Genomic DNA, 72,089 nt, shown 5'->3' with positions numbered 1-72,089 from the left:
TGTGGACCTCTAACATCGTACTGCTAACTACGGACTAAGAAAATATTAAAAGTATTAAAAGTGTATATATATATATGTAACGATTACTTAAAAAGAAAATATGTTGATATATTATATATATGGTTAGGTTCGTGATATCTATCGGAGACCAAGTCGAATTAAATACCTTCAAGGCAAAAGTGAGTTTCATTTGCTCCCTTTTTAATTGCTTTTGCAATATATATTTTTGGGCTGAGAATACATGCGCTGCTTTTATAAATGTTTACAAAATAGACACAAGTACTTAAAAATATATTCTACGTTGAGTTGTACCACTGGCATATTTCCCTGTAGCTTGGTAACTACTATTTACATGGGTATTGTAAACGCGAATCCTGTTGATAGATCTATCGGGCCTGACAACCCCAACCGGACTGGACGACCAGTATTCAACGGTTGCACAGTACTTCGTTTTGGTGACTACACTTGGTACGGTGTAGTGAGATTTCATAATAAAGAGAATATGCGACGTTGATTAAATGTTAAGTATGGTTACCAAGTGCCCAACCACTTAGAATGCTTTACATACACTTGCGAGTGTATTATGTTTATGATTATGAAATCTTGTGGTCTATTAACATATTGAAATGATTGTCATGATAAACCTATGAACTCACCAACCTTTTGGTTGACACTTTAAAGCATGTTTATTCTCAGGTACGAATTAAGTCTTCCGCTGTGCATTTGCTCAATATAAGGGCATTACTTGGAGCCGATCATCGCAATGGGACCAAATGTTGATGACTTCGTCCAGGTGGATTAGGACGGGTCCTTTCAATAAGTGGGGTTAATCCCTAGAATATCTGTTGTTTTCCAAGCAATTACTTTCTTGTGAGTTTTTAGAACGGACATTAACCTACTCTTTTCGTTATCGGAGAGTTTTGATGAAATTATAATAGGTAATTGTGATGTACCTTGGAGATAAGCATACTCCAAATGTTCCGGGACTTCTTTAAGTTCCAAGGTTGGTGGTTCTTCCAAGCAAGATTTTATTCGGAACCTGTTACCATCGGTAATTTCTTCAAAGGGTTCATCTTCCTTGGGAATTTCTTCCTCACAGCAATCTTCATCGATGACTACTTTCAACAATTTGTCAAGTTCAAGCTCTACATCGAATTCATCACTTTCATTCATTGGGGTGAAGTTTGAGGTGTCCATATTTAGTAATTCTTGCAATTCTTTTTCAACACAACAATCAACAATGTCTACCTTATAACATTCGTCATCGGAGGAGATAGGTTGTTTCATAGCTTTATCTATGTTTAAGGTAACTCTATCTTCCCCTACACCTAGACTAAGTTTTTTTATCTTTAACACGAACAATTGCATCAGCGGTATTTAGAAAAGGTCACCCTAGAATTAGGGGTACCTTACTATCTTCTTCCATTTCAAGGACAACAAAATTGGCAGGAAAGATTAAATGATTAACTTTAACTGGTAGGTTTTCGGAAATACCAATACGATAGTTAAAAGTTCTATCGGATAGGCGTATACACATCCTAGTTGGTTTTAGATCACCTAGGTTTAGCTTTAAGTACAAGGAGTGTGGCATAAGATTGATACTTGCGCCTAAGTCAGCTAATGCATCGTACATTACTGAATCTCTCATCAGACATGGAATAATGAAACTACCAGGATCTCCAAGTTTCGGTGGCATTTTTTGCTTTTGCAAAATTGCTGAGCATTCCTCATTGAGGAATGTGGTTGAAACTTCTTCATATTTACCTTTATCGGCTATGAGATCCTTGATAAACCTTCCATAATTTGGCATACCCCTAAGAACTTCCATGAGTGGCATGTTAATGCTAATTTGCTTGATCATATCTGCAAATTTCTGATATTGGCTCGCGAGCTTATCTTTCTTTAATGCCTTCGGGTATGGAATAGGTGCCTTGTGCACCTTTACTGGTGGTTCTTCACTTTTCTTTGATATGATCTCTGGTGGATCATTTTTCTCTTGTTCTTTCTCAACGTGCTCATCTATATCAACAGGTTCTTGTAAAATAGAAGGAGACAAAGGAGCTTGTGAGGACTTACTAGTTTCTGGGTTAACAGTTAAACCACTTCTAGTAGTTATAGCATTTACATGCTCATTCCTGGTTTGATTGTTATTGGGATTCACTTGAGTATTTGAGGGGAGAGCACCTGGTGGCCTCTCTGATAGTAACTGTGAGATCCTTCCAACATCTCTTTCTAAATTCTGAATCGTGGCTTGTTGATTTCGAATTTGCTGAGTTTAAATTTCCGCTGTTTGCTCGTGTTTAGCCATAAAATCTCTTAAGAGATCTTCTAAACCGGATTTATTCTCGGGTTGTGGTTGTATAAGTGCTTGTGGTGGTGGTTGATTGTGTTGAAAATTATTTTGATAAATTCGTTGAGGTTGATTTCGGTTATTTAGGTTATTGTAACCTGGTGGTGCATTTCTTTGATTTTGATTTGGGAAATTCCGGTTATTTTGGTAAACCGGATTTCCTCCTTGGTAATTATTGTTTAAACCTGAGGGTCCTCCTACTTGGTAGTTGTTAATTGGAGGATATTTTCGGTTATTTGCTTCTATCGCTGGAAAATCGTTGAAGTTCATTTCACCTTTTCGCAAGTAACCTAAGAAATTCGCTTGCTCTTCCATCGTTGTTTTATCACAATCTCTAGTAAGATGGGGACCTTGGCACAGTTCACATCCTATCCTGATAGCATGCATTTCCTTGGTCACTTTCTCAATTTGCCTTGCTTGATTTGCCATTTGAACTTTTAAAGAAGCAATTTCATCATTGCTTTCGATATTAGCAACGGTTGATGATCTAGAGAATTCTATCTCTTGATGCCAATTATGAGAATGTGCTGCTATATCGGCAATGATTGTGTGAGCGTCTTCATGTGTTTTCTTCATGATCGAACCTCCAGCTGCAACATTGATATCTTTACGAGTAGCCACATTTACTCCTTTATAGAATATTTGGACTTTTTGGAATGTATTCAACCCGTGTTGAGGACATACCCTAAGCATTTTGTTGAATCGAGTCCAAGCTTCATAAAGAGTCTCGTTAAACTTTTGCTTGAAGTGATTTATACCACTTTGCAATTTGGCTGCTTTTGAAGTAGGGAAGAATTTTGACAAAAACTTGTCCATCATATCATTCCAATCTTCGATATAACCTTCTGGTAATGAGTCTAGCCAATCTCTTGCATCGTCTTTTAGGGACCATGGAAAGATTTTCAAACATGCGACTTCATCGAAGACATCCTTGATTTTGAATAGCTTGCAAATGCTTACAAACTTACGAAGATGCTCGTTAGCATCCTCATTTGGAGCTCCACCGAATTGGCATGTATTAGTCACCATGTGAAGGAATTGACCTTTTATTTCAAAGTCATCAATCATCGTAGGTTGAATAATTGCGTGGCCTTGACCTGTTCTTGTCGCCTTCATTAATGCTTCCATCATTTGATTTGTAACAGCCATCTCTTCTTCTTCCTTAATAACTGGCTCTATGATTGGTTGAATATCTGGTTCAGATTTAGAATCTAATGAAAGTGATTCTAAATCCTCAGCGAGAGATTCTATTTCTTGAGCTCTTAAACGTTCGTGAAATTCTCTTTCGGGTTCAGGATATGGAGGAGTTAATTCAGTGTTGGAGGAACGTAAATTCATGCATTAATTTCTATTATGAATTCATAACACCAAAAGCTTTTCTAAGAATGAATTCCTACAAAAGTTGATCGAATAACCTAAAGTCTATTAAAATCTTTTAAACAAAACTGCTCCCCGGCAGCGGCGCCAAAAAGTTGATGGGTTGAAACAGTACCTTTATTTTATGAACGAATTTGAGTTATTTTATTACACGAATTGTTTTATTGTATATATGGTGTTTTAATGAATTCAGGTTGATTTCACACATATAGGCAACTAGTCCTATCCGCGTAGTTTAGTTTGTTGGTAAATCCGGTTCCACAGGGAGACAATGTTAAATAGTTTTTAATAGTCTTTGAAGTTAAACTTATTTAAAGGGGGTTTTGGATTAGGAATTTATAATACTACATAATAATAATAAAATATAACTTAATCTTAATTTAATTATATTACTTATTAATTTATACGAATACATTATTTATAATTATTAACTTAAAAGTGAATTAATTGAAATTATACTAATTGTGATCTAAATAAGTTTATTACTAAATGATAATTAATAAAATAATAACTTTTAATAAAACTAATTGGTTAGAATTTTGTTTTGAGCAATAAATTATAATACAAATTTATTTAAATTTACTTAATAATAAAAATGAATTATAGGAAATTATAATAATTAAACTAATTATAAATTAATTACTTTAGAATAATAATAAAAAATTTAATTTAAAACCTTGACATTTAAATAAATTCGGAGCAGTGCTGATATTACATGTACGCGTTTCGCGTACAACTATACGCGTTCCGCGTATAATTTTGAAGGTACGCGTTTCGTGTGATGTATACACGATACGCGTATGATATATCCGATGTGACAAACAGTTCTGGTACAAATTCGAGTATTTTGATGTATATTTTTATTTTTAGTGAATAATAATAATAATAATAAGTATTTTACAATATATAAATAAATGGGAGTGTTTACTTAAATGTGTCACCTATAGATCCATGGATTGTTTTGAATTTAAGCCCTATTAAAACGTTTTAGTATAAAACTGTATATTTTTATTTCGAATAAATATAAAGTTATGACTAACTAAATTCAATCTAATTTTCATCGGATCTTATTTTAGATAGTTACTATTCTCCAAGTATTTAAATTGAGACCCAACCCAGTTTTGACTTTCGCCAAAACCCAAATCATAACGGTTTCTCTTTTTACAATTTCACTATTATATGACTAGTGATATTACCCAAACCACCGAACTTTATTTCTAATTTAGTGTTAGTAAATTATTCATAAGTTCGTCTAGATCACTTTTAATGTTGAAGCTTAATTTATATAGATAAAAATAACTTACGTTATTTGAATCTAATAAATTAAGTGACAAGGGTTAAATATCCAAGTACATAATAATGGTTCTTTTAATTAGGCACAATATTAAAAATACTTAAGTTACATTTTAATTTTTACAAATGATAACAATCCATTTCACTAGGGGCACTACATCTAAGCAAACACTAGAGAAATTAGCTACTCATTATACTAGGGTAAACATGAAAATATAAATATACAAACATAATAATAACGATAAAAATTGATAACGATAATTTTAATAGGATATACTTACCAAAATCTTCACTTTCATTTACTTTAAACGGTAGAAAATTACAATAACAACACCCCTTTGCACTCGTACAATAATACCCTTAATCATGAACAATACACCCTTAAAACTGAAACTATCCTAAAAATTGAATCTTGAAACTGAAATTAATACGGAGTACTTGAAAGAAAAATAAACTACAGTAGCTAAAAATAATTGATTGATGTTGCTGTATATGGATTTGTGTACTGTGTAAATTGTGTTCTCTCTCTCTTCTCTCTTGCAAGTACTCCGTATTATATCATCTGAGAAATTGAAGGTAGTAGGTGAGTTGAGTGTATATTCTCTTTTGCATCTGTAAAGTTGAAAAAGTTGTAGTATTAAATCCAAAAGCAGCCGTCCCATTTTCATTTCAGATCTGAATCTGGTCTCGAGATTACGCGTTTCGTGTAAGATGTTACACGTTCTGCGTAGGAGCAAATTATTACGCGTTTCGCGTACTTACCTACGCGATCCGCGTAAGAGTAAACGGCAGTTTTTTTTAATTTTTATTATTTTGCTTGTTCTCTGTTGATCCCGTGTTGACGTGTATCGATTTGGACTTTCATTTGAACTCTTTTTCTTTGATCATCTTGAACTTGCATATCACTCCACTTGTGTTCTTTGAACTTGAGTAAACGTTACTTGATATATATTTGATTTAAATTCATCATTTATCGAATTTCTTCTAACTTTAAGCTCGTGTTTACTTTTGTCGTTTTTCTCGTGAATTATGCATTTGAATGTCTTCGTTTCGGTAAAAGCCGATGAAATATAAATGATATTGCGTCGAAATATATGTATGTTTAAAGCAATATCATTTCTCCAATCCAGAAGACTTCTATCAGAAATATGAAGGAATAACGTGAAACCCGCGTTGGTCCGATGAAAGTTAGTGTTTGGAATTCTCTTCTCTTTTAGAAGGAGCTGCGCGATAATGGTTTAACGATCTCCCATCACCGCTAATCAGCATCCCATCACCGCTAATCAGCTGTTACGATGATATGAGGGAGAGGTACTTGCTCAATTTCCACAACATGTGGTTAAAACATAATTATAAGCTGCAGAAAATACTTAAGAAACTTGTAAAATAGGAAATTTAAGAAATGATAGAATAACACACTACCACTTATGTAAATAAGTTGAGCTAATCGATAACGTCGATAGATAGCGCCATCAACATTCTCATTTATCATTGCATCTCATCGTTTTCAAAGATACGTTTTTTACTCTTTAAACACACACACACACACACACACACACACACACCGGGTATATACATACACTATTCTATATAAATATACTCATTTCGAGATTCTCAATTCAGGATTTCAGACTATTTGAGAAGAGAGATATTTTACTTAGATGTACGCAATCTAACTGGGTTATCCCGTGATTATTATTTGATTTTTCTTAGGTTAACCCCAAATTATAGTGCTAGTGAGATATAAATTCCAGACCTGAACATTGCTGAATGGAATGATCGGGCGACTTCTGTATATGTTGGTGGGGCAACGGTGGAACAGCTGACGACTATTATGATTGGTATTTTCCTCGCATAATTGTCAGCATTGGTAATCCAAGCAGAGAAGCACCCGCCCAACAATATCGTGACTGGGGCAACTGATACTATATATGTAAGTTCAAATAATTTATGCAGCGAGAAGGGTTCCATTCAATACATGGTTTACTTTGTCAAATATAAGTTCAAATAATTTACTATTAACTACTTACTAATTTTGTTTAGCATATGTATTAAATATATTTAATAATTGTTTACTTTGTCAAATATGCAGCGAGAAGGGTTCCATGCAACACATGGTCACGTTGCAACTCAAATGCAGCCTGGAACTCAACCAGACATGAGGCCTATTTTCACATTTCTCAACAAGTCATGCGTTTTGTTCATCCTGCTCCTGAAAACCTGTAATACCCCGTCAGAATCCACTAACGGCGTATTAACTCGGGTCCCAATGCTTGGCTTGACTTCTACATAACAGCAATGTTCTATAGCGGAAGCAACTAATACCTGAGATAAAATATGCAAAACGGGTCAACATAAAGTTGAGTGAATCTACAGGTTTAGTAAATCATTTCGTAAGTTAGGCCACAAGATTTTCTTGGAAAACATCATAGAAAAAGTATACATTATCATGAGCACTTGATTATAAAACTTTAACCTTTGCGTAGGCCGAGCCAACGTCTTTAGTTTACCCTATCATGGCGCTACACCGATCAAGTGTACGAGTTTACCTTATCATGGCGCTACACCGATCAAGTGTACGAGTTAATCAAGCTAAGGGATTTTTTTATCTGAACTCATATGTATAGTCATTTAAGTTACTTGTGCCTAATATGTAAAACATTTGTAAAAAGCATGCATCTCATCCCTGTAAAAATGTAGTAGGGACTGTAGACTCACCTTAGCAAAAGAACTTGTAAATATCTTAGCAAAACGTACTGTAGTCGAACAATCTCGACTGAACAACGTAACCTAAATAAGTAAATCATCTTAAGTATACACTTATAGGTCAAACCATGTCAACCCATAGTGTACGCAAAGTCCTAGTGCTCAGACTGACCAATCGAACAAGTAAAAGTCAACTAATCCAAGCAACTCAACAAAAGTCAACCAAAGTCAACCCTAAAGTCAACTCGGTCAAAGTGGTCAACTAAAGTCAAACATCTCAGTAGGTCATACAAACATGATCAATAAGTCAAACCTAGGTCAAGTATCACTTTACAAGTCATAATTAAACATATTGCACTTTTGCACCTTAAAGCATGCCTTAGAAATTCGTACGTCGTAGAAAGATCCAACTATAGCTCATAGCACATAAATAATTAAATCATGAACAACTCCAGATCATAACTACACTTAAAATCGATTCCAAAAAGTCTGGCCCAAGCCTCATACGTTAAATAAAAGTCCAATATCAGAAAGGGCCTAATCATAGTTCATTACAGAAATTTCTGACCGCGCGTCAGTTTTTAAATTTTTTCATAAAATATAGAAAATAGATTTTGACTAACGGCCAATTGGAATAATCTCAAAACATCTCAAAGTTTTAGTGATAAAATAATCAGAAATATTTCTTTAGCCAATTTGTACAGTTTCGCAAACCTTTACAGACTCATCAGTTTTTAATCATCAACTGGACACATCACTTAGACGAGCATATATCTCATGGAAAATCACGTTCTCGCAAGTTCACACACAAATGAAACATGTCAAGGAACACTTAAAATAACATATTACAGAATATCAAAGTCTCAATCAATTCCTAGTTCACTCTAGGAATTTTTATGTAACTTTGAAAAACGATTCAGCTCACTTTAAAAATCAAATTTTCGTTTTGACATAACGGGAGCATTACATAACCTTTTGACGCAAATCTTAAGTCTAAATTGCATAAATTTTCACAAGGAATACAGTAGTACACTTTATATAAACTAAAACACAAATCATGCAACTCGGAAAATTCGTATATCATGCAAACCCTAACGAAAATTTCGATTAAGCATATCTTGAGCATACGATAACGAAATCAAGCAAAATCAAAGTCCAAATTCAATAGTTTTTCGATCTCTATCCATCTAGATAATCATACAAGATTATTTCATAAGTCAATTTTATCAAATCATTAAAATACAAATTCGTTTTTCATGCAAACAACGTCAATCGAGCAATTAAACGATAAACGATAACACAAGACACCATTAGTTGAGCACTAGACTTGATTACACTATGTAATTGAACAAAAATCAGATCTAATAAGATTAGGGTTAGTGTTTATACCTTAAAACACAAATCAATTAGTACTAGCGTGTAGAGGACGATCAAAGGAAGCACTTTCGTGTAGAACGCAAGAGCAAATAATCAAAATTGAAGGTGATTATGAGGATGATGATGATCGATGACTTGGAGGGTGAGAGAGGCTGCAAAATTTCGTGGCTTAGGGTTATGGGTGGAAGAGATGTGATTAAATTCCTTTTATACTTATTTCCTTAATTAGGTTAGGGCTTAAATCACTAGTTAATCACACATGGACTAAAATTTATCACATAAATGGGTGGGGTTAGGGGGATTTCGGCCATGAGGGTCCAAGAGGGAGTCCATGGGCTTGTCTTAACTAGTTGATGCATTCCTTGTGTAGCCCGTTAGGTGTCGTTAGCCGAAAACGCAAACCAGAAAGTTAAACATCAATTTCTCGCGTTTTTAATCTATATAAATTCTAATAAATTGAAAGTACTTTTAAAACATAATAATTATATAATATAATTATTAAAATTAAATTACATTATGCTTTGGCTTGCTAGTACGCTAAGTGTGGTTCGTTTCTAGTTGCCGTTAACCATACCGGGTTACCGGAACATTAACCGATCGTTAAAACGCATCCCACCAAGTTTAAGTTATTACATATATAATAAATTAAATATGTTTTTCTTAAAGTTAATAATTATCAAAAATAATTATTTTATCGTTTAACTGAGTTCCGTAAACTGAAAAGCTTTCGAGGCGATTAACTTAATCGTATCGTTTTCTAGTTATTTCATTATTCGAAATAAGTTCATAAATTAATATAACATATTAATTCAAATAATCCAATAGGATCAAGTATGCATTTAAATCCATCAAACACATAAAGTCTAAGTAATCACCGTTAAATACTTAACGGAAAAGTAACGATAGATACGGAAAAAGTCGGGTTGTTACAAAACCGTCCTCAAAACTCGAAGTATATGTACTATGCTTCACAAAATTCCAGTTTTCTCCGCAGGACTACTACACTCTGAAGCCTGGCCATTCCTCCCACTACACTCAGAGACCTGGTCATTCCTACCATCAAACACATGATCGGTCCTCTCATCAAACACCGGGAATGAATTCTATGGATGAGTGATTAAATATTAGTCCTAACACAATGCATTAATGCAAACCCCAACAAATCAGGCTACTCGTTCGGCTAATATTCATTCAGATGCTGATGGTGGTGATGATGATGATGATGATGATAATGATGATGATAATGATGATGATGATGATGATGATGATGTTGAACCCATGAATTTAGCTTCATCATCGAACTGACCAGTGATTCTTCGGAGTGGCGGGAGGACCGTGAAGTCTACACGTTGTGAAACATGAAGTCATTTACTTCAACATCCTTAATTTAGTTATTCTGTGAAACGACCCGTCCATATTACTATAAACGCAGTACGTTATTCATTGGTCTCATAACGAGGTATTTGACCTCTATATGATGTTTTAGAAAAATATTGCATTCGTTTCATAAAAAGCACACCATTATTATACATAATGCATGTTTTAAACAAGTGGGCGATTATTTAAAAATTAATCCCCATGATACATCGGTTACCAAATACTACACACATGACATAACAGTCGAATATAATACATGACAAAGGTTTTATTGAATGCAACACTTCATTTAAACAAAAGCATGAGCCTCCATGCACAGCTTGCTCAGATAATGCAACAGCGGAAGACTTTCTTAAGGACCTGAGAATAAACATGCTTAAACAGTCAACACAAAGGTTGGTGAGATATATAGGTTTAGCATCGATATAAATATAGACCACAAGATTTCATAGTTATAAATATATGTACACTCGCAAGTGTATAAAAGTATTTTATAAGTTGTTGAGCGCTTCGGTAACCATACTTAACCACTAATGTAGCATATTCCCTTTATTATGAAATCTCCCTACACTGTACCAAGTGTAGTAAAAACGAAGTACTATGCAACCGTTTACGATACTAGAGCGACTAGCCCGGTTGGGGTTGTCAAACCCGATAGATCTATCAATAGGATTCGCCCTTACATGTTCTTACAACATGTAAATATTAGTTACCAAGCTATTAGGGAAGATATGCAAAGTGGTACAACTCAACGTAGAATATATTTTAAGTACTTGTGTCCATGGCGTAAAACATAAAATGCATGTATTCTCAACCCAAAATATTTTTAGAGTTTAAAAATGGGACTATATACTCACAGTAGTAAAAGTATATTAATAATAAGTTTTCAACTTATTAAAAATATGACCGTCGTCCTTGGATTCACGAACCTATAACAATAACAACGATTCAAATAATAATACGACATATGAATAAAATAAAGCAAATTCATAGAATACTTATATAATAATTTTTTACATTTTATGTTAGTAGTCCTTTGTTAATAGTCTAAAATATTCCGAAAAGTTCAACAGTCCAATAATCGGTGTATATATATATATATATATATATATATATATATATATATATATATATAATCTTAGAATTACCCCACGACGTATTGTATACGTATTGTATTTGCATTAACCCAGAGACGTATTGTATACGTATTGTCTTAGAATTAACTAAGACGTATTGTGTACGTATTGTCTTAGGATTTATCAAAACGTATTGTATACTTATTGTGTTAGGACGTACCACGAATATTATTATACATATATACAATCACAGAATTAACCAAGATTATAATATGTTGTTATACTACTGATAACATGTCCAAATATATATAGGATATAGTAAAAGTTAACAAGGATATGGTTAATATAGTTTTTATAATATAAATTTCGTCCATACAACGTTAATTTTAGCAGATTTTGTTTTGCTCGCCAAATATTCATTACAACTCCGTTTAAAGTGAATCAAATTAATATGGATTCATTAAGAAGTAAATTTTACAAAACAAATTCGAAAAGTTCATCCCAAGTAGTAATTTTTAGAGCTTTATCTTTTTTTGTCGGTGGATAGATTTGGAAAAATCTCGGCATCCACCCAATATATGATTTTTGATAAAATACTTCCAGTTTGTCTAAAATCATGAAAAAAATACTGGAAATCTTATTTACATATATTAACATATTTCCAAAGTATTAGCCTCAAACTCAAAGTCTAAGATAGGTTTTTAATTCCCAACCCAAAACAACCCGCTTTTTACCGAATGGAGATTAAAGGATATATGGTAAGTTTCAAGGTGTTCTTCATATGTACAAGTTATAAGTTCTTATATTAACTTAATATAACATCATAATACATATAAATAAGTATTATTAGAGTTAAGTTAGAAAGATTAGATTAGTTTTTCAAACAAGCTTGGTGTTCACCAAAACAAGTTCTAGTTTTTACAAGTTTTATAAGTATAATAAGATAGCAACTATACAAGGAATTGAAGAAGGATTTTGAGAAGTATTTTACCTTGATTATGAAGAGGAAAGTTGCTATGATTAAAGTATGATATGAGAGCATTCAATTATGTGTTTTTAGTTTAAGAAAATGTGGAGTAAAAATGAGTTAAAATGGTCCTTATTTATAAGCTTATAATTTTGGCTTTTAGTGAAAATATCTAAGATAAGTTAAATTGTATTAAGTCATGCATGACATATTAAATTGATTAGGTCATGGATGACATATTACACAAATAATTGCAGATTTCTATTGGTATATACCAATAGTAAATACTTCTAGAAGCTGTGTATAATACGGGTAAAAATACCGTATGAATGCGAGTAGAATTCTTTGAGGAAATTGAATGGAAATATGAGTATAGCTATCCTTTATATGTATTAGTATATTATAAAGTGTATTTAATAATTGTAAGGATGTATTTACATTCGTAATACATTATATGTAAATACATTTTAACATAAGTTAATTACGTCATTTAAATAGTAATATATATTGTTTGAAAACTCTTTAAATTAGTAGCATGAAAATATATATATATATAATAATTTGTTAATATACTTAATGAGATATTTAATTATCATATTTTCAAGTTAAATATATATAAATCCATATATATACACAATAGTTAAACAATTAAACAATTAAATCAAGTTATGACGTTCGTGAATCGTCGGAATAAAAGGGTGACCAAAAGCTTGTGTAAAACTCTTTTCGGAGGTTCAAGATCTATTAAAATTCATTGCTTATCAAGTCGGAATTATATAAAGATTAAGTTTAAATTTGGTCGGAAATTTTCGGGTCGTCACAGTACCTACCCGTTAAAGAAATTTCGTCCCGAAATTTGATCGAGGTCGTCATGACTAACAATAAGAATGTTATTATGACGAATATAAGTTGATTCATAGGGTTTTATCATGATTGAGAAATATGGATAAAATAATTCGATTACTCAAAACGTATGAGTGAAGCTATCGTAAAAGAGTGAAATGAGAAAATAGGGATTCGTCTTATCTTTTGACGTCATCACGGTTGATCTCCGGATTAAAGAAAATCTTTGTAATCTATATAAGATTTGATTCTTCGGCGATTAAGGAAATTATGATCCTCTTCGATTTAATGCAATAATCTGTCTCGATTTCTCTGTCGGATATTTTACTATAAATCAACCTCCTACGTTTCCTTATTTCCACATCTCCCATATTTTATACTTTCTTCCTTTCTTCGTACTTCCAAAACATTCGTCAATATGCTCCATCCAGTTTTAATTCTTGATATATTCTTGACTATCACATCTATCATTCTTCTTTTTCATCTTCCACCGGAGGAATCCGTTAATTTCTACTATGCTCTTGGGTTTATAGTGTTTTTAGTTTTCCCGTGTCTTTATATTGCTATACGCATCGATATACACGGTTTGTAATTTCTGCGTTGTCTTCGTGCTTATATTTTTCCTTATATTTTGGAGTTTCATGCTTCCGTCTTCTTTTTCCGACTTCAAGTCAAGCGAATAATGGTCTAGAATTCATAGATATGAAATTCGGAATGAACATAGCTAATGTGTGACGCCGCGTACAAAACCATCGTGTACGATTCGTCAACAACAGGATCTTTACACGGTCAAGTACTACATGCTGTTTGAAAACAAGTTTGCATTCATAAAAACATAGTGTATACAAAAGATAACATGACACAGAGGTCATTACAAAGCCATTATTCAAATAACATAAGTTACGAATGCAAAATAAAAGTTTCATGATTGAGACATCTCTAAGTAATACAGCGAAAATCTAACACAGCAAGTCCTTAACAGCAATTCTAAACACCAAGACAGCAAGTCTAACAGCGGAAGCAACAAACCTCTAAGCACCTGAGAAAACATGCTTAAAAACGTCAACAATAATGTTGGTGAGCTATAGTTTAAATTGTAACAATAATATAAGATTGACCACGAGATTTCAATGTTTCAAAACAGTATGAAAAGTATATGTATAACCGTGGGCACATGGTAACTAGACTTAACGTAAATATAAATATTACCCCCTGAAAGTACACCTGGCGAGTGCGTATGTCCTCGATGTATTAAACACCCGTTAAATGCTAGCGCGACTAGCCCGAGTGGGGATGTCAAACCCTATGGATCCATATCTAATATTCGCGTCTACCGGTTCAAAAACCAATAGTTAAACGTTACCGTGCTAAGGGGAATCTTTATGCCGTTGTATAACCCACACATATGTAAAGTCTAAGTACTCATGTTAAATAAGTAAAACATAAAAAGCGCATGTATTCTCAGTCCCAAAAATAGTATAAGTAAAAAGGGATGCTATAACTCACAGTGAATAAGCAATACAAGTCGATACGAAAGTGTGCAAGTAGTAAGTCGGTCCTAAAGGTCGTCAACCTAAATCAAAGGTTACTAGGTCAGTAGGTTGTCTTTATAAGTTCTAATAGTGCATAAAATAAGTTTAAGTGTCATCATCATAAAAGCTAAGTAAGTTTGACAAGAATAGAGAATCGAAACAATAGGCTGACTTCGGTCAGCTGTTACGACCTCTACGTAAATCGAAAAGACGCGTAATCAGTGGCAATGGCTCCGTATATGATTTCCCTAGTTGCTGACTAATTTCCAGAACCAAACTCGTCTTCGTTTGACCGTAGCGACGGTTTAAGTGCGAGTAGGTCAGAAATTTCAGCACAACGTTAATAGGGTGTAATGACTTTCGGAAGGCCATAAATCCTAAACCGTAACTTGGATTAAGACGAGGTATAAACGGAAAATCATCTACTCGAACCGAACTAACTGAAAATAAACTTCCAAGTAGCCCAGGTGGTCTGATCAGATACAAAAAATAGTAGGTAAGGTGCTCCGGTGGGGTTCTTAGTACTTGATGCTCATCACGGTTCTCATCCTTGATGCTTGTAGCTTCAAGTGTACAACTAGTTGATGGGTTAGCATCACTTTGACCAAGATTCTACCATCAACACACAATATGTTAAGACCAAGTAAGAACACAACTCATTTAAGAGTCTTAGATGGATGATGAACCAAGGTTACATCAAATCCTTAGTCTTAACACAATTACAAGTTACATTTACAACTAAAGCTACAAACTTTATTTCAATCAAGCAAGTATGAACATAATCTAAGTCAAATAAAGTGATGGAACCCTAAGCTAGAGAGCTTGGATCCCTTTCACACAAGTTGTAAGGTCACAAAGCTAGAAAGCTTGAACCTTTAGTGTTCTTGAAGAACTTAAAGCATAAAGCTTAGATCTTTAAGTTATATGAAGACCATAAACACAAGTTTTTATTTTTACAACAAAATAATGAGATCATAAGTTAGAAAACTTAGATCTAACAAAATATATGATGATCCAAGCTAGAAAGCTTGCATCTTGATTGTTCTTGAAGATCTTGAAGCATAAAGCTTGGATCTTTAAGTTATATGAAGATTACAAACACAAGTTTGAATCTTTATAACAAAATAACAAGAAAAAAATATAGATCTACAAAGTGGGTGAAGATTCAAAGCTAGAAAACTTGAATCTTCCATGTTCTTGAAGGATTCAAATCCATGTTTGAATCTACAAGATGTAATCAAGATCAAAGCTAAAAAGCTAGACCCATGATGATGATGATGATGAATTCGTGAAGATGAGAAGGAGAAGAAGAAGAAGAGAAATTCAAAATACTTACACTTTTTAGAGAGAGAAAGACTAGAGATAGAATTAGAGAGTGAGTGTGTGTGAAATGCAAATGAGAGCAAGTGTAAAATAGATGAAATAAGGCTAGTATTTATAGGTGGTGAGGTGAGGGTGGGGTGTCAAAAATGTGGGAACATGGGGGGAACAAGGGGGACAACTTTTTGCTTTATGGTTAATGGTTGTCTAAAGTTGGTGCTTATGTTAGGATCCCATGCAATATTAAGGATAATACTTGACATAAATGCTAGCATGTTCCCTCTAATAAATGGACATTTATCTTACTTATTAATGGGTCACTAGCTATTAATAATTGGGCTAATTAAATAGTCCACTAACTAGTATAGGGTGGGCTAAGGTCCAATAAGGTAGAAAGTCCAACAAGACTAACTAGTAAGCATAAGTAAATTACTACGCGTAATTAAGCATCCAAAGACCCGAGTAATTATTATTATAAAATAATAATTAATATTTCGTAGTCATAATATTCCGATTACGACAAAAGTTAAACGTGTACACAGTATGCAGTTCGTTAAAAACGTCAAGTGACACTAACGGTCATAAAAGCTTCCGGGGTTCAAGTTAAGTAACCTATGTACTTAAAGGCACGTTTTAACATATAAATGAAAGAAATCAACATGTAGGGAGTTCCCAGAGTATAATATAGCTCAGTACGCACAAATACGCAGTTTTGCGAAAACACAAAGCACAAAAGCAAGTCAAAAAAGCCGGGTCGTTATATAATGCTCTAAGAGAGAAATTGTAATAGCACAATTTGACTTGTGAAATTACCAGAATCTAAAGAAAAAGATAGAACTATCAATAGAATATGTTCTTGATATGTTTAGAGATTAGATTGAATGTAAGAGTCATGTAACATGTCACATGATGATGTTATGGTCTGTGAATCATTACGTTCCATTTAGAAACTCATCATGACTTACTGTAATATAATCACGTTGATCAAGTGTCATTATATTATACTAACTCATGCTTCAGTTCCCAACATTACTTCAAAAACATTCATACTTTACACTCAGAGGTTTCAGATATTTAGAAACTAAAACAGTTTTCTTTACGATGTGATACAGATAACGCGAAGGAATAAATGATTTCAGATAAGAATGGTTATGAAAATATCTTCAGAAATATGAAGGATATTTATAATGGAAGATACGATGATATCTTAGAATATTTAAGATAAGAGGATGATGAAGAATATTGTCCGTAAGGGTTTTAGAGTAAGGAGCAAGGTATTTGCTAAGGATTTTAGCAGACACTGAATCATTTGGATTCTTTGAAGGTAGATTTCGTCCTTGTGATTTGTCCACAGCCTCCTTCAGGGTTTGCTCAATCCATTTTCTATTTCCAAACCTTCTCTTTTTCTGTGCTTTGCTAACACAATATTCTTTATCATCAACTTTTGACTGTTACGGTTGTCTACAGTTTCTGCTGCTTCATTCAGCTTTTTCAAAACTTCATAGTACTGATTCGTAGGCTGAAGTGCTATTTCGGATTTCAGAATTATAATTCCAAGAAATAATGTTATATTTATATGCAGAAATGATGTGAGATTCAAGAATAATTATTGATGCTTCCTGGGGTTTGGTATGACAATTATTGTTACAAGATGTATATGGGTACATGACAAGGTTTTATAGTGATCTTTCAGAGAGATTTAAGTCAAAGAGCAATAAAGTTGCTGGTAAGCTTACTACTAATGTGGTGAAATATAAAAGGTTCCCCAGTAACGATGGCGAAAAGACAACGTATATATCAAGATTATAATAAGGCTACTCCGGATGAAAAGTCGAAGTTGTCTTTTTGGAGCTGTGATAAAATTCGCTATTTTGAAAAGGGATTGTAAAGTTATTTTGGGTAATAATAATGCTAAAGGATCTGACACGGATACGTGTTGAACCTTTGCTTAGGTTCAAGTGTCCTCCGAATGCATATCTATATGCATATATTCTTCGTATGTATCGTGTGATTGGTTCATTCTCTCGATTGTTCCTTAGTTGAGATGTTTTCAAGAAATTTGAAGGGTTTAGACGCAGGTTGTCATCGTCAATATCCGTATAATGAATTCGTCGTGAATCTTGAATGATATGAATATCTTTATGAGTTCTGTGAATGAAAGTGATGTTCTAGTATAGTTTGAATTTAAAGTATGATTTTGAAGGATGTAGGAATTTAAGATTGATGGCACTTCTTAAATCTTGACTTGGATTTTGATTTGTCTAAATTAGAATATGTAATTGAATTGGTATGGAAAATGGTTGTCTTGAATTTTGTGAAATGATGTATATTGCTATGAAAGGAAAGAGTATAATTAACGATTGTCGAAACATCATTGAAAATGTACAGTGTAACATATTAATGTGAACTTAAGTATTTCTCGGGTATTACCTACCCGTTAAAATAAAATTTCACAAGTAATATTTTGTACAAAAGAATTTTTATTACAGTCTTTATGAAAATATATGTATGTATATTTTCTTCAGATGTAATATGGATTTAATGAGTTAATATTATATTAATCTCATTTGGTTTACGGTTGGAACTAGAAATGAATAATTCCTAAAACTTTAGAGATTACATAATCGCCGCGGAATATTTCTTCAACGTAAATGAAATAATGAATTAATACTTCATCACTCATTATTGTTGGTATCCCTCAGTGCCTGCGGTGCGTATGATGTTGATGCTCGTAATGCGGCTTGCGATGTTGAGACTTGTGATGTTGTTGGTAATGCTGCTGCTGGTGCTGGTAGTGGTTTGATGTGAGTATAGATGATGAGAATTTGTTTTGTTTTGTATTGTGAAAGAAGATGTTTAAAGTTTCTTGAATAAAAAGAGATGTCAAGAGCTTTATAAAGGGAATGAAATGATGTAGGATGCACTTGCTAATGAAGTTTTTCTTTTCATGACAGTAATTTATTTTTTTACTAAATAATTCACCATGCAAGATACGGAGTAAAGGTCGAATAGCCTCAATAATATTAGTAATATTATACTCGTTGCGGCATATCCTGGAAAGGAGAGAGAAAATGGTGTTACGAATGGGTTCGCCGGTAAGTGCCTCATGTTCTTCACCAAGAGGGCAATGTGGTGGATGGAAGGGATCACCTTCTTCTTGTCTCCAATGATTAAGTAGACTACGAACCCATCCCCAAATCATCCAAAATAGATGATGGCTAATTGGTTGATCCATTCCGGTCACACTGCTTTCAGAGCTCGAGTGAAATTCCATATCGGAATTCGAGGGACTTGAACTAGTGGAGAGTTCCATTTCGTACGATTGAATAAAGGATTTTTCGATATGAAATGATTTCCGGCTATCGGATGATATTCTAATTACATAGAATATCTATATATATAGAGCAAAAGATTTCATAGATTACGGAGGAATTTACGGAATATGTTAGGAAAAGTTTACAGTAACAGATACGCTAAGATATGAATTAGCATATACGCTAAAATATGAACTTTGTCTATACACTATTTATGCAATCAATGCAGTAAGATGTGTCTAGACTAAGAATGATAAGCATGTAATTTTCTAAGAGTGATAAGTAGATGATCTCCGACTAGAAATGATAAGCAAAACTTTTGACATGCAGTTAAGGTCGAAGTCCAGACTCACTAATGCATCTTAATAACTATCCGTTAGACACACTAATGTAAGACATGGTTCGCTAAGACCACCGCTCTGATACCAACTGAAACGACCCGTCCATATTACTATAAACGCAGTACGTTATTCATTGGTCCCATAGCGAGGTATTTGACCTCTATATGACGTTTTAGAAAAATATTGCATTCGTTTCATAAAAAGTACACCATTATTATACATAATGCATGTTTTAAACAAGTGGACGATTATTTAAGAAATAATCCCCATGATACATCGATTACCAAATACTACACACATGACATAACAGTCGAATATAATACATGACAAAGGTTTTATTGAATGCAACACTTCATTTAAACAAAAGCATGAGACTCCATGCACAGCTTGCTCAGATAATGCAACAGCGGAAGACTTTCTTAAGGACCAGAGAATAAACATGCTTAAACAGTCAACACAAAGGTTGGTGAGATATATAGGTTTAGCATCGATATAAATATAGACCACAAGAATTCATAGTTATAAATATATGTACACTCGCAAGTGTATAAAAGTATTCTATAAGTTGTTGAGCGCTTCGGTAACCATACTTAACCATTAATGTAGCATATTCCATTTATTATGAAATCTCCCTACCTGTACCAAGTGTAGTAAAAATGAAGTACTATGCAACCGTTTACGATACTAGAGCAACTAGCCCGGTTGGGGTTGTCAAACCCGATAGATCTATCAATAGGATTCGCGCTTACATGTTCTTACAACATGTAAATATTAGTTATCAAGCTATTAGGGAAGATATGCAAAGTGGTACAACTCAACGTAGAATATATTTTAAGTACTTGTGTCCATGGCGTAAAACATAAAATGCATGTATTCTCATCCCAAAATATTTTTAGAGTTTAAAATTGGGACTATATACTCACAGTAGTAAAAGTATATTAATAATAAGTTTTCAACTTATTAAAAATATGACCGTCGTCCTTGGATTCATGAACCTATAACAATAATAACGATTCAGATAATAATACGACATATGAATAAAATAAAGCAAGTTCATAGAATACTTATATAATAATTTTTAACATTTTATGTTAGTAGTCCATTGTTAGTTGTCCTTTGTTAGTAGTCCAAAATAGTCCGAAAAGTTCAACAGTCCAATAATCGGTATATATATATATATATATATATATATATAATCTTAGAATTACCCCACGACGTATTGTATACGTATTGTATTTGCATCAACCCAGAGACGTATTGTATACGTATTGTCTTAGAATTAACTAAGACGTATTGTGTATGTATTGTCTTAGGATTTATCAAAACGTATTGTATACTTATTGTGTTAGGACGTACCACGAATATTATTATACATATATACAATCACAGAATTAATCAAGATTATAATATTTTGTTATACTACTGATAACATGTCCAAATATATATAGGATATAGGAAAAGTTAACAAGGATATGGTTAATATAGTTTTTATAATATAAATTTCGTCCATACAACGTTAATTTTAGCAGATTTTGTTTTGCTCGCCAAATATTCATTACAACTCCGTTTAAAGTGAATCAAATTGCTATGGATTCATTAAGAAGTAAATTTTACAAAACCAATTCGAAAAGTTCATCCCAAGTAGTAATTTTTAGAGCTTTATCTTTTTTTGTCGGTGGACAGATTTGGAAAAATCCCGGCATCCACCCAATATATGATTTTTGATAAAAAATACTTCCAGTTTGTCTAAAATCATGAAAAAAATACTGGAAGTCTTATTTACATATATTAACATATTTCCAAAGTCTTAGCCTCGAACTCAAAGTCTAAGATAGGTTTTTAATTCCCAACCCAAAACAGCCCGCTTTTTACCGAATGGAGATTAAAGGATATATGTTAAGTTTCAAGGTGTTCTTCATATGTACAAGTTATAAGTTCTTATATTAACTTAATATAATATCATAATACATATAAATAAGTGTTATTAGAGTTAAGTTAGAAAGATTAGATTAGTTTTTCAACCAAGATTGGTGTTCACCAAAACAAGTTCTAGTTTTTACAAGTTTTATAAGTATAATAAGATAGCAACTATATAAGGAATTGAATAAGGATTTTGAGAAGTATTTTACCTTGATTATGAAGAGGAAAGTTGCTGAGATTAAAGTATGATATGAGAGCATTCAAGTGTGTGTTTTTAGTTTAAGAAAATGTGGAGTAAAAATGAGTTAAAATGGTCCTTATTTATAAGCTTATAATTTTGGCTTTTAGTGAAAATATCTAAGATAAGTTAAATTGTATTAAGTCATGCATGACATATTAAATTGATTAGGTCATGGATGACATATTACACAAATAATTGCAGATTTCTATTGGTATATACCAATAGTAAATACTTCTAGAAGCAGTGTATAATACGGGTAAAAATACCGTATGAATGCGAGTAGAATTCTTTGAGAAAATTGAACGAAAATACCAGTATAGCTATCCTTTATATGTATTGATACATTATAAAGTGTATTCAATACTTGTAAGGATGTATTTACACTCGTAATACATTATATGTAAATAAATTTTAACATAAGTTAATTACGTCGTTTAAATAGTAATATATATATTGTTTGAAAACTCTTTAAATTAGTAGTATGAAAATATATATATATATACATATATATATATATATATATATATATATATATATATATATATATATATATATATATATATATATATATATATATATATATATATGTATATAATACTTTGTTAATATACTTAATGAGATATTTAATTATCATATTTTCAAGTTAAATATATATAAATTCATATATATACACAATAATTAAACAATTAAACAATTAAATCAAGTTATGACGTTCGTGAATCGTCGGAATAAAAGGATGACCAAAAGCTTGTGTAAAACTCTTTTCGGAGGTTCAAGATTTATTAAAATTCATTGCTTATCAAGTCAGAATTATATAAAGATTAAGTTTAAATTTAGTCGAAAATTTCCGGGTCGTCACATTCTGCTTATTTTATATTGATTCTAATAGTTTAGTTATGTTTTCTAATACTTTAGTTTTATTTTTATTTAATATAATATTGTCTTTTGTAGTTGATATAAAATATCTGGTTAATTATGTATTATCATTTTACATATCGTGTTTTTTGCGTTGTTTCAAATTTTTATAATTTTACAAACAAAATATAGTTTAAAAAATATTTGAAAAATTATGGTTAAAGAGAAACTGGCTTTGGAAATGCCGGTTTCTATGACATGGAGTTCGAGTCAGCCAAATGAGCACTTTTTAATGACAGGGCACAGAATCTTTAGAAACCGGCGTTGGCAATGCCGGTTCTACTAGTTTTGTAAAAAAAATTTCTCAATTATTTACTATTTTCGTAAATTGAAACTAAAAAACAACTACTTTAAAAAAAATCTACTTTTTCAAGGTAAGTGTTGGACGCCTCGCCGGTGTCACTTAACGAGATTCAAGTTAAATGATTCAAGTAGATATCACGGAAAGTGAAAGGCATAAACATGGATTGGAATATTTGGCTAACTAGCCCGGACTGGTTCCTATTGTAATTGTAGACGTATGAATGCAATCTCGGCATCTATATTCTGATCCGTCGGATCAGTGCGTTGTATCTCTTTGTTATGTTCGTGTTGTAGCCTTTTTCGTTTGGGGCTTGGGTTGCCCATTGTTGAGGCCTTAGCCCTGCCTTTGGCTTCTGTACTCTTGACTTGATTAATATATATTTGCTTACTTTTCAAATAAAAATTATAATTATATTATTATGATTACTCAATATATTTCGGTAATATTTTATACCATCACCGATTTAAAACTCTGATTGTTTGTGCCCTCGATCATTAAATAAGGCAATTTGAAGCTGTTTTCTATATGCTTAATATGAAATATAGCTCGCCATGATTCGGTTTTAACAGCGCAAGATAAATTATCCGATGGAGTCTATATTAAAAAATAATACATATGGATTCCCTATATATATTATTATATATACATACGAGATACCAACAACAAGACCTTAGAATTACACTACTACACTTGAGTCGATTGACTTCAGCCAATACATACAAATTATCACACACACAAAATTATAAACAAATATACCAAGTATATAAACACAATATGATGTGTATACATATACATACATATATGACAAACGTTAGGCTGTTTTATTGAACTAGTTATTATATTGACCTAGTTTTCGTGCTCCCTGTACACCGGAATCTTTTTTAGGCTCAGCGACGTCGATGGCTAGCTTCATATTATTCTCTTTACAGTACTTTCCGTTTTCAATCGCATCGATGAAATACCATTTTCCTGCTCTATCAAGTAATATCTTATCGTTACCCGTGTCGTGAGGTTTGGCAATCGGACACACGAAACATTTGTTGTAGCTCCCCTCATCCACTATTAACATACTGTGTTTTCCAACTTCATACTTAAAAACTACATCCACAAATTTCATATCATTATCATTATTATCATCATTCATTAAATCAATGACATAAAGTGATCGAGGTTTTCCCTTTTAGTTTCTTGCTAGAGTTTCCAGTTTTAATAACATTTCGCCGTTAAAAAAACTTGTGAGAGCGAGTACTTAGATGTTTTCAAACTCTTCCCTGACCACCTCAATATTTGAACCTGATACCTTTTATAAACATCTCATAGCCCAACCACAGGTTTTAGTGGTAGTTATTATATCAAATGACACAAGGTGTATAGAAAAAATGATTTTTTCTAACGACAACTCTTAGAGTTGTCGTTAACGCGCATAAACATTAAGAGTTGTCGTTAACGCGCATAAACATATTGTACATGTGAATAACCACCACCAAGAAGTTATGTACGATACACCATGTTAACGAACCTTTCGTTAGAAAATTTCAAAAGAGTATAAGGTTGAAAAAGCATACTAAGCAGGTCATTGAACTCGAAGAGCCTTTGAGCCCATGCTTCAAAATCGACACTAGGATTCCAACCGACTTCATCACCAACTTGGATATATCTCTTAGCTTCAGGAAAATCATATTCAACTTTCATGGAGGTTTGTAAGGGCTTCTTATCAGTGACCTCGATGACAAGCTTCACATTATTCTCTTTACAATTCTTGCCATTTTCAATACCATCAATGAAATACCATTTTCCTGGTTTATCGAGTAATATATGATCGTCACCGGTGTCGTGAGGTTTAGCAATTGGACACACAAAACATGAGTTGTAAAACTTCTCGTTCACTATCAACATATTGTGTTTTCCCGCTTCATACTTAAAAACTGCATCCACAAATTTCATTACATTCACTATATCAAATGTGCTAATATAATTGTACATAAATTGAAAGTTCATATGAACTAAAATAGGTACAGAATTGCTAAATTTTTTGAATCATTAGGCATTTTACACTTGTGTGATCACAAATGTATAGTGTGTATATTGATGCAAATTGATCTTGTTGGAGATAATTTAATAATCGGTGTGTCACATCGAATATGAGAAGAAACATATGTATGCATATAATCTCAAGGAAACCTCTTTTTATTACTAATTGTTTTTAAAGGACTGTGTAACTCATAAATTTACAATTAAATTAATATTTTTTCATATGACACATTTAATTAGTGTGTCGGCGTATTCATAAACTTTTTTCGATGAGGGAAAAATGTAAAAATTGAAAAAAAAAATAAGTCAAACTTTAACATAGAAATACACTAAAAAATTTCGATCATCGGGGGCGACCGACCCCGCTTGCACCTCCTCCATCCGCCCTTGGATGTGTGGGTGTGTGAACATGTAAACATTTCATATAATATATAATTTAGCATGTATTTTGTAGTTTTAAATTCTGTTTGTTAATAATATTTAAACACTCTATAACATTATATTACAGTATATTTTTTGACATGTAGCTTAAAAGAATAAAAGTTATCGCATTTTTATATACTTATTGTGGTTCTCATTTGAAGCGAACCTTAAAAGATTTGAAAAACATACCAAGCATGTCGTTAAGATGGAAGGTCCTAGCCTCCCATGTTTTAAAATCAACCCCATTATTCCAATCAACTTCGATAATTTCTGATGCTGAAGTATGCACGGCCAATATCATTGCTACAAGGATGAAGATGCTAAACTTTTTTATCTCCATTTTCACTTATTATCAATGAGATTCTAATGACTAAACTTGTTGAAATAAAATTAATTGAAACATGCTTCAATATGTATATTTATATAGAGGGAAACCGGCAACAAATTCTTACAAACCATGAGGATTGATGGAGATAGTATTTTGGGGCCTAATGACTCGTTCAAATATTCTAAATTTGGAGAGACATTTCTTTTATTAGTACCTTACAAAACTAACGTAATAAACCAAATTAAACAAAATCATTGACATGACTCGAGGTTTTTTTTTTTTTTTTTTTTTTTCAAACTTAACATTTTGAGTGGTAAAAAGATACCGTAAAATGGTTAACTATGTGGAAAACTATTACCCCCTCCGTGCCACATTAATCGTTCATTATTTCATTTTAGGATGTCTCAGATTATTTATCCACTATAAAATACATAAAGTAAATTTATTCAAGTTTACCATATTGTCCTTAATCAATTTTCTAAGATAAAATTACACGGATAGTCCTTACAGTTTGCAGAAAAACACATCGATAGTCCAAACTTGATTTTTTCAACTTTTTAGTCCTTTACTTTGCATGTTTTACACGGTTAGTCCAAAATCCTGACAGACGTTAAAAAACAGCCGTTTACTGATTGCACGTGCGTTTCATGTGAGGGTAATTAGGTCTTTTGGCATTTCACCCATCTCTTTAACTTATTTAACACATAAAAGGTTTGTTTGGCGCAGGAGCTTATGGAAGTTTATGGGAGCTTGAGCTTATGATTTTAATAATCTTCAAGTAATAAGCTTTGTTTGGTAGACATAAAAAGTAGAGCTTATGAAAATCATAAGCTCTAGAAAAATAAGCTACTTCTAGTAGCTTGTGAAAAAAAGTAGAGCTTATGAATTGAAAAATAAGCTCCAGCTAGTTTACCAAACATTTACGGAAAATAATAAGCTCCAACTACCAGCTTCAAAAATAAGCTCCAGCTCTAGTCCATAAGCTCCAGCTCCAACCACAAGCTCCACCTCCAGCTAGATTCATCCAAACACACCCAAAGTCCACAATTTCACCAATAAAATCTTACCTACCAAAATTAGATCTCTCTCACTCTATAAAAAATCGATCGCTGTAAAAACCCTAACATAATCGATTCCATGCAACGGCAAATGACTATGTACTTCGTGACGAGCATGATTATAATGAGTTAAATCTACAAGATATATACGGTAATTGTTTTAGCAGTGCTTTTAATTTGTAAATTGTTATTTTTATTACTTTAATTCGAAAATTATGACTTTGATTCAACCCAAAATTTGTTGTGTTACAGGTATTTATGAAGAACTATTCACAGTTAAGCTGCATCATGGTGGTCAATTTACAAACTTTCCTAGTAGGAGATATGTTGATGGTAGGATTACATTCGTTGATACTCTTGATATTGAGTGATTTTCTGTAATTGTTATTGGTGATTTGTTAGAACAATTAGGCTATGATGGTTTTTCTCCACATATCTACTACTTTTTAAAGCCTGGTTATGAACTTGATAATGGTCTAGAACCCTTAGGATGTGACCAAGATGTTATAAATTTTAGTAAATATGTGAAGGAGAATAGGGAAATGTCTGTTTACATTGAACACTATGTACCAACAGTAAACCCTTTTGTAAGTCCTAAAAAACCTCTTGTGTTAGAAGAGATTGAGCCTGAAGTATTAATGCCTAAAAAACCCACTAGAAGTAATATTTTTAGGGAAAGAAGTCATGGAATGACTTCAAGAAACCTTTATCTGGAATGGCATGAAACACAATAGAATGAGAGTCAACAAAGTGATGTAGTGGATAATAGCCAACAAGTGCTTAAAGAAGCCATTGTGAGTGAAGATGAACCACATGATGAGACAGCTGAGGGTGATGGTATTGAGAGTGAACCACATGATGGTGAAGGCAATGATGATGTACCACATGGTGGTGAAGGTTTTGTGGTTGAAAGTGACAGTAATGATCAGAATACACATGGAGACAGACTTGAAGATGAGGACAATAATATAGTGGATACAGATGTTGACATGAATGACTTCGAGTTTAGCATTCACAATGATGAGAACCCTGAAACATGTGGTAAAAACAGTGGTAATGCTATGGGCAATGATGTGTTAAACTTTGGTGATTTTGATAGTGATTATGATGATGATGAGTTAGATTTTAGTAGGAATCAAAAAATCAAGAAATTAAAACAGCAAGAACTGGAAAAAAGAGGTGAAAAAAGTGGAACTTTTTTTTACCTTGGTCAAAAGTTTGCTAGTGCAGCAGATGTTAAAAGTTATGTTAAACAGCATGCAGTTGAAACTATGAGAGCTTTAATCCTGACTAGGAATGATCTTGGCCGAACACCGTACCTAATATTTATCACTCTCAAACCCTAATCTAATTCAAGTGTGGAATTGGATCAAGAAGCTTTAAGGATTGAATTGTCACTTCTTAGTGATCATCTATCCTGTAAGATTGAATCATTGTTTGATTTCTTAAGAATTGGATTTTTGTGTTCTTGAATAAAAAGTGAGTTTTGATGCTTGAATCTTCATGAAATGTGTTTGTTATGATTAATTGATGTTAGATATATGTTATATAGTTGTTATATGATGTTTTTGAAGTGGTTTCATGATCAGATTGAGCAAAAATCATGTTTTGGCGTCAAAAAACGCGAAAACATCGAGCTGTAGGTGTTCATCAGCACCCACACTTTTGACAGGTCACTCGTACGAGTGACCACACTTCTGATGGGTCAACCGCGCATGTGAGGGCTTACTCGCACGAGTGAGGCCTCAGTCACACGTGTGACACCTGGTCAGATTTTGTGGAAACTTTTTTTGGTCATAACTTTCTAACCGTAGCTCCGTTTTTGATGAATCAAGTATCGTTGGTGAAAGGACCCGTTCATATACATTATAAACGATTCACAATAGTTGATTACATCGCGAGGTATTTGACCTATATATGATACATTTTACAAACATTGCATTCGTTTTTAAAAGACAAACTTTCTTTACAACGAAAGTTGACGGCATGCACACCATTTCATAATACATCCAACTATAATTGGCTTAATAATAATCTTGATGAACTCAATGACTCGAATGCAACGTCTTTCAAAATATGCCATGAATGACTCCAAGTAATATCCTTAAAATGAGCTAATGCACAGCGGAAGATTTCTTTAATACCTGAGAATAAACATGCTTTAAAGTGTCAACCAAAAGGTTGGTGAGTTCATAGGTTTATCATAACAATCATTTCAATATATTAATAGACCACAAGATTTCTGTTTATAAATATATGTACACTCGCAAGTGTATAAAATTATTCTATAAGTTGTAGGCACCCGGTAACAAGCCTTAACGTTCATGTTTTACCCTCTGAAGTACACCAGATTAGGTGTGTTTAAAATAACCTCGAAGTACTAAAGCATCCCATAGTCAGGATGGGGTTTGTCAGGCCCAATAGATCTATCTTTAGGATTCGCGCCTACCGTACATAGACAAGTAGTTTAATGTTACCAAGCTAAGGGTATATTTCTGGTTTAAACCCAAGTAGAATTAGTTTTAGTACTTGTGCCTATTTCGTAAAACATTTATAAAACAGCGCATGTATTCTCAGCCCAAAAATATATATTGCAAAAGCAATTAAAAAGGGAGCAAATGAAACTCACAATACTGTATTTCGTAGTAAAAATACATATAACGTCATTTAACAAGTGCAAGGTTGGACTCGGATTCATGAACGTATCAATATTGAGATTCAATATTGCAGGAAAGTACGTAGACGCAACAGAGATGATAAACACTAGATTGACCTCACGAGCATACCCATGAACCATACCCATCACCTCCATAGCTATAACCCATAATTTCCTTAGCTTCGACTCATTCAAAAAAACTATTTTGAAATCACTCGGACAGCACTCCGTCGTAATATTTTATGTATACTAATAATATCTTGAAATAATACAAAGAAAATATATATATGTAATTCGATTGAGAGAGTTTTGAGAAATATATTTTCAAGTTTCTATGAAATAATGAAACCTATTGAATTCTATTTATAACAGATTTTTGAATTATTAAAGTGAATTATTAAAATATGAATTATTAAAGTGAATTATTAAAGTATGAATTATTAAAGTATGAATTATTAAAGTGAATTATTAAAGTGAATTATTAAAGTATGAATTATTAAAGTGAATTATTAAAGTATGAATTATTAAAGTGAATTATTAAAGTGAATTATTAAAGTATGAATTATTAAATTTAATATTTAAAGTTAAAGTAAAATAAAAGTAAAGTAAAGGTAAAGTTAAAGTATAGTAAAAGTATAAAACTATATACGTATAATACGCGTATAAGTATATATAATATTAATTTAAATCGTTATATATATTTAATAAAATAAAATATAAATATCGTTATCTTTATCATACTGGTTAAGTAATGAGTTGTCAAAAGTGGTTCTAGATATTTATAAAAGATATATACGTTTTAATAATAAAGTTCTTTTTAAACTGAAAACGTTTTTTTGTACTTTTGAAACTAAATTAATAGAATATTATGGAAACCAATTCTCCACTAACTTTTGTCTAACTTTCGTAAATGACACTTTTTGTTTTTATTTATAAATAGCTTTACAAATTATTCTGAATATCGTTAAGAGGAATAGATTTTCTCAAATCATAGTGGACCTCTCAATTTAGACTTGTAATCATAATTCAATGTTTCTGATAATTCAATTATTTAATATATTTTTTTAATTTCATCGAAAATCATATTGAAACAAATACGTTCGTGTAAGGTATTATACGTTTAATACTTTATTAATATTCTCAAGTTATAATATATATATACATATACATATCTATTTATATATAACGGTTCGTGAATCGTCGGAATTTGGTCGAGGTTATAATGAATGTATGAACACAGTTTAAAATTCTTGAGATTTAACTTAACAAACTTTGCTTATCGTGTCGGAATAATATAAAGATTAAAGTTTAAATTTGGTCGGAAATTTCCGGGTCGTCACAGTTGGAATCGTAATGAAAAATACTTTCCAATGGTAAACTTTTAAGAAACTGGATCAAACTTTATTTTGGTCAGAAAAAGGGGTTTTAGGGTATATGCCTTGTTGTGTGAAATGTCCCGTTCTTATTGATTAAAAACGTTCCATATTAATTGATTTCGTTGCGAGGTTTTGACCTCTATATGAGACGTTTTTCAAAGACTGCATTCATTTTTAAAACAAACCATAACCTTTATTTCATCAATAAAGGTTTAAAAAGCTTTACATAGATTATCAAATAATGATAATCTAAAATATCCTGTTTACACACGACCATTACATAATGGTTTACAATACAAATATGTTACAACAAAATAAGTTTCTTGAATGCAGTTTTTACACAATATCGTACAAGCATGGACTCCAAATCTCGTCCTTATTTAAGTATGCGACAGCGGAAGCTCTTAATAATCACCTAAGAATAAACATGCTTAAAACGTCAACAAAAATGTTGGTGAGTTATAGGTTTAACCTATATATATCAAATCATAATAATAGACCACAAGATTTCATATTTCAATACACATCCCATACATAGAGATAAAAATCATTCATATGGTGAACACCTGGTAACCGACATTAACAAGATGCATATATAAGAATATCCCCATCATTCCGGGACACCCTTCGGATATGATATAAATTTCGAAGTACTAAAGCATCCGGTACTTTGGATGGGGTTTGTTAGGCCCAATAGATCTATCTTTAGAATTCGCGTCAATTAGGGTGTCTGTTCCCTAATTCTTAGATTACCAGACTTAATAAAAAGGGGCATATTCGATTTCGATAATTCAACCATAGAATGTAGTTTCACGTACTTGTGTCTATTTTGTAAATCATTTATAAAACCTGCATGTATTCTCATCCCAAAAATATTAGATTTTAAAAGTGAGACTATAACTCACTTTCACAGATTTTTACTTCGTCGGGAAGTAAGACTTGGCCACTGGTTGATTCACGAACCTATAACAATATATACATATATATCAAAGTATGTTCAAAATATATTTACAACACTTTTAATATATTTTGATGTTTTAAGTTTATTAAGTCAGCTGTCCTCGTTAGTAACCTACAACTAGTTGTCTACAGTTAGATGTACAGAAATAAATCGATAAATATTATCTTGAATCAATCCACGACCCAGTGTATACGTATCTCAGTATTGATCACAACTCAAACTATATATATTTTGGAATCAACCTCAACCCTGTATAGCTAACTCCAACATTCACATATAGAGTGTCTATGGTTGTTCCGAAATATATATAGATGTGTCGACATGATAGGTCGAAACATTGTATACGTGTCTATGGTATCTCAAGATTACATAATATACAATACAAGTTGATTAAGTTATGGTTGGAATAGATTTGTTACCAATTTTCACGTAGCTAAAATGAGAAAAATTATCCAATCTTGTTTTACCCATAACTTCTTCATTTTAAATCCGTTTTGAGTGAATCAAATTGCTATGGTTTCATATTGAACTCTATTTTATGAATCTAAACAGAAAAAGTATAGGTTTATAGTTAGAAAAATAAGTTACAAGTCGTTTTTGTAAAGGTAGTCATTTCAGTCGAAAGAACGACGTCTAGATGACCATTTTAGAAAACATACTTCCACTTTGAGCTTAACCATAATTTTTGGAAATAGTTTCATGTTCATAATAAAAATCATTTTCCCAGAATAACAACTTTTAAATCAAAGTTTATCATAGTTTTTAATTAACTAACCCAAAACAGCCCACGGTGTTACTACGGCGGCGTAAATCCGGTTTTACGGTGTTTTTCGTGTTTCCAGGTTTTAAATCATTAAGTTAGCATATCATATAGATATAGAACATGTGTTTAGTTGATTTTAAAAGTCAAGTTGGAAGGATTAACTTTTATTTGTGAACAAGTTTAGAATTCACTAAACTATGTTCTAGTGATTACAAGTTTAAACCTTCGAATAAGATAGCTTTACATGTATGAATCGAATGATATTATGAACATCATTAATACCTCAAGTTCCTTGGATAAACCTACTGGAAATGAGAAAAATAGATCTAGCTTCAAAGGATCCTTGGATGGCTTGAAAGTTCTTGAAGCAGAATCATGACACGAAAACGATTTCAAGTAAGATTTCCACTCGAAATAAGATTGTTATAGTTATAGAAATTGAATTAAAGTTTGAATATGATTATTACCTTGTATTAGAAATATAACCTACTATAAGTAACAAAGGTTTCTTGATCTTGGATGATTACTTGGAATGGATTTAGAAAACTTGGAAGTAAACTTGCAATCTTGGAAGTATTCTTGATTTTATGAAACTAGAACTTTTGGAATTTATGAAGAACACTTAGAACTTGAAGATAGAACTTGAGAGAGATCAATTAGATGAAGAAAATTGAAGAATGAAAGTGTTTGTAGGTGTTTTTGGTCGTTGGTGTATGGATTAGATATAAAGGATATGTAATTTTGTTTTCATGTAAATAAGTCATGAATGATTACTCATATTTTTGTAATTTTATGAGATATTTCTTGCTAGTTGTCAAATGATGGTTCCCAAATGTGTTAGGTGACTCACATGGGCAGCTAAGAGCTGATCATTGGAGTGTATATACCAATAGTACATACATCTAAAAGCTGTGTATTGTACGAGTACGAATACGGGTGCATACGAGTAGATTTGTTGATGAAACTGAAATAGGATGTAATTGTAAGCATTTTTGTTAAGTAGAAGTATTTTGATAAGTGTCTTGAAGTCTTTCAAAAATGTATGAATACATATTAAAACACTACATGTATATACATTTTAACTGGGTCGTTAAGTCATCGTTAGTCGTTACATGTAAATGTTGTTTTGAAACCTTTAGGTTAACGATCTTGTTAAATGTTGTTAACCCAATGTTTATAATATCAAATGAGATTTTAAATTATTATATTATCATGATATTATGATGTACACATATCTCTTAATATGATCTATATACATTAAATGTCGTTACAACGATAATCGTTACATATATGTCTCGTTTCAAAATCATTAAGTTAGTAGTCTTATTTTTACATATGTAGTTCATTGTTAATACACTTAATGATATATTTACTTATCATTTAACATAATTAACCAAGTGTATCAATATCTTAATATGATTCATATGTACCTAGTAAGACGTTATAACGATAATCGTTATATATATCGTTTCCGAGTTTCTTAATTTAATAGTCTCATTTTTATGTATATAACTCATTGTTAAAATAACTAATGAGATACATACTTATAATAAAATCATGTTAATTATATATATAACCATATATATGTCATCGTATAGTTTTTACAAGTTTTAACGTTCGTGAATCACCGGTCAACTTGGGTGGTCAATTGTCTATATGAAACCTATTTCAATTAATCAAGTCTTAACAAGTTTAATTGCTTAACATGTTGGAAACATTTAATCATGTAAATATCAATCTCAATTAATATATATAAACATGGAAAAAGTTCGGGTCACTACATTGTGCACGCTTTTGAGTGTCGTTATGGGTTGAAGTTATGATGTAGACTTATCATATAGTGATTACATGTTTGTAGGTGTTGATTTAGTGTATGTATTGATATTTGATGTTGTGATTTTGGGTTGAAACCCATATAAATAGATGTTGCTACTGTTCTTCATCACTCGCACGAGTGAGCCTTCACTCGTACGGTTGAGGTAGTCAACCGTGTGGTGAACCGTGCGAGTGAGTGGTGATGGGAACTTATGTTTTGATTGTGATGATACGTATGGTTGAGATGTGACTCGTACGAGTCACTGGTCACTCGTGTAGTGAACCATACGGATCTGGTGAATCATTGTTGGATGTTTGGTCATAGACCAAACGTACGAGTGAGTTGTCAACCGCACAGTTGAGCGTTCTCAAACGTGCGTGTGATGGTGTTACTCGTACAGTTGACAGACCAGTTGTAAAGTGATTAAGTGTTGTGATAATGCTAAAAACGAACATATATTTCATAGCATTATTCCTCAAGAAAGACAAGCTTTTAGTTGCAATTGTTCTATTTACAAGTGATATTCGTTTAAATAATAAAAGGTGAAGACAAAAGACAGATTCGACGAATTAAAGACGCAAACGACCAAAAAGTTCAAAAGTACAAAAGACAATCAAAAAGGTTCCAATTATTGATAAGAAACGTCTCGAAATTACAAGAGTACAAGATTCAAAACGCAAAATACAAGATATTAAATTGTGCGCGAGGACGTTCGAAAATCCGGAACCGGGACCAGAGTCAACTCTTAACGCTCGACGCAACGGACTAAAAATTACAAGTTAACTATGTATATAAATATAATATAATATATAATTAATTATATTAATTATATATATATTATATATATATATTAAAAACCGTCGGCAGAGAAAACTCCAAGGACTGAGCTGTAATTTCTATCTCCGCGACTCGCGGAGTTTGAAGAGCATTTTGCCGCGAGTCGCGGAGCCCCAAAATTCAACTCTGCCTATAAAGCAAACCGAATTCTGATCAAAATATCATCATCTTTTCTTCCTCATTCATACGTAAAATTTATATTTATATTTATAATTTATATTTTAATTTTAATTATAATTCTAATAATAAGGGTATGTTAGCGAATGTTGTAAGGGTGTAAGTCGAAATTCTGTCCGTGTAACGCTACGCTATTTTTAATCATTGTAAGTTATGTTCAACCTTTTTACATTAATGTCTCGTAGCTAAGTTATTATTATGCTTATTTAAAACGAAGTAATCATGATGTTGGGCTAATTACTAAAATTGGGTAATTGGGCTTTGTACCATAATTGGGGTTTGGATAAAAGAACGACACTTGTGGAAATTAGACTATGGGCTATTAATGGGCTTTATATTTGTTTAACTAAATGAAAGTTTGTTAATGTTAATATAAAGATTTACAATTGGGCGTCCCTATAAATTACCATATACACTCGATCGGACACGATGGGCGGGGTATTTATATGTACGAATAATCGTTCATTTAACCGGACACGGGAATGGATTAATAGCCACTAGAATAATTAAAACAGGGGTGAAATTACATTCAAGGGTAATTGGTGTAATTGTTAACAAAGTAGTAAAACCTTGGTTTACACGCAGTCGATAACCTGGTGTATTCATTAAACAAAGTATTAAAACCTTGTTACAATTCGAATCCCCAATTAGTTGGAATATTTAACTTCGGGTATAAGAATAATTTGACAAGGACACTTGCAATTTATATTTATGACTGATGGACTGTTATGGACAAAAACCAGACGAACATATTGAATAATCCAGGACAAAGGACAATTAACCCATGGGCATAAAACTAAAATCAACACGTCAAACATCATGATTACGGAAGTTTAAATAAGCATAATTCTTTTATTTCATATTTAATTTCCTTTATTTTATATTTAATTGCACTTCTAATTATCGCACTTTTATTTATTTTATTTTATTGCACTTCTAATTATCGCACTTTTATTTATTTTATTTTATCGCACTTTTAATTATCGTACTTTTTAATTATCGCAAGTTTATTTTATCGCACTTTTATTATTCGCAATTTCATTATCGTTATTTACTTTACGCTTTAATTTAAGTCTTGTATTTATTTTATATTTTACATTAGGTTTTAACTGCGACTAAAGTTTTAAAATCGACAAACCGGTCATTAAACGGTAAAAACCCCCCTTTATAATAATAATATTACTTATATATATGTTTGTATTTTTATAAAAGTAAACTAATATAGCGTTGAGCTTTGTTTAAAGATTTCCCTGTGGAACGAACCGGACTTACTAAAAACTACACTACTGTACGATTAGGTACACTGCCTATAAGTGTTGTAGCAAGGTTTAAGTATATCCATTCTATAAATAAATAAATATCTTGTGTAAAATTGTATCGTATTGAATAGTTTTTCCTAGTAAAATATAAACTATTTTATATACTACCCCGCTGCACATCAAGTATTTTTGGCGCCGCTGCCGGGGAACTATCTTAAAAGCCGGAAGCGCAACGCTAATATATATAAAAAAAAAAAAAAAGATTTTTAGTTTACTTTTATTAAAAATTCGTTTTTGTAAAAATACGTTTTAAATATTCGAAAATATAAAAAGAAAAACAAAAATATATGTATTTTTAAGATTTTGTTAAATATTTAAGTTTTATAAGTTTCTTTATTTTTATTTTAGTTTATAAAAATATAAGTTTTAATTTTAAAATCTTTTATTTATTTAAAAACAGAAAACAGAAAATAAAAAATAAAAAAAAAATAAATAAATAAAAACGCGTAAAAACTCAAACCTGTCAGCTGAAATTCTGAACCCCGCGACTCGCGGGGTTTGATGCAATAAATGCTGCGACTCGCGGAGGGTATCTGACAGGCGACAGGAAGCCCTAATCGAGCATTGATTACGGGTTAATATTAATTATAATTATTATTATTACCTAATTATTATTATTATTATTATTAGTTTTAGTTTTATTTTTACTTTTTATTTAATTTATGTATTTTGTTTAATTAGTTTTATTAAAATTGTAAAATTAATAGTTTTAAAAAAAAATAATATAAAAATAATATTTTTATAAAAATTGTACTTTTTACAACTTTTTATATATTTTTATATTTTGTCCCTTTTTAATCGTTGTAGCGTAATATTTGTATTTTTTAGCTCATATTTAATTTTAAACTTAGTTTTTGCTATAGTTATTTTTACTCCTAGATTTTTAGGCTTTGCCGTAGAATTTCTTAAGTGCTTTTTCTTTAGACTAAGATTTAGGTGCTTTAGAATTTTGCGACGCCTTTTTAAGTTTTAGTTTCTTTTTAAGTTATTTCCATTTGGGATTTAGTTTTTCCTGTAAGCTTTAATATTTTTAGACCTTTTACTATGTACCAATTATCATTCCAATTAGTAATTTCAATTTACGATTATAATTTTAAGTTAGTTGTAGTAATAAGGTTAGGTTAGTTAAGTATTTTTAAGTTTCTTTTATTTTTCCGTCAACTTTTATTTTTCAACCATTTTTTTTTTTTTTTCGACCTTTTGCGACGAACTCTTTTTCTCTCTTATTTCTCGCTATTCTAGTTTTTAGGACTTAGATTTTTATTCTACTTCTTATCTAAATTTCTTAAAATTATGAAAATTTATTTTAAGTGGTTAAATTAATAGACATCAAAATTTTCTGGTTCGTAGTAATAGTTGGATTTGTACGTGGACCGGGTTATTGGAGCCAAACAGTCCTCAATTATATTGAGACCAAACGAATCCTGCCCCTCTGCTGCATCTTTTGGCTATTCGAAACGTGGGCAAAATCAGAAAAGTCTATTGATTGGATAACTTATTATAATTTTTCTTTCCTTTTTAAAACTAATAAGATATTCAGTGAATGCACCGAGCAAGACGTTCATCACCTTTTGTACGTTCACCACCTGTAACTAGATCAAGACATTTAGCAAATATAACCGCCGTTGATTTTTCTTTAGAATCGTCATCCAGTCAACCAAGTACTTCAGTTCAAATTTCCGATAATCCATTTTTTGAACCCGACCTCACAATTGAGAATCCGGAAAATATTCAGGAACGGTTCATAGATCCTGAACCATTAAACTTTCCTCCGGAACCACCAATCATTCAAACAGAGATTGTTGAGGAACGAACTATTAAATCAGAATCATCTAGTGATACCGATTCAACAAATTCAATTATGGAGAATCTGGAACCTTTAAGTATGGAAGACCGAATGAGAGCTAAACGCACTGGCCAAGGTCACGCAATTACTCATCCAGACATTAATGCGCCAGATTATGAAATCAAAGGACAAATTCTACATATGGTGACTAATCAATGCCAATTTAGTGGTGCGCCGAAGGAAGATCCAAATGAACATCTACGTACCTTTAATAGGATCTGCACACTATTTAAAATCCGAGAAGTGGAGGATGAACAGATATATCTCATGTTATTTCCCTGGACTTTAAAGGGAGAAGCCAAAGATTGGTTGGAATCGTTACCTGAAGGGGCGATCGATACATGGGATGTTTTAATTGACAAATTTCTTAAACAATTCTTTCCTGCATCTAAAGCCGTAAGACTTCAAGCAGAAATTGTTACGTTCACACAAAAGCCAAATAAAACTCTATATGAGGCGTGGACAAGATATGGAAAGTTGTTAAGAGGATGTCCGCAACATGGTTTAGACACCTGTCAAATAGTACAAATATTCTACCAAGGATGCGACATCACTACAAGGAAAGATATAGATATAGCAGCTGGTGGTTCTATTATGAAGAAAACCGAAACTGATGCTTACAAAATTATTAATAATACTGCTTCCCACTCACATGAGTGGCACCAAGAAAAAGATATCATTAGATCATCTAAAGCAGCTAGAGCCGATTCTAGCCATGACTTAGATTCCATTTCCGCAAAGATAGATGCTGTGGAACGACGAATGGAAAAGATGACTAAAGATATTCACTCAATACGAATTAGTTGTGAGCAGTGTGGAGGACCACATTTGACAAAAGATTGTCTCAGTATTGAATTAACAATGGAACAAAGAGAGAATATTTCATACATAAACCAAAGGCCTGGAAATAATTATCAGAATAATTATCAAACGCCAAGACCAATTTACAATCAAAACCAGAATTATAACCGAAATATTCCATACAACAACCAACAAGGTCCTAGCAATCAACAAGTATCCAATAATACTTACAATCAGCAAAGACCTAATTTTCAAAACAAACCACCACAACAAACCGATGATAAAAAGCCGAATTTAGAAGATATGATGACGAAGCTAGTTGAAACTCAAACGCAGTTTTTCACATCTCAAAAACAAACAAATGAACAAAATGCTCAAGCATTTAGAAATCAACAAGCTTCTATTCAAAATCTGGAACAAGAAGTAAGTAACCTAGCAAGGTTAATAGGTGAAAGAAAACCGGGAAGTCTACCTAGCGATACAAATGCTAACCCTCGGAATGAAACAGCTAAAGCCATTACCACAAGAAGTGGTACAACACTTAAACCTCCTGAAATACCTGTAACTTCTGATGAAACTATTCCTACTCCACAAGAACCACAACCTGATCAAGATAAGGAAAAAGAACCGGTAGTTGAAAAGGTTAATGAAGATAACACAGTTAAGGATAAACCTTATGTTAAACCATACCAACCACCACTTCCTTACCCGAGTAAAATGAAGAAAGAAAAACTTGAAGCCGAGCAATCCAAATTTTTGGATATGTTTAAACAGATAAATGTAAATCTTCCTTTCATTGATGTGATTTCAGGAATGCCAAGATATGCTAAATTCTTGAAAGATCTAATCTCAAATAGAAAGAAAATGGAAGAACTCTCGGCTGTTACTATGAATGCTAATTGTTCAGCAGTGCTGTTGAATAAGATACCAGAAAAATTATCTGATCCAGGAAGTTTCACAATTCCATGTTTTCTGGGTAGTCTTAGTTCAATAGAAGCATTGGCAGACTTAGGTGCTAGTATAAATCTAATGCCGTATTCACTATACGCTAAACTAGACCTTGGAGAATTGAAACCAACCAGAATAAGCATACAACTAGCCGATAGATCAGTAAAATATCCTAGAGGGATAATGGAAAATATGCTAGTTAAAGTTGGTACTTTAGTATTTCCAGTAGATTTTGTTGTTTTGGACATGGAAGAAGATTCTCAAGTTCCTCTCATATTAGGAAGACCATTCTTAAACACGGCTAAAGCAATGATAGACGTGTTCGGTAAGAAACTGACCCTAAGTATAGAGGATGAGAGTGTTACCTTTTCAGTTGATAGAGCAATGCAACAACCGCAATCTGCAGATGATACATGTTATTATATTCAAACTATAGATGCACATGCAGAATTATTAGAAGAATTTCCAGAATTACAAGGAACAGGAGAATGTTCTTTAGGAGAAGGTAATGAACCAATTGATGAAGCTGAAATGTTAGCTACACTTATAGCTAATGGATATGAACCAACAACAGAAGAAATTCAAATGCTAAAAGAAGAAGACAGATATCGATATAAATCATCGATAGAAGAACCTCCAAAATTAGAGTTAAAGCCACTTCCAAACCATTTGGAATACGCTTATTTACATGGTGAATCTGAATTACCTGTAATAATATCGTCTTCTCTTACTGAAAATGAGAAATCACAACTCATTTCTGTGTTGAAAGCTCATAAACCAGCCATTGCATGGAAGATTCATGATATTAAAGGAATAAGTCCTTCGTATTGCACACATAAAATCCTTATGGAAGAAGGTCATAAAACGTATGTGCAACGCCAACGAAGACTAAATCCTAATATGCAAGATGTAGTTAAGAAAGAGATTATTAAACTGCTAGATGCAGGTTTGATATATCCAATTTCTGATAGTCCATGGGTAAGCCCAGTTCAATGCGTACCGAAGAAGGGTGGCATGACTGTCATTACAAATGAGAAAAATGAGCTTATTCCTACTAGGACTGTAACAGGATGGCGTGTATGTATTGATTATAGAAAATTAAATGACGCCACCAGAAAAGATCACTTTCCCTTACCTTTCATAGATCAAATGTTGGAAAGATTAGCCGGAAATAGTTACTATTGTTTTCTAGATGGATTTTCCGGATATTTTCAAATTCCAATAGCACCCGAGGACCAAGAGAAAACCACATTCACGTGCCCTTATGGTACTTTTGCTTACAAAAGAATGCCATTTGGACTTTGTAACGCCCCTGCAACCTTTCAAAGGTGTATGATGGCGATTTTTCATGACATGATAGAAGAATGCATGGAAGTATTCATGGATGACTTTTCAGTCTTCGGTGATACATTTAAATCATGTCTAGTTAATCTGGAACGAATGCTAATTAGATGCGAAAAATCAAATCTAGTACTTAATTGGGAGAAATGCCATTTCATGGTTAAAGAAGGCATCGTTCTTGGACATAAAATTTCAAAAGAAGGGATTGAAGTGGATAGAGCTAAAGTAGATGTAATTGCTAAACTTCCACATCCCACCAATGTTAGAGGAGTTAGGAGTTTTCTAGGGCATGCCGGTTTTTACCGACGTTTCATAAAAGATTTTTCTAAAATTGCCACTCCTATGAATAAACTCCTAGAAAAGGATGCGCCATTCATCTTTTCAGATGAATGTATCAATTCTTTTAATATTCTTAAAGAAAAACTCACTAATGCACCAATCATGATAACACCAAATTGGAATCTACCATTTGAACTAATGTGCGATGCAAGTGATTTTGCAATGGGAGCCGTTTTAGGACAAAGGATTGAAAAACGATTTCAACCTATATATTATGCTAGTAAGACGTTACAAGGAGCACAAACGAACTATACAACTACTGAAAAAGAACTCCTTGCTATTGTCTTTGCTTTTGACAAATTTCGATCATATCTCGTTCTAGCAAAAACGGTGGTCTATACCGACCATTCTGCTCTTAGATACCTATTTTCAAAACAAGATGCTAAACCAAGATTAATCCATTGGATCTTACTCTTACAAGAGTTTGATATTGAAATCCGAGATAAAAGAGGAGCAGAAAATCTCGCCGCTGATCATCTTTCTCGTCTTGAAAATCCCGAATTAGAAGTTCTGAATGAATCGGCCATACAAGACAACTTTCCTGATGAATATCTATTGAAGATAGATTATAAAGAAATCCCATGGTTTGCAGACTATGCAAACTACTTAGTTTGTGGATTCCTTGAAAAAGGATTATCGTACCAAAGACGAAAGAAATTCTTCAGTGATATAAAACACTATTTCTGGGAAGATCCACATCTGTTTAAAAGTTGTCCCGATGGAATAATACGCCGATGTGTATTTGGAGATGAAGCTAGTAAAATTTTAAACCATTGTCACACAGGACCAACAGGAGGGCATTATGGGCCTCAACTAACAGCAAGAAAAGTTTATGAAGCTGGATTCTATTGGCCTACAATTTACAAAGACGCACACCTTCTTTGCAAATCTTGTGATGCATGTCAAAGGGCCGGAAAAATAAGTCAACGTGATGAAATGCCACAAAATGTCATCCAAGTATGTGAAGTATTTGACATTTGGGGTATTGACTTTATGGGTCCATTTCCAAAATCTCATAATAATTTATATATACTCGTAGCCATTGATTATGTATCTAAATGGGCGGAAGCACAAGCTCTCCCAACTAATGATGCACGAGTTGTAGTCAATTTTTTAAAACGTCTTTTTGCAAGGTTTGGAACACCGAAAGCTTTAATAAGTGATCGGGGTACTCATTTCTGTAATAATCAACTTGAGAAAGTTCTTAAAAGATATGGAGTAACTCATAAAATCTCCACCGCATATCATCCACAAACAAGTGGACAAGTTGAAAATACCAACCGAGCTTTAAAACGTATTCTAGAGAAAACCGTAGGATCAAATCCGAAGGAATGGTCCATTAAATTGGAGGATGCACTCTGGGCTTTTAGAACAGCCTACAAAACTCCAATTGGAACCACACCTTTTAGACTTGTTTATGGAAAAGCATGTCATCTTCCAGTAGAAATTGAACACAAAGCATTTTGGGCTTTGAAGACATGTAATCTTGATTTACATGAAGCCGGACGTCTACGATTAAGTCAACTAAACGAATTAGAAGAATTAAGACATGAAGCATACGAAAATTCGTTAATCTATAAAGAAAGAACGAAGAAATGGCATGATAAAAGAATCAGAAGTTCAAAAGAATTTAAAGAAGGAGACAGAGTTCTTCTTTTCAATTCACGATTCAAGCTATTTCCTGGAAAATTGAAATCAAGATGGTCTGGACCATTCATAATCAAAAGAGTTTTCCCATACGGAACGATAGAATTAATAAATTCAAATGGGATTGAATTTAAAGTTAATGGTCACAGAGTTAAACATTACATACATGGTCCGATGGAAGTCGACAACGAAGTTAATCACAATTTCGACACCACAGCTAACTAAGTGTGGGGAGAATCAAGTCTTTAAAGGATAATATGTATTTCTGTTAGAATTAGATTGTCTGTTTTCGTGTAGTTCTCGAAAATGGAACACGTATGGTCTTTCCCTAGCAGACCCTAAAGAACTAGTCTTCTCCCCCCATTCTGAATTTTTATTTTTTTTAGGTTTTTACGAAATGAAGACTGCCTGTGAACTAAACCATGGTCTAATGCTACACGCTTTGATCACTAAACGTAATAATGACATACTACCGAGCGAATTAGTATCAGTAATCAGAGAAAGAATGGACGGAGTTAGAAAAGAATCCAGATGCGAAGATAATAAGTTACAATTTGGTAAAGGAAAATCAAAATCCGCAGCGAAAAGAAGAGCACGACACCTAGAACGATGTCACAAATGCGGAAAATGGTCACATGGAGGTAAATGTTCAAATAATCAAACCTATTCAAATACCGAATTTGTTACTTTATGCAGAGACGGACCGTTCATATGTTTAGAAGAAAAGACACTGAATGCTCGAGGTTACGCCTATGTAGCCATGGAAAACCAATTAAACCGACTATCTTATGAATGGAATAGATCATATAACTAAGAAATCTATTTCACAGGTATGTCTGAACAGTATTTATTTTTTATTTTTATTTTTAACCTTTTGATAATAAACGCTAATTTGTTCGCTAAAAAGTATTAAATTGGTATTGAATAAAATTAGGTTTGGCGACCGAAATTATTGATATCATTCAAAAATTTATTACATCACTGCGAAATTTAACGTTTATTCTTAAGGTATAAATATCTTTAATCAATCAACCCAAAATATTTCAAAAATTCGTCATGAGTTAAATTAGGTCTTGAAACCGAAATTACTTTACCGAAAAGAGGGGCGCATATTTTTGATAATATTTGATTGATTAAAGTGGGATAAAAAGACAAAAAGATTTTTAATTTTATTTTTACCATATTTTTAAAATTAATATTTGAATCTTAAATTAATATTGTAAACTTTGTAAAAACAATATATTTAAAATTGTAAATATTTGAAAAATTAATATAAGTTTGATATGAATTTATAAATTTTTAAAAAAATTAAGTTTGGTGTGAATTTTTAATTTTTAAAATATTAATTTTTAATTTTATGCATTTTAAATTTTAAGTTTGGTGTGAATTTTTAATTTTTAATTTTTAATTTTGAATTTTATATTTAAGTTGTGTGAATTTAAAAACAAAAATTTACTTTATCTCATTAAGTTAAGAATATGATTTTTAAAATTCGTCGTAAGTTGAAGACTAGGTCTTTGAACCGAAATTGCTTTACCCGAGGGAGGGACGAGAACTTTTATTATCATTATTTTTAATCTTATTGAATTAGAGTATGCCAAAAACATTGAAAAAACCCAAAAATCTTAGCTTTTAAAACAATCGCTACAAAAAGACAAATTTTAAAATTTTGTCGAGGGACGGACTAGGACATCGATCCGAAACGACCTCGTCCTAAATAACAAAGGAAACAAAATTTTAAAATTAATTACTTAATTGTTTTAATAAGTTATTGATTATAAAAAAAAAATATATATATATATCAAACTCCGCGACTCGCGGAGTTTGAAGTGAAAAACCTCCGCGACTCGCGGAGGGACCAATTTACAGAAAAAAAATATAACGCAAGAACTGATCAGTTTCACTCCCCCACACACAAAAACACTGCGAAACACAGCGAAAAAAGACCCGAAAAACCCGAGAAAAAACCCCAAAAATCCCAATTTTTAACCGTTAATCACCAAATCTTTTGCTAAAATCATGTTGAGAAGGATGCTATCTAAGAATTACTCAAGAAAAACGGTAAATTTCTACACCTAAACACTATTTAATTCGAAATTAGGTGTTCTTGAGCTATTTTTTCCCCAATTTGATTTTGATGCTTTTTAGTGTAATTAGACTTAAATTGTTTATGTATTATACTTGTATAACCTAGATTGATGCTGTTTAACATGATTAGAAGCCTTAAACTTCAAATTTTGAGTAATCTAGGGTTTGTGTTCTTGAGCAAATTTGGGGCTTTTTGATATAAACAGGTTATGGCCGATTTTTGTCATGAATTGTTGCTAAATTGAGTAGTGTAACATGTCTAGGTAATTAAATGATCCAAACTTTGAGCCTAAACATGATTTTGAGAATTAAAGTGGACTTTTTCAAGTCTAAAATTCATGAACTTGATTTTTGAAAGATAATACCATTTTAGACTTGTTTATTTGCTAGTAATGATTATTTTGACATGTTATTTGAGTTGAATGCTTATGAACTTGGCGAAAATTTTCGTATATGCTTATTTGAAAAAGTGTAGATTTGATAAAAATGTGAAAATGAGCTTAAGTTTGATATAAATTGATAATGTCATTGTAATTATTTTGATTGATGATTTTGCTGACACTAATGCATATTTGGATGCACAAAATTTGTGTTTGATGTGTTTTGCAGAATGAAAGGGGTGAATCTTTATCCCAAGCCCGCAATGCTCCTGCTGAGAATTTGGAACAACAGGAGGTAGATAACTACTACAAGCAGGATGTACCTCATCCAGTCATGACCTTTTCGGATATGCACTTGGAAGAATTGCACCCGAACCTGAGATTTGACAGACTTTGGATAGATTATCCAAAATATCAACGGGGTTTGCATACTCTTCACTCTAAGGTTGTTGAGGTACCGAGGGTCATAGAATGGGGACCCTTAGAAGCTGTAGAATTGGCCGGGCCAATTAGGGAATTACTTGTACAGAGGTATGGTAATTCTTCTTTTAATGACTGGATATGTTTATTCACCATACGCAGACCTGTATATAAAGTATGGTGTGAAGAGTTGTTATGTAGTATAGAGTTGAATGATCGGGTAGCTAGTTTAATCGATCGTTCTTTTATTAGATTTTTGCTAGGCGGTTCGATGCGCCACATGTCTTTACTGGACATGGCTCAGGCTTTACGTATATATACGCCTGAGGAGTTAGCGTCTGCCGATTGTAGAGGATTGATACTAAACGGTAGAAAGATAGATGAGAATTTTGATACACACGGTGTGTGGAGTCAAATGACAAGCCATCACCGTTTCAAAGGGGGAAATTACTCTTATTTGGATATAGATAGAGCCGAATTAAGAGTGATACATAGGTTTTTAGCTAATTCGATTACACAAAGGGGTAAAAACAAATAAAAGGTAAATGAACAAGATTTGTTTTACCATATGAGTATTCGAGACCCACAGAGCGCTGTAAGTATACCATATTGTGTGGGTTATTATTTATCAGCTATGGTTCGGGGGATGCGACCACATAGCATAATAGGAGGTGGTATTTTTATTACTTTGATTGGTGAATATCTCGGTGTGGATATAAGTCGGGGGGGATTATTAGTAGAAGAACCGGAACCCCGCGACACTATAGGTTTAAATGTATACCATGGTGCGAAAGTTTTGAAGAGGCGAAATAACGCCGCAGTACGATACCATGGTAGACATCCACAGGTGGAGAGAAACCAGCAGCAAGGTAATGTAGGAGGGGGGAATGAGATGCAAGAAATGCATAGGTTTATAGCTTCTCAGGAATACGAAAATGCTAGACAGAGAGCATTTGAAGATTGGCAAGTTCATCAGAACCAGATCATAGCTCATTGCCAACATATAGGTAGAAACTATATTCCTACACCGAAACCCGTCTTCCCTCCTTGGTCGATAGAGATGCAGCCACCATATCCTACGTATGACCCTGCCGAAGCATTCTATAGCACTTATGGTTATGCCTGGAACCCCTATTGGTACCAATATCATCCTTAGTTTACTTTTTATTTTTTTATTTTGTAATTTGTAATTATTGATACGTTTAATACTTTTGTTAATATTGTAATCATTTTTATAATTGTCTAACTTTTATTTTAGATTTTAATAATTTTTGAATGTGGGGTAATATACCAAACTTCAAAAATATGTATATATGTTTGCAGTTTATCTTATGTACACAACAGGGTAAAACAAAGCATTTTCAAAGACTGGCATTAAGTTCAGCAAAAGCAACTAATTTTGACGACAAGATGCAAAATATATGTGAAATAACAACAAGACGGAATGAACAAATGATGTGCACCATTTATCATTCAGCAAACAAACGCCAATATATTTGGAAACTTTGGTAAAAATTTAATCATTTTCACACAAATCACCCTCAATAATTTAAATTGTTACTGATTTCTTGCAAATGAGGGCATTGCAAGATCTTAAGTGTGGGAAGGGGTTAAATTCTTTCGGATTTTAAAATTTTTATATTAAAACATTTAGTTACCATTAAAAATACTAGTAAAGCAGTAGTTGTATTAGAATCTAGTGCTCTCTGATAAAAAAGAACAGCCCTAGTCTTATATACTGACTACCCAATTCTAGTAAAATTTTTCAAAATTTTCAATTAAATGAATTCAAAATCATGTTTATACATATTTATGAACAATAAAACTAGGTTTTAACACCGAAATTATTGTTACCTCGGAAAGGACATAAATTGAGAAACAAACTAAAATGTTAAAATTCATTTAAAATGGAATAGAGGACGATAAAAAGGAAAATAAAAGCCAAGTGTGGGAAAATTTACCAAGTTATCTTAAACATATGTCACATATATCTGTAACAAATAACTGAAAATACTTTTGCTTTGGACTAAACTAAACTGTTTTACCCGATGAAAGAAAAAAAGAGATGGATCTACACGATGAATCAATTCCATCATTAACAGGAAGTAAAGTCTTCCGAAAAAGACACGCGCTTCTTGATTTAGGTCATGAAGTTGTCGTCCAGACCAGCTGTAGGTTGACGAAAAATCTAGAAAAGTCATCACTAAAATCAGCAGGAAATCCACGGACCTCAGCATTAAACAGGGTCGCCAAGTGGTCAGATTTATCCTAACCATGAGAAGGATTTATCTCGTACAATGGGGGGGCACCATGCAAATTAGCTGGATAAGACTAATGAATCAGATCCCCAGAAAGGATAATCTCCTTAAAGATTAAAAATCAGCTTTTAAGACTGATATTACTCAATCCTAGAGATTGACCTTAAAGATTGAGAATTACAAACTCATGGAATTCGATGATATCTAAACTCGAGCTTAAACGAGAAAATATTTTGATCAAAATTATAAACCGATTTGTTTTCTGAAAACCCTATTTTCAATGCGTTCATTACCATTGAACGTAAAATCCTAGGAATTCACCTGGAATTCATTAGGTCACCTGAACTAAATCGGGTGTCAACCGTAAGAACGGTGGTTGCATAGTGGTCAAAGACAGGACCTTGTGCCATACCGAAAAATTATAAGGGTGAGCTTTACTATTGCTCCTACCAAGGATAGTAATTGCGTCCGACACGTTATAGACCATAATCAAAAGCATGTCACGGGACATTGCCTTAACAGTTGCTTGTTCAACGCTTTCCTTTACAACCGGACGGTAGTTTGCCGAAAGGTAATATACGGAACAAGTAAACTGGACGTGTTGCTTTCCTAATACAAGGTTAGCAAGTGGGTGACACAAAACCGCAAGTTTTGAGCTAAAATTTTCAAATCTGAAACCCACCAAACCCACAAAAATATTTTCCAAACACCGGTAAAGGGTTATTCCGGAAAACTTATCTAGGGTAAAAACTAGATTTCAAAAGATCAAATGTTTTCATAAAGATCCAATTTCCTTAATGGATCTAAATTTTTATAGTCATGTGGGACTGTAAACCATATCGTTACTACCATTGTTTATACCGCCGTATAGAAATCACTGATGTACAAAGTGTGAAGAATAAAGAAGTGATTCTAGTATTTCAAGACGATATTGCTTGAGGACAAGCAACGCTCAAGTGTGGGAATATTTGATAATGCTAAAAACGAACATATATTTCATAGCATTATTCCTCAAGAAAGACAAGCTTTTAGTTGCAATTGTTCTATTTACAAGTGATATTCGTTTAAATAATAAAAGGTGAAGACAAAAGACAGATTCGACGAATTAAAGACGCAAACGACCAAAAAGCTCAAAAGTACAAAAGACAATCAAAAAGGTTCCAATTATTGATAAGAAACGTCTCGAAATTACAAGAGTACAAGATTCAAAACGCAAAATACAAGATATTAAATTGTGCGCGAGGACGTTCGAAAATCCGGAACCGGGACCAGAGTCAACTCTTAACGCTCGACGCAACGGACTAAAAATTACAAGTTAACTATGTATATAAATATAATATAATATATAATTAATTATATTAATTATATATATATTATATATATATATTAAAAACCGTCGGCAGAGAAAACTCCAAGGACTGAGCTGTAATTTCTATCTCCGCGACTCGCGGAGTTTGAAGAGCATTTTGCCGCGAGTCGCGGAGCCCCAAAATTCAACTCTGCCTATAAAGCAAACCGAATTCTGATCAAAATATCATCATCTTTTCTTCCTCATTCATACGTAAAATTTATATTTATATTTATAATTTATATTTTAATTTTAATTATAATTCTAATAATAAGGGTATGTTAGCGAATGTTGTAAGGGTGTAAGTCGAAATTCTGTCCGTGTAACGCTACGCTATTTTTAATCATTGTAAGTTATGTTCAACCTTTTTACATTAATGTCTCGTAGCTAAGTTATTATTATGCTTATTTAAAACGAAGTAATCATGATGTTGGGCTAATTACTAAAATTGGGTAATTGGGCTTTGTACCATAATTGGGGTTTGGATAAAAGAACGACACTTGTGGAAATTAGACTATGGGCTATTAATGGGCTTTATATTTGTTTAACTAAATGAAAGTTTGTTAATGTTAATATAAAGATTTACAATTGGGCGTCCCTATAAATTACCATATACACTCGATCGGACACGATGGGCGGGGTATTTATATGTACGAATAATCGTTCATTTAACCGGACACGGGAATGGATTAATAGCCACTAGAATAATTAAAACAGGGGTGAAATTACATTCAAGGGTAATTGGTGTAATTGTTAACAAAGTAGTAAAACCTTGGTTTACACGCAGTCGATAACCTGGTGTATTCATTAAACAAAGTATTAAAACCTTGTTACAATTCGAATCCCCAATTAGTTGGAATATTTAACTTCGGGTATAAGAATAATTTGACAAGGACACTTGCAATTTATATTTATGACTGATGGACTGTTATGGACAAAAACCAGACGAACATATTGAATAATCCAGGACAAAGGACAATTAACCCATGGGCATAAAACTAAAATCAACACGTCAAACATCATGATTACGGAAGTTTAAATAAGCATAATTCTTTTATTTCATATTTAATTTCCTTTATTTTATATTTAATTGCACTTCTAATTATCGCACTTTTATTTATTTTATTTTATTGCACTTCTAATTATCGCACTTTTATTTATTTTATTTTATCGCACTTTTAATTATCGTACTTTTTAATTATCGCAAGTTTATTTTATCGCACTTTTATTATTCGCAATTTCATTATCGTTATTTACTTTACGCTTTAATTTAAGTCTTGTATTTATTTTATATTTTACATTAGGTTTAAACTGCGACTAAAGTTTTAAAATCGACAAACCGGTCATTAAACGATAAAAACCCCCCTTTATAATAATAATATTACTTATATATATGTTTGTATTTTTATAAAAGTAAACTAATATAGCGTTGAGCTTTGTTTAAAGATTTCCCTGTGGAACGAACCGGACTTACTAAAAACTACACTACTGTACGATTAGGTACACTGCCTATAAGTGTTGTAGCAAGGTTTAAGTATATCCATTCTATAAATAAATAAATATCTTGTGTAAAATTGTATCGTATTGAATAGTTTTTCCTAGTAAAATATAAACTATTTTATATACTACCCCGCTGCACATCATGTTAGTTTTAGTATTGTTGTGTTATTGTCTTGTTGTCGGGTTGTTATCAAGACATGATTACTGACTGTGTTATGTCTATTCTCAGGTGATAAGGACGAAGAGAAGGCTCAGTAAGATTAGAATTCTGAGTGCCTTCTGTTGTTGGTAATCGGTGAGTGGGATTATCTCCGGGTGTAGTATAGAGTATCAAGTTGTGCTACTATGTTATACTGTTTTAGTTGCTATGCTTAGTAGATTTGTTGTAATAATGATCATTGTAGAGTTGCCATGCTAGTCATAGGGACAGTTTTTCATAGTGGTAGTTGCTTAACAGTTGTGTGCACAAATTGTAGTTGCCTGTTGGAACCTATTGTTGTTAGGTTCAGCTCAGGGAGGTCAACCTTGTTGTGGTTGGGTCCAGTTGGCTACTGTTTGTTGAGTATAGTGCTGAATGACGCATCACCTGCGTGTGGATTTACTATATTGGGGATTCGGTAGTAAGGACTTTCGGTAGACGCTAGACTGATCAGCTTGTGGTCGTGTGCTCGTACAAGCCGCCGAGTCTCTAGTTGGAGCATAGTTGTTAGTTGATAGTTGCTAGTTGTTAGTTGTCGGTTGCCTGATATTGATAGTTGTAATTGCTGTAGTTGTATAAGTTGGTACTGTATACTAGATCTGTTAGATGATTCCATTCACTTAGCCTTGTGCTAACCCCCCTCACCTCCTCCCTTGCAGGTTTTGGATCTTAGTGCTGGTAGGGACGGGAGTCGCGTTGAAGATATGTTTGACAAGACGAACTCTGATGTCTTAACTTTTATAAATATGTAACTAGTCGTTTAATGTAACACCGGTGGTTTGTAATGAAGTAATTAACTAAGGGTATTTATGTAAATTAAGTCTTCCGCTGTGATTTAAAAAAAAATCTAGGGTGTTACAATAATGGACTATACCCTCTGGCTTATGCAATTGTTGATATGAATGCTACAATTCACGGTGTTGGTTTCTTGATAATTTGAAAAAAGATCTGGATCTTCAAAGCAATTTAAATTTCACTCTAATTAGTGATAGATAAACGGTAACATTAATTTGTACTATTTTGACTTTAATTGCTTTATAATTCCAATTTTTGTATCAATAATAACCCTAAAACGATTTTGTTATCCATAGGACTTATTAATACAATTGAAAGGATCTGTTTAAGACACATTCATGAAAACATGAAGAAGTGATGGAGTGGGCTTGCATACAAAAACCACTTGTGGAGTTGTGCCACAGCTACAACTGTTCCCCAGTTTGACAAGGCCATGTTAGAGTTGAAGAAATTCAACAAAGATGCTTGGGTTTACTTGGCTAAGATCCAACCAAAACATTGAGCAGGGTCTCATTTTTCAGGTAGGGCAAAACCTGATGTTTTGCTAAATAATATGTGTGAAGTACTAAACAGATGGTTGGTAGAAGCTAGGGATAAGCATGTTATTACATGTTTAGAATATGTTAGGGAACACATGATGAAGAGGATAGTGAATGTTAAGAAAAATATAGCAAAGAGTGAAGGTCATTTAACACCTACTGCAACTAAACTGTTTGAGGCAATTAAGGAAGAGTCTAGGAAGTATAATGTTTTGTGGAATGGAAGTGATCATTATCAGGTTAGTGGACCACCTAATGATTAATGTGTGGTAGATCTGGTTAGAAAAACATGTGCTTGTAACAAGTGGGAACTGACTGGTATGCCATGTAAGCATGCAGTTGCACCATTGTATAACCATACATTTAATAGTCTTACTGTGAGAGTACCTGAGGAGTGGGTTGACAAAGTATTCTGGTTGGATACATGGAAAGAAGCTTACACTTTCATGGTTCAGCCTCTTAATGGCAGATCTTTATGGGCCAAATCTAGTGTGGCTACTATTTTACTCCCACCAAAAAAGGTTGTATCAGCTGGTAGGCCTAAGAAAAATAGAAGAAAGGCACTTAATGAAAATGACAGCATAAGTGATAGTAAGCATCTGTCAAGAAGGGAAAAAAGTACAACTTGTGGAATATGTGGTGAGTATGGTCACAACAGGAGGGGCTGCACAACATAAAATAAATAAGCTGTAAGACTTGGTAAGAGGAAGGCAAGCATGGAATCTGGAAGTGGAGGCAAGAAGAAGAAACCAAACAAAGTGGCAAATTAAGTTGGTAATGTTTTGCAGTATGTCATGAAGTTTTTAATGAAGTCTTTTGTTATGTACTTGGTAATTTGGTGTCTTTTGATATGTAATTTATGACAACTTTGACATTTACTTTGGCTTGTACTTTGGGATGTATTTTAAGTAGGGTAAAAGTGACGTAATGTAATCTTCTTTTGGTATGTAACTCATGACTAGTAATTATGTATGTACTTGATCACTTTAACAATCAACAACCTGGATCTTTATGCATGTTTGTTCTGTTATTTATTGTTCATTTTAGATATCTTCATTTTATTAGCTATTTACAGAATACACAAGTACACCAAATGTCGTTTCCATTCCATTACCCAAAGAGGTTTTTTTTTTTTTAATACAAAAGATCTTCATACCAAAATTTCAATTCTAGTTCTAGTCTGACATATATTACAACAACAAAAATTCCAGTACTAGACTAATCTTCAACAACCTACACTAAACATCAACATGAAACACAACACCTAACAGAACAACACAAACACAAATCACTAAGAGCTTCATCATTCTTGCAGTCCTTCCAGCAACCATCACCTCTTCTTCTAGGGCATTGATAGTCCTCAACAACCCAGGGATGATCATCTTGGATTGTTCACACATTGGTGGATCAAGCCAAAGAAAAAAGCTACAACCATTATTCTGAAATAAAATACAATTAATTTCAGTAATCTGACCTAAAATACGCTTAATAATTTGTTTCAAAATTAGGGCTTTTTTACTAACCTAAATAGAACAACTGTAATACCTTCTTCCAGGGTTGCGAGGTGTCCACGACGTACGTACTGTAGTGCATAAACCACAATTGCAGTTAACCATCGAATTATTTAAGGTTACAGAAACGAAGGTGAAAGATGAAAGTGTGAAGTATAAACGGATTCGGTGTGTTAAATAGAAGATACACCATTAATGATATTAATTGGGTTTGGTAAATTATTTAATTGCAGGAGAGAGGGAAGAAAATGCCAAAAGACCTAATTACCCTTACATGAAACGCACGTGCAATCTGTAAACGGCTGTTTTTTAACGTCTGTCGGGATTTTGGACTAACCGTGTAAAACGTGCAAAGTAAAGGACTAAAAAGTTGAAAAAATCAAGTTTGGACTATCCATGTGTTTTTCTGCAAACAGTAAGGACTATCTGTGTAATTTTGTCAATTTTTAAATTACAAAAGTAAGAGTGTTTTTTAATTAATTGATTGAGGGTAAAACTGTAATGTAAAGAAAAAGTACAGAAAAAGTACATGTAACATTCACTTTTTCTTAACTTGTGTGATTTTTGCTGAAGACATTTAATCTGTTGTAATAACCCGCCTTTTTCTGTTAATTTATTTTAACGCCCGTCCTTTTTTTTTAAAAAAAATAATATCTTTCGTTATCTAAATTCGTATCTTCCGTTAATTAGTATTTTTAATATTCCCGTTATTTGATTATAACATATCTCGTTTACTCTAGCGTATTTAAAATAATTCGTTCGGTTAATTGACACACCCGCTTTTAAATTCGAGGGACTAAAATTGCCAAGGGACCAAACTAGTTGACTAGGTCAACTAGTCAATCCCTCTTCCCCACCATTCATTTCACCTCCCCATCTTTTACTACTTCCATCTTTTTCTCTCAATTCACAACATCAAGGATTCATCATCTAAATTCAATCTAGCAAGCTTACAACAAAACTAATTATATATTTGAAATCCTTTCTTCATCCTCTACAACTTGATACCAATTTCATCTCTAGTGGGTAACTTTCTAAAAACTTTAGATTTCTTGTTCTTGATGTTCTTGACTTAAAAGTATGTTAATTAGTGTCTATGGCTCAAGTCTAACATGAAAATGTAATTTGTATGCTTGATCTTGTTATTTTACATAACTAGCATGAACTTGGAAAAATGGTTTGTTTAATTCTTGATTTGGGTTAATGAAATGTTGTTAGATGTTAATGATTTTGTGTTTAATGTGTTACTTGCATCATTAGCTTCGTTTTGGTATGTAGGTTGACTTAGAAAAACTTCATTAACATAATTGTTGAATTCATGATTCTTGGTGAGGGTTTGATAGATTTTAAAATGAACTTTTGATGCATTGAATGCTATGAGATGTTGTTGGTGAGTGCTTAGTTGTATTATATGCATAATTACCTACGAAACGGCATATCATATGTGTGCATTTAATTCCCGAATCATCAAATTGCATTTATGAACTTTAAACATTAATGATGAACATTTAATGATCATTAAACTTGGATTTGGTTGTTGTAAATGATGGATTTGATTGATGATATGTGTTTAGTTGTATTTCTTGTTAAAATACCTTTCCAACGATGTATGGTATGTGTTTTGAGTGTTTTCGGTTCATAAGTTGTGTTTGAAAGAATTTTGGTTCGTGCACTTGAAAATTTTAGCACTTCAGCACCTGAAACCAGGGGCCTCGCTATAGCGAGCCCTGGTGTGCACAAAATCTCGCTATAGCGGGAATATCTCTGTCCCAATTTTTTTGTGTTTTTCACAATTTCGTTCCCGCTTACTCGCAACTCCGATTAACATGAGACTTGGCCAACATGCTCATATATGACTACTTATTGATGAACAATAGTCGGATACCCGACCCGACCCTGTTGACTTTGACTTTGACCAAGTTTGACTTTTATTCAAACTTATCCAAAGACTTATGCAATCATTCTAACCTTCTTTTATACTTATATCTTGCATGAAACTTGACAACTTGACTCACATGCTATATAATCGAGTCGTAACGAGCCATAGGACTAATTGAACACATTTTGACCGACCTTGTGTCTTATCCGGTATTGATATAACTTATTTGTTTAGGTCAAGACTAAACAACTTTCATTGCACAACGTTTAAAATGAAGTACTTTGGCGTGCAACTACGGTGAGATCATCGTCCCATCTTTTAAACAACTTTTACTCTTTAAATCATGGGACGAGAAACATATACGTTTTATACTTTTATGCTTTGAACACAAGTATGAAAACAAACATTCCACGTACGAGTTAGAATAAAAAGCCTCAATTCAATTATCATTAGTTACACTTGCAGGGTGTAAGCGAGAACTTATATTGTGTGGATCCATACGGGTTTGACGAACCCTCATTCGGAGGGTTCGCTACCGTTAGCGAATGAAATATATTTTCGAGTATAGTGTAGGTTCTAACACTATGATGCAGAGGTTCGTATACAGTTAAGTCTTGATAATTGGGTGCTCGTGATACAAACAACACTTTTGGAATGTAAACGATTTGGATAATCAACATTATGGAAATACTAAATCTTGTGGTTCAAAAACAACGTTTACAAATACACCTATGATTTCACCAACGTTTTTCATTGACAGTTTTCTATATGTTTCTCAGGTTCTTGATTGGCTACTTGATACATGCTTCCGCGCACACTTTGATTCCTTGCTTGGGGTCAAGCATACATGCATACGCTATTGATAGCATCCGTGATTTTCAACTTATATTATGTCGCAAATTTCTTCATTTATACTATATACCTTTTGTAAACTTAAACTTGTTGTCGAACTGTTTGGTAAACTTAAAACTTTGCAAGTCCTACGTTTCAAATGAATGCGACATAATTTTGGTCAAACGCGTCTCATTTAGGGACTATGACCACGTAACGGGACCTAAGTTGACGGCGCCGTCAATGGCGATTTTGGCAGGTCATCACATCTGTGATGGAGGGAGTATATATGATCATATGATGGCTAAGTAAAATGGTTAAAAAGATACATGTCCGTGGTTCTTAAGTTTCGTGGATAATGTTAGCTTTCTCGTGAATACTGTTTGTGGTTTTTTAGTTTCTCGATAAATAGAAATGGGGGTTCTGTGTGCTTGAACTTTGATGATATTCTATGTGATAGTTGCGGATAGAGTTTCATCTCTGCTCTTAACGTTGATTTTTAAATTTCTCTCATCCAAGATGTCTTGGTTTATGTTTTGGGTGATACTAACAAAGAAAATAAGTACAAGGTTTTGAATATAATTTTATTGAGTTTATGTCTTAATCTGTACAACGTTTCGTACCTATTGAGATCTCGGATATGAGATTGTTTTGATTACCATCTTATTATTAAGTTTTTTAATACTTTTTACCTTAGCATTTTGTCCATAGTTAGTTATAGATAATATTCGTTGCTCTTAACTTTCGGGTACGAGGTTTTGAGGCAGTAAGATATTCGTTCGTGGTTCTTAAGTTTTCACTCATTGTTGATGGTTGGTCGTGGATAATGTTTCATCATGTGTCGGTCATTCTAGTGTGGTTGTTTCTTGTTAAACATCTTAGCATATTACATTATCAACACTCGATTTGATTCTGTGGTTGGATTGTTTAGTTTGAATTTCTTTGAGTTCGCGATTGTTCGTGCGCTCGAGGTTCATGACTGTTGTTTTTGTGCTCCGATTCCATGCTTTTATTGGGTAATTGCCCTTATGTCATTATATATTGTGTAATATCTGTATAATGAGATTTTCTCAATGGTGGATCCTTTATATGTTGTAATCGTCTTGGTAAAAATCGTGTTTTCAGGTCAATTCGAGTGAATAGTTTTAGTCTTATAGGGTCGTTGTTGTTGTAGTCTGTTTAATTGGCAGGATCTTGTTTCTAGCATCGTATTGATATCGTTGTATTTCTTAATATTTTGCTAGTATTTTATTAATATACTGAGTAATTATTATTTCCTTAAAAAATAAAAAAATATACGTGCTTGTGAATGTTTCAATCACTAGACTATCTTGATAGATATAAACAAATAAAAAAAATTTATTTGTATATGCTTTGTATATTTATGCGTCTTGTAGCGGGTGTGTATTTCTAGTTTCGTGAGGTTTTTTTCTGATTGCGTTGTGATGTCATTGGCATATTCCATTTTAATTATTTGTGTTATGTAGTAATAGTAATTGCTCGTTTATATCGAAAGTATATATGCATTATATATCTTCCTTTGTGGCGAGAAATCTTAACACTTAGATTTTTTTTTAAACATATCGATTATTAGTATAAAACTTAACACTTGACTTTTCTTAAATTTTAATATTTGTTAACGAACCACAAACATAACGTAACTAAAACAATGTAATTAAAAAAGATAGAAAATAAGTTAAAAGAAAACTAATTTTTTTCATAAAAATGTTATTTTATTTGGTTGAAAATAGAAGGAAGAAAGAAAAAAATAGAAAAAAGGAAGAAACACGTGAAAAATAAAACTTAAAAAAAAGATAAAGATAAAAAGGAAGCAAGGTGGGAAGGGGAAAAAGATAAAAATAAAACTTAAAAAAGAAAAAGATAAAAAGGAAGTAAGGTGGGAAGGGGGGGGGAAGAGGAAGGGTGACAAGAATTGAACTCCTGACTTGCAAAACTGAATCAACACATCTAACCAGCAAAATTAGACTCACCATCTATTGAAAATACGTAATTTAAATATATAACATCAAAGTATGCTGATATCTAAGAAAAATGTGAAATGGTAGTTATACATCTCAGATATGAACAATACTCATATAATTATGTAGGATGAGTATAACATAACTAATGTATGAAAACGATTGACATATATATATATATATATATATATATATATATATATATATATATATATATATATATATATATATATATATATATATATATTAATGACGGCAACATGACTTTAGGTAACTACTATTCATTATTTATTTATATATATATATATATATATATATATATATATATATATATATATATATATATATATATATATATATATATATATATATATATATATTAATGACGGCAACATGACCTTAGGTAACTACTATTCATTATTTTTGGCTTTTAGAATATAGGATAATAATAATAATAATAATAATAATAATAATAATAATTAGTTATTAAAAAGTGAAAAGTTACGTTTTGTAAAAACTAAAAAGTTTGCAGTTACGTTTTAAAAATGTTAGGTTTTCATAAAAGTTTGTGATTATTTATAAAAGTTATTAATAATAGTACAAGTTTGTGATTAATTTGTAAAAAACTAAGAAGGTTTGTGATCACTTTGTAAAAGCTAGAAACTTAACTATTCATAAGTTTACTTTTTAGAAAATAGTAAAACTTTGTGGTTAGTTTGTAAAAAGGTAAAAATGTGGCTAAAAACTCAAGTATATTAGATAATAGTAAAACTTTGTGGCTAGTTTGTAGAATATTAAAAATTTGTGGTAACTTTGTAAAAGTTAAGAAAGCAACTATTCATCACTTTACCTTTTAGATAATATGGTATTATGGTTGATTTATGTGATTTTATCGAACATAATGAAACTGTGGATGTTTACATATTTTAGATGACATATTTATATTTAAAACCTCAGTTAATATTAAAATATAATAAAAATGATTAATAAGTATAGTTATATAATAATTATAATTATAATAATAATGAAAACATCAAATCTTAGACTCGTATCTCTAACTGAAACTATAAACTCACAATGTGGAAGGTGCAACTGCCGGAAGACCTAAAAAGAATAGGAGAAGAAAATTTGATGAAAAGGAGAGCATGGTGAAAAATGGTAAGTTGTCAAAGAAATGATGGACTACACAATGTGGAAGGTGCAAAGGGTATGGACATAACAAAATGAGTTGTACAAGTGATTTGAGCAAAAGAAAATTTACTTGTGCAAAGGTGTCTGATGGTGCATCTTGTAGTGGTCTTCAGAAAAAGGTGACATGAAAAAGTCAACAAAGTCGAATATGTGTTCTAAAGTTTCTTTCTTTTGAACCTTGATGTTTTGTAGTGTCATGAATCAGTTTAGAACCTATTGTATCTTATTTGAACATGTTTTAGATGTGTTTTAAAGTTTTGAGTCTGTTTTATTATCAGATTATGTTTGATCTATTTTGACTTACTATTGAAGTTTAGAATGTAACATGTGTTAAACAATGTTTTTTATGAAGTTTGTTTTATAAGTTTGACCTATGTTGACTTACGATTGCAGTTTAGAATGTTACAAGTGTTAAAAGGTATTTTTTATGAAGTTATTTTTAGAAGTTCGAACTATGTAGACTTACAATTGTGTTGCAATATGTTACAGGTGTTAAAAATGTTTTTTATATAGTTTGTTATAAAAGTTTAACCTATTTTGACTAATAATTGCATTTTTTTTACAAAGACGTATTAAAAACAGTTTGTATAATGAAGTTTGTTTTTACAACTTTGACCTATTTTGACTTTTATTGCAGTTTCGTATGTTAACTTACAATTACAATTGCATTGTAGTTTGTATGTTGACTTACAATTATTATGATTAACAGTTTGTATGTGGACTTACAATTGCATTGCATTTTGTATGTCGACTTACGATTTCATTACTTACCATGCTTTATATACCTTAAAATTAGAGTTTGTATGTTGACTTACATGCTATACTTAGCATGATCTATATGCCTTACAATTATTTACCATGTATATCTATCACATTTGCATTACTTACAATTGCAGTTTGACTTATGATGATTTATAACAGTCGACCGTGCAGGTCTCTGACTTCTGAATTTGTAGCCGTTTGATATTTCAGTTTGTATGTTGACTTACCTACATTACTTAACATGTTCTATATGCTTTAACATTAACAAATTATAACTGGTGGACTGTGCACAAATGTAATTGTAAGTTTTTACATCCAAGTTACAGTTAAGTCATAAAGTCAAATAGAGCACAAATGTAAGCAGTACGTCTTAGTTACTTAACAATACGTACTAACATGTAACTTGGATGTAGAGCACAAATGTAAGAAGTACACCTGAATTAACTTGCTTCATATTTGACTTACAATCTGCTTTACTTAACTTTACTTACAATTGCAGTTTAAGTAGTTTGTGCACAAATGTAATTGTATGACTTACAAACATGCTCTACATGAGTCAAACTGCAATTCAGGTAAGTAAGGCATATAGAGCATGTTATGGTGACTATGAAATTGTAAGTCATATATGTAATATAGAGCATTTTGTAAGCAGTTTGTACATTTTGTAAAGCATTACACCTAATTTGCAGGTTGACCTATGTTGGCTTCCAATTTTAAAGTTATATAAAGTCATATAAAGCATGTTAATGTTAAGTAAAGCATAATTACATTTTGTGTCTTATTTGAATTCACCAAGTTACAAACTGCTTACCATTAACATGCTCTATATGACTTAATATACTTAATATGTTGTATATGCTTACTTAACATTAACATGCTCTATGTGACTTTGAATTCCCCAAAGTACAAACTCCTTCACAAATGTACAATACCAACTAAATTGCAGCACCAAGTTACACTTACCATCATTACTTAAAATGCATTACAAAGTAAAATACGGTACCAACAACATTAGTTAACATTACAAATGTAATCCATTCAAAGTGCAGTAAAAACTAAAAACAGACTACATACATTACTTAACTGTGACGATCGTTCCAAATTCATATGGACGAACACGTCATTCATCGATTTCATTGCGAGGTATTTGACCTCTATATGATACGTTTTGTAAACATTGCATTCTTTTGAAAAGGCTCACCATAAATTAATATTTAAATCAAAGGTTTTCGATATCTGATGATTTCTACATATAGACAATCACCGTAAATAATAGTTTACAATAGTACTTCCATTGACAATGTAGTCAAAATAAGATACATGATGATGATTTGGTGAATGCAACGTTTCCTTGAAAAATATGCCATGTAAGACTCCATGCACATAGCTTGTCTAACATATAAGCAAACAGCGGAAGACTTCTAGGGAACCTGAGAATAAACATGCTAACAAGTGTCAACACAAAGGTTGGTGAGTTCATAGTTTTAATGTTTTGCATAATCTGTACATAAAGGTGGATCACAAGATTTTAGTTGTTTCATCCAGAAACGTTTATCAAAATATTCTACAAGATTGAGCACCCTGGTAACTAAACTTAACGTATATATAATTTATACCTTTTGTATAATCATCTTAATAATACATGCAAACCAACGTGTACGCTTCTCAAATAGCATACGTCCGTTAAAAGGCTAGTGCTCTAGCTCGGCCGGGGATATCAAGCCCTATGGATCCATATATTACTACTCGCGCCCACCAGTTCTTATAACCGGCAGTTACTAGTTACCAAAGCTAAGTGATTTTCGGTTCAAACTCAATATAGAATATAGTATGTACTTATATCCATTGTTTAAAATAAAGTGCATGTATTCTCTGTCCAAAAATATATATTGCAAAAGCATTTAAAAAGGGAGCAAATGAAACTCACCTTAGCAGCATATAAAGTCGTTCACCAAAATGTGACCGAAACTCGGATTACCAAATAACCGTAGATCTCAACCTAGAGAACATATGTTGGTCAATAAATGCCTATCAAGCTAAGTCGGGTCATAGTGTATCACAATCCTAATGCTCAAGATCGACATACAAAAGTTATCCAAAGTCGTTTCAAAAGGTCAATTTTGACAATAGTTCAACAAAATGAGACGTACCTTATATAAGGATTCATTTACTCGGTTGGTAATATTCAAAAATCCAATTAATCAATCTTACAAACAAGTTGTTTAAATATTAATTGCAGATTCAAAAGCAATTTCAATTATCGTCAAACATAATTCAGTTGATCATATCTTTTAATCCGTTCATCGAAACTATTCGATATCTAAATGAAAAGTCATTGATTTTTCGCCAGCTTTCCAAAAACATGCATATCATATACCTTTTTCCAGTAATATATGTATTTAATTCGTGATTCATTATAAACTGTTTAACGATGAAATTTAGCATACAAGCATATATAAATATATACTCGAGCACTAGACATGGATACACAATTAATATATAAAAGATAAGATATGAATGCTCACGTATCAATATTGAGATTTAATATTGCAGGAAAGTACGTAGACGCAACAGAAATGATAAACACTAGGTTTGACTTGCGAACAGTACCCATGAATATTACCCATAACCTCCATAGCTATAACCCATAATTTCCTTAGCTCTATCTCACTCGAAAACCTATTTTTGAATGTGACACGCTCATAACCTCGTCGTAGTATTTTATGTATAATACTAATTAATAATACTAATAATAATAAGATTAATAATAATATTAATCTTAATAATAATAATAATAATAATAATAATAATAATAATAATAATAATAATAATAATAATAATAATATAAATAAGTAAATAATTACGGAGTATATGAAATGAATGAGACCAGAGCCAATTCGATCAATTTATAGGACATGGCCTGAAAAAGTACCCGATACGATCGCATGGTTTTTGGGCATCAAGGCCATACGATCGCATGACCCTCTGATCCAGCTCAAATTCTTTTAACTTCTAGTTTGTCGACATATTTAAATATTAATATAATATATATAATTTAAATTAATTAATTATATATTATATTATATTACCGTGCATAGTTGATTTGTAATTTTTGTTCCGATAAGTCGTACGTCATCACGCGACTTATGTCTCGGTTCCGATTTTTCGAACGTCCTTTCGTACGCTGAGAAAACTTGTACTTTATGTTTCGTGACTCGTACCTTTGTCAAAATATAGATTTAAATTATCCATAAACTATATCACTAGAATTGTAACTTATACACTTGAGTGTTTTGGTTATTTACTTCTATAAATCATCGTCTCGCTATTTGTTAATACATATATAATATCAAATCGTTTTATTAACAAGTTAATATTATATTTTATCATATTGTTAAATATATATTTTCAATATTAATAAACACGTTTTGAAATACACATCGCAAGTTATTCATATATCTAATTCTAACAGTTAATATTCTTATTATTGTATGTGTCCAAATTACGTTATTTAAACAAATACTTTACCATTTATTCCGAATACCGTTAAACATGAATGATTTCCCAAATCAACGTGGACCTCACAACAGAGACCCGTAATAATATCATAATCCTTAAGGGACTCAATAAATATCTTTTAATTCAATCGTTTGGCATAATCTTTTAACTCCGTAGTTAAATATATCAATCAGATAATCACACCAATATGTTTAATGCACAGTATCATATACTCATCACTTTGTTACGTTTTCAAGTTATAGTATGTATCTATTTACATACAATTGTTCGTGATTCGTTGAGAATAACCGAAGGGTATTTGAATAGTTTAAGAATTTTAGGATTCAACTTCATAGACTTTGCTTATCGTGTCAGAAACGTTAAATATTAAGTTTAAATTTGGTCAGAAATTTCTGGGTCATCACAGTACCTACCCGTTAAAGAAATTTCGTTCCAAAATTTGAGTGAGGTTGTCATGGCTAACAATAAAAATGTTTTAATGACGAATATGAGTAGATAAATAGAGTTTTATCTCCGTTGAATAATATGGATAAAACAATCCAATTACTCGAAGCGTATGAGGGAAGTTATCGTAATAGAGTGAAATGGAGAATAGAGATGCGTCTTATCTTTTGACGTAGTAACGATTGATTTTTGGAATTTAAGGAATAGAAAATCTTCATAATCTAAATAAGATTTGATTCTTCGGGAATTAATAAAATTAAGATTTCCTTTGATTAAATGCGTAATCTGCCTCGATTGCTATGTCTGATATTTCGCTATAAATTAACCACTTCCATTTCATTATTTTCACCACTCCTACATCTTCTTCCTCATTTCATACTTCCAAAAGAATGTGAAATGCTTCATCCAGTTCTGATTCTTGATATACTCCTAACTTCCATATATGTCATTCTTTACTTTCATCTACCGCCAGAGGAAGTTGTTTTCTTCTACCATTACCTTGGGGTTATAGTGTTTTTCATTCTTCCGTGTCTTTATATTGCTATACACATCGATATACATGGTTTGTAAATTTCGGGGTTGTTATCGGGCTTTATATTTTCCATTATATTTCAGAGCTTCATGCTTTCGTTTTCTCTTCTCGACTTCAAGTCAAGCGAATAATGGTCCAGAATTCATAGCTATACATTTTGGAATGAACATAGTTAATGTTCTAAGAAAGAAATTGTAATGGCACGATCTTGATTTGTCAAATTACCAGAATATTTGGAAAAGACCGAATCATCAAGAAAAATATTTTCTTGATATGTTTAGAGGTTAAATAGAATGAAAGAGTTATGTAACATGGTTCATGATGAGGGTATGATATGTGAACCTTTATCACGTTCCATTAGAAACTCAGCATGACTTATTGTAATATAATCACGTTGATCAAGTGTCATTATATTATACTAACTCATGCTTCAGTTCCCAACACTACTTCAAAAACATTTATAATTTAAACTCGATGGTTTCAGAAGTTTAGAAACTAAAATAGTTTCTTTTATGATATAGCACAGATAGCGCGAAGAGATAAATAATTTTGGATAATAATAGTTATGAAGATATCTTCAGAAATATCGAAGATATCTTTAGAAATATCGAAGATATTTATACTGAAAGATTCGATGATATTTTAGAATTTTTAAAATATCTGGGATCAAAGGATGATGCAGAAAATTTGTCTGCGAAGGTTTAGAATAAGGAGTAAGGTGTTCGCTAACGATTTCAGCAGACACTGAATCATTTGGATTCTTTGAAGGTAGATTTCGTCTTTGTGATTTGTCCACAGCCTCCTTCATGGTTTGTTCAATCGTTTTTCAGTACTAAACCTTCTCTCTTTCTGTGCTTTTCCAACACACTACTCTTTATCATCAAACTTTAGACTGTTAAAGTCGTTTACAGTTTTTGCTGCTTCTTCAGCATTTTTCCAAAATTCGAAGAACTAGTTTCGCAGTTTGGGGTGTTTTTCAGAAACTTCACATTCGGAGTATGTAGGTCTAGAAGATAGACATTATATGTATATATATAACTGTTGGCGTAGAATTGCTGCGAAATTCAAAATACTGATTGCTAATTCCCGGTAGTTGGTATGGCAATTATTATTACAAGATGTGGATGAGTACATTATAGGGTTTCAATGAGTATAAGGATTTTTCGAAAGATCAAGGATCAATGAGGTTGTTGGTAAATTTACTGTTAATGTGGCAGAACATCAAAGGTTCCCTAGTAACAAAAATGTATATGTCCAGATTACATTAAGGCTAATCTGAAAAGTCGAAGTTGACTGGTTGGAAGTGTGATAAAACTGGATACTTTGAAAAAGGATTGCAAGATTATTTTCGGTAAAAACAACGCTAAAGGATCTTGCACAGTTTTGAAGTCAAAGTATAGCTTTGAAAGATGTAGAGATCTAAGAATGATTTCACCGGTTCAGAGTTATGACTTGGATTCTGATCCGTCAATATCAGAATATGTAATTGAATTTGTATGAAAACGATTGTATATCATTGTGAGCATTGTTAATAACTTTTGAATCAAAGTTGAAGAATGTATAGTATAACATATTAATTGTGAACTTATATATTTCTCGGGTATTACCTACCCGTTAAAGATTTCACCATTAATATTTTGTACAAAAGCATTTTTATTACCATCTTTATGAAAATATATGTATGTATATTTTCTTCAGATGTAATACAGATTTAATGAGTTAATATCATAGTAAGCTCATTTGATTTTTGGCTTGAATTAGAAATAAATAATCTCTAAAACATTAGAGATTACATAATCTTCGCGGAGTATTTCACTAATGAAATCAATACTTCATTATTTATTCTTATTGATATTTCTCGGTGAAGGATGTTGGTTGATGTTTAAAGCTAAGGGGTATAAAATACTATTAAATTTTACAAGGAAATACTATTAAATACGATACAATTTTACACAAGATATTTATTTATTTATAGAATGAATATACTTAAACCTTGCTACAACACTTATAGGCAGTGTACCTAATCGTACAGTAGTGTAGTTTTTAGTAAGTCCGGTTCGTTCCACAGGAAATCTTTTAACAAAGCTTAACGCTATATTAGTTTAATTTATAAAAATACGAATATATATATAAGTAATATTATTATTTTAAATGGGGGTTTTTACCGTTTAATGACCGGTTTGTCGATTTTAAAACTTTAGTCGCAGTTAAAACCAAATGTAAAATATTAAAAATAAATAAAAGACTTAATTTAAAGCGTAAAGTAAATAACGATAATGAAATTGCGAATAATAAAAGTGCGATAAAATAAACTTGCGATAATTAAAAAGTACGATAATTAAAAGTGCAATTAAATACAATAACAATAAATAAAAGTACTATACTTAGAAGTGCAATTAAATATAAAATAAAGGAAATTAAATATGAAATAAAAGAATTATGCTTATTTAAACTTCCGTAATCATGATGTTTGACGTGTTGATTTTAGTTTTATGCCCATGGGTTAATTGTCCTTTGTCCTGGATTATTTAATATGTCCGTCTGGTTTTTGTCCATAACAGTCCATCAGTCATAAATAAAAAGTGCGAGTGTCCTCGTCAAATTATCCTTATACCCGAAGTCAAATATTCCAACTAATTGGGGACTTAAACTGTAACAAGATTTTAATACTTTGTTTAATAATTACACCAGGATGTCGACTGAGTGTAACCCAAGGTTTTAATACTTTGTTAACAATTATGCCAAGTGTCCTTGTACATAATTTCACCCCTGTTTTAATAATTCTAGTGGCTATTAATCCATTCCCGTGTCCGGTTAAATGAACGATTATTCGTACATATAAATACCCCGCCCATCGTGTCCGATTGAGTGTATATGGTTATTTATAGGGACGTCCAATTGTAAATCGTTATATTAAAATTAACAAACTATCATTTAGTTAAACAAATATAAAGCCCATTAATAGCCCATAGTCTAATTTCCACAAGTGTCGTTCTTTTGTCCAAACCTCATTATGGTACAAAGCCCAATTACCCAATTTTAATATTTTTAGCCCAACATCATGATTACTTCGGATTAAATAAGCATAATAATAACTTAGCTACGAGACATTAATGTAAAAAGGTTGAACATAACTTACAATGATTAAAAATAGCGTAGCGTTACACGGACAGAATTTCGACTTACACCCTTACAACATTCGCTAACATACCCTTATTATTAGAATTAAAATTAAAATTAAAATTAAAATTAATATATAATTATAAATATATACTACGTATATAGATAGAGAGATTGATATTATGGATATTTTTACTCGTCGAACTGCATTGCTTTTATAGGCTGGTTCAAAATTGGGGGCTCCGCGAGTCGCGGCCCATTTGGTCTTCGAACTTCGCAAGTCGCGGAGTTCCATTTTACAGCTCACTCAACTTTGGCTCTTTGTTTGCCGACGATTATATAAATAAATATAATATATAAATAATTTTAGTAATTATTTAAATATTATATTATATTTATGTGCATAGTTGACTTGTAATTTTTAGTCCGTTGCATCGAGCGTTGAGAGTTGACTCTGGTCCCGGTTCCGGATTTTCGAACGTCCTTGCGAATAATTTAATATCTTGTACTTTGCATTTTGAATCTTGTACTCTTGTAATTTTGAGACGTTTCTTATCAATAATTGGAACCTCGTTGATTGTATTTTGTACTTTTGAGCTTTTTGGTCGTTTGCGTCTTCAATTCGTCGAATCTGTCTTATGTCTTCACCTTTTATTATTTAAACGAATATCACTTTTAAATAGAACAATTGCAACTAAAAGCTTGTCTTTCTTGAGGAATAATGCTATGAAATATATGTTCGTTTTTAGCATTATCAAATATTCCCACACTTGAGCGTTGCTTGTCCTCAAGCAATATAGTCTTGAAATACTAGAATCACTTCTTTATTCTTCACACTTTGTACATCAGTGATTTCTATACGGCGGTATAAACAATGGTAGTAACAATATGGTTTACAGTCCCACATGACTATAAAATTTAGATCCATTAAGGAAATTGGATCTTTATGAAAACATTTGATCTTTTGAAAATTTTAATCTAGCTTTTACCCTAGATAAGTTTTCTGGAATAACCCTTCACCGGTGTTTGCAAAATATTTTTGTGGGTTTGGTGGGTTTCAGATTTGAAAATTTTAGCTCAGAACTTGTGGTTTTGTGTCACCCACTTGCTAACCTTGTATTAGGAAAGCAACACATCCAGTATACTTGCTCCGTATATTACCTTTCGGTAAACTACCGTCCGGTTATAAAGGAAAATGTTGAACAAGCAACTGTTAAGGCAATGTCCCCTGACATGCTTTTAATTATGGTCTATAACGTGTTGGACGCAATTACTATCCTTTGTAGGAGCAATAGTAAAGCTCACCCTTATGATTTTTTGGTCTGGCACAAGGTCCTGTCTTTGACCATGCTATTCAACCACCGTTCTTACGGTTGACATCCGATTTGGTTCAGGTGACCTAATGAATTCCATGTGAATTCCTAGGATTTTACGTTCAATGGTAATGAACGCATTGAAAATGGGTTTTCAGAAAACAAATCGGTTTATAATTTGATCAAAATATTTTTCTCGTTCAAGCTCGAGTTTAGATATCATTGAATTCCATGAGTTTGAATTCTCAATCTTTAAGGTCAATCTCAAGGATTGAGTAATATCAGGCTTATAAGCTGATTTTTAATCTTTAAGGAGATTATCCTTTCTGGGGATCTGATTCATTAGTCTTATCAAGCTAATTTGCACGGTGCCCCCCATTGTACGAGATAAATCCTTCTCATGGTTAGGATAAATCTGACCACTTGGCGACCCTGTTTTATGCTGAGGTCCGTGGATTTCCTGCTGATTTTAGAGATGACTTTTCTAGATTTTTCATCAACCTACAGCTGGTCTGGACGACAACTTCCTGACCTAAATCAAGAAGCGCGTTTCTTTTTCGGAAGACTTTACTTCCTTTTAATGATGGAATTGATTCATCGTGTAGATCCATCTCTTCTTTTCTTTCATCGGGTAAAACAGTTTAGTTTAGTCCAAAGCAAAAGTATTTTCAGTTATTTGTTACAGAAATATGTGACATATGTTTAAAATATCTTGGTAAATTTTCCCACACTTGGCTTTTATTTTCCTTTTTATTGTCCTCTATTCCATTTTAAATGAATTTTAACATTTTGGTTTGTTTCTCAATTTATGTCCTTTCCGAGGTAACAATAATTTCGGTGTTAAAACCTAGTTTTATCGTTCATAAATATGTATAAACATGATTTTGAGTTCATTTAATTGAATATTTTGAAAAATTGTACTAGAATTGGGTAGTCAGTATATAAGACTAGGGCTATTCTTTATTATCAGAGAGCACTAGATTCTAATACAACTATTACTTTACTAGTATTTCTAATGGTAACCAAGTGTATAAAGTAAAAATTTTAAAATCCGAAAGAATTTAACCCCTTCCCACACTTAAGATCTTGCAATGCCCTCATTTGCAAGAAATCAGTAACAATTTAAATTATTGAGGGTGATTAGCGTAGAACTGATTAAATTTTACCAAAGTTTCCAAACATATTGTTGTTTGTGTTGAATGATAAATGGTGCACATCATTTGTTCATTCCGTCTTGTTGTTATTTCACATATATTTTGCATCTTGTCGTCAAAATTAGTTGCTTTTGCTGAACTTAATGCCAGTCTTTGAAAATGCGTTGTTTTACCCTGTTGTGTACATAAGATAAACTGCAAACATATATACATATTTTTGAAGTTTGGTATATTACCCCACATTCAAACATTATTAAAATCTAAAAATAAAAATTTGTAAATTATAAAAACTAATACAATTCTAACATAAATATTAAATGTATCAACATTACAAATTATAAAATAAATAAAACTAAGTAGACTAGGGATGATACTGATACCAGTAGGGGTTCCATGCATAACCATAT

The 72,089-nt window shown here is 32.2% G+C and overlaps 1 protein-coding gene across 1 annotated transcript; it reads right to left on the bottom strand.

Annotated features, from left to right (window-relative positions):
* Window positions 1-24,082: 24,082 nt before the first annotated feature.
* On the bottom strand, window positions 24,083-26,047 carry LOC139854971 (blue copper protein-like). Its single transcript, XM_071844240.1, has 3 exons — window positions 25,897-26,047; window positions 24,773-25,178; window positions 24,083-24,323 (listed from the first exon to the last, which is right to left on the bottom strand). Exons 1-3 carry the CDS (start codon window positions 26,045-26,047, stop codon window positions 24,083-24,085), a joined length of 798 nt encoding a protein of 265 aa, XP_071700341.1.
* Between the last annotated feature and the right edge of the window lie 46,042 nt (window positions 26,048-72,089).

The sequence above is a fragment of the Rutidosis leptorrhynchoides genome, chromosome 6 (assembly GCF_046630445.1).
Source record: "Rutidosis leptorrhynchoides isolate AG116_Rl617_1_P2 chromosome 6, CSIRO_AGI_Rlap_v1, whole genome shotgun sequence".
NCBI classification, from domain to species: Eukaryota; Viridiplantae; Streptophyta; class Magnoliopsida; order Asterales; family Asteraceae; genus Rutidosis; species Rutidosis leptorrhynchoides.
This window is presented reverse-complemented; position numbering and strand designations above follow the sequence as displayed.

What these genes read in the sequence shown, in the direction of transcription:
- LOC139854971 (XM_071844240.1), bottom strand. Translation starts at nt 26,047, where the DNA reads ATGGAGATAAAAAAGTTTAGCATCTTCATCCTTGTAGCAATGATATTG. An exon ending in CCATCTTAACGACATGCTTG is followed by an intron (nt 25,179 to 25,896) that starts GTATGTTTTTCA and finishes TTGTGGATGCAG; the next exon opens with TTTTTAAGTATGAAGCGGGA. An exon ending in TTGAAATTTTCTAACGAAAG is followed by an intron (nt 24,324 to 24,772) that starts GTTCGTTAACAT and finishes TGGAAAACACAG; the next exon opens with TATGTTAATAGTGGATGAGG.